This window comes from Microtus pennsylvanicus, chromosome 7 (assembly GCF_037038515.1).
Source record: "Microtus pennsylvanicus isolate mMicPen1 chromosome 7, mMicPen1.hap1, whole genome shotgun sequence".
Classification (NCBI taxonomy): domain Eukaryota; kingdom Metazoa; phylum Chordata; class Mammalia; order Rodentia; family Cricetidae; genus Microtus; species Microtus pennsylvanicus.
This window is the reverse complement of record NC_134585.1, coordinates 34,212,493-34,272,032: the sequence shown is the minus strand read 5'-3', so window position 1 is coordinate 34,272,032 and position 59,540 is coordinate 34,212,493. Positions and strand designations below refer to the sequence as shown.

At 52.3% G+C, this 59,540-nt stretch overlaps 1 protein-coding gene across 1 annotated transcript; it reads left to right on the top strand.

The window, feature by feature from the left end:
- Positions 1-10,813: 10,813 nt before the first annotated feature.
- On the top strand, positions 10,814-55,640 carry Hs6st1 (heparan sulfate 6-O-sulfotransferase 1). Its single transcript, XM_075980482.1, has 2 exons — positions 10,814-11,494; positions 52,768-55,640. The coding sequence occupies exons 1-2, from the start codon at positions 10,968-10,970 to the stop codon at positions 53,474-53,476; spliced, it is 1,236 nt and encodes a 411-aa protein (XP_075836597.1). The 5' UTR covers positions 10,814-10,967; the 3' UTR covers positions 53,477-55,640.
- The last annotated feature ends 3,900 nt before the right edge of the window (positions 55,641-59,540 follow it).

Here is a 59,540-nt window from a genome sequence, read left to right as displayed (position 1 = left end):
TTTCTTTATGAAAGTTTCCTACTTTTCTGTATTTAAATTTTCTTCCAAAATTGACAGAATAATTTCTGTCTTTGTACTTTCTTCTTCTACAACAGAACACCAGATTGGGTGGGCTTGTCTGTCTGTCTGTCTGTTTGTTTTTGAGGCAGTATCTCCTGTAGCTGAAGATGACTTTGGATTCTAATCCTCCTGCCCCTACCTCCCAAGGGCTTTGAAGGAAAGTGCCACCCTGTCTAGGTTCTAAGTGCTGGGAATGGACCCAGGGCTTTGCCCATGCTAGACCACCAATTTACTAGTTGAGCCGCATCTGTCTCCTTACGTGGTGTGTTAAGGTGGGACGTTTGTGTACCTCCTGGTCCTGAAAGCTAGAAGCTATCTCAGATGGCACCGCCATTTGCAGCAGGATCCCAGCTTCCACCATTGCTGGAGAACAGAAGGGGGCAAATTATTCATAGAAAGAGAAAGCACAAGGGTCAGACCCACGAGCATGGCTGCCCACTTCCTTCAGATCCCCCATCTCTTCCTGGGAGTTCTGTCCTCAAGGCCTCAGTATCTCTCCCAGGTTCACTTCCCAACATTACCAGTGTAGGAAGCTTCCATTGTAGAAACTATAGCAGACTGTAGACCAGGCTGGCCTCGAACTCACAGAGATCCGCCTGTCTCTGCCTCCCGAGTGCTGGGATTAAAGGCCTGCGCCACCACCGCCCGGCCCAGACTGATTCTTGTAGAAAACGTAAACTTGATTGGGGAGACAGCTCAGTTAGTTAATGTAAAACCAGAGTTTAATGCCCAAAACCCACAGTTAAGCCGCGTGTGCTAGCATGTGCCTGTGAGCTCAATACTGAAGAGGAGAGGCTGAGATCGGGGGGATCCCTGGGTCTCACCAGTCAGCCAGCTGGGCTGAATTCGGGGAGCTCTGGAACAGTTAAAGACCATAACTTTAAAAGGAAGATAGAACCTTCAAGATGATCAGGCAGGTAGGGGCTCTGCTGCCAAGCTTCACAACCTGAGCTCGAATCCCAGGACTCTCAAGATGAAAGCTCCTGTCCCTCTATCAAGGCTCCCGTTCTAGGCTTGGGAGCAGGATAGCCCGGTCTCTGCCATCACAGGGGTTGGAACCACGCTGGTCCCTCTATCAAGGCTCCCGTTCTAGGCCTGGGAGCAGGATAGCCCGGTCTCTGCCATCACAGGGGTTGGAACCATGCTGGTCTTCCAGAGTAAACTGGACATGAATTGGCCTATGTTGTGCTATGGTCACAGGGAGTTCAAGGCAAGTAAAAGAAGCACAAGCCCCGGTTCCCGACGTCACCACCACCTCCTTTGATACGTGCTGATTACACAGGGAGTGAGCAGAGCTTGGTACAGCAGGGTTGAGACTATGGATTGGCAGTTGATACCAGGGAATGGCGCTGAGCTAAAGGGAAGGCTGGGAGGGTCCCCAGGGAAGAATTAAGCTGGGTCCAGGTACAGTATATAACTTCTATTTCTTTATTAATATTTCATGTGTGTATGTGCTCTGTGGTATGTGTGTGTGTGTGTGCTCAAGTGTGTCACAGGGAAGAGCTAAGTTGGGTCCTGGCACAGTATATAACTTCTATTTCTTAATTTATTTCTATTTCATATGTGTATTGCTGTGTGTGTGTGAGTTTGTGTGCACTGTGTGTGTGTGTGTGTGTGTGTGTGTGTGTGTGTGTGTGTGCAGGAGCGCACGTGTGGAGGACAGAGGACCACCTCGGGTGTAGGTCTTTGCTTTCTTCCTTGTTAGAGACAGGGTCTCTTGTTCTTCATCACTGCAGGCATCCACCAGATTAGGTGGCCCACAGCTCCTGAGACTCCCGTCTCCATGCCCCACCTCCCCACAGGCATACAGGCATGCTGGGATTACAGACGCATTACACACACACTGGAGATGGCCACCCAGCCCTCCTGGTCGCAGGGCGAGAGCCTTAGCCCCTCCACAATCTTCCCAACCCTTGCAGCTTCTATTTCTTGCCTAAGATTTTCTATTTTTAAAATGTGTTTCAAGAGAATTTCTAATTGCTTGTTGAGGCATTTTTTTTAAAGATGGCTACTTGAAAATCCTTCCAGATAATTCCAACACCTGACTTAACTGTGTGTTGGCATCAGCTGATATTCTTTTCATGCCCAAGCTGCCGTTTGCCCAGTTTGAGGGAAGGATGAGTGCTTTAGGGTTGTTGTTTTATCCCTGACGTGTTTTCTATTACATTAAGAAACAATGAGTGTTTAGGGAATGTTGTCTTTCAGCAGCCAGGCCCCATCAGGCAGAGCAGGCAAGTCCCAGCCTGTACGGTGGGCTGTGACTCCAGGAGAATCTCATTTCTGAAGTGCCCCCCCCCAACTGCTTCTGTCCACGTGTGGTTTATCTGGTTCTTCTGGTCCTTCCATGGGTTGCAGCTGGTGACTGAAGGCCAAGTGCATCAGCTAGTCCTCCAGGGGTGGAGAAATGTTCCAGTCAGTGGAGCTTCAGGGGCTTCCCCGTGTAAGAAACAAAAACCCCATTCTCCAGCAAGGAAGTCGAGAAACTAGCAAAAGGGAAACAGTTTCTAGTTCAACTCCGCAAAAAATCAAAAGGGTCACCAGCCTAGAGAAACTGTGAAAATGACTTTGGAAGCCCCTGATTGCAAGAAACCCTTGTGCTCACCCCCCCCCACACACACACACACAGGCTGGTGGTTCACAGTTACAATCAGCTCTTCCAGCAGCCTACTCCCTTCCCCAGCTCCCCATCCTATTGGTTCAGGATGCCAAGCTTTATCTAATGAAAGTTCTGGGCCTTGAGACTTCCCCCTTTTCTAATAGCGGGCTTCCTCTCCCCCAACTGCCTGCAATTTTCCGTCTTTCAGAGTTCTGAGACGAGCAGCCACCAGCTAGGGAAGTGTGGGGCAGAGGCCCTCCGGCTTATCTGTGGTTCTTTGATGAGCTCTCAGAACACTTCATGCTGAAAATGGACCACAATCATTTACTCTTGTACAGGCTAGGCCACTCTGAGTGCGAGTGGGTGTGGGAGGGAGGGTAAATGGGTGGGGTGTACACTTTGCTGGTGCCACCCAGCGACGCGTGGGGACAGGATTGGGGACAGGACTGGAAGCTGGGGAAAGGAAATTCCCCCAGGCTAGTCTGTTATCCCAACTCTTCCAGGAAGGAGCCTCAGGGCTCACCTGGAATTCCCAACAGCTTCGCTGGCCTATCTAGAAAGGGACACACCAGATAATCCATCCTTGGCTATTCACCTTGAGAGGCTCGCCGGGGAAGTTACACCCAGGGAGACACACCCTGAGAGGAGACACACCTGACTCACCTTCCTCTTTTTATACCAGTCCGGAGTTCGGATCAGTTTACCCATCTCCCCCGCCTTCCACTGGCCTCCTTTGCCTGCCTCTGACGCTGGTTTCATTGTCCAGACACTCGGCAAAGAACAACAGACAAACAGACCAGAGTTGAACCACAGCCGTGTGTGTCTCTACCTGCTCCCACCTGCCTGAGAGCCAATCCATTGTGAAGGAGGAAAAAGACCTGACATAATCCCACCCAGGGATCTGACTGAGCCTGTAATTGCTGAAGCTTTCTTTCTGTGTCTTAGCTTTTGTTTATGATAAGTTCAACTGAACGCGGACGTCGAGCAGGTGGCTTCATAATGGTACTCGCTCTCTCCCAGTCCTCCCTTAGCTAGAAGCTCATCGGGTTCCCTACAGTCCCAGGCCTTGGGGACAATTTAAGCAAACCCCAGATGTCACATTCCTCTCACAGAGAGCTTGTGCCTTATCTCGGACAGTGCCCAGTCACCCACCTCTTTGGACAGTGTGGTATCTATTTGCACAGTTCAAGGCATTTATGGTCTTTGAAATGTCTAAATTTAGGGGATCTTACAGGACCCCCAACAAGACAGAGGTGTGTGACTTAAGGGGAAGCATATTCCTGGGGTGTAAGGCCACAATTCAGTACGGTGAGGCTCTGGGCCTACAGAGGTGTGCAGGGGGTACAGGCAACAGGTCTGAGACTCCAAAGGCATCCCCAGATTTGGCTGTCAAGGGAATAACCTGGCCATGTGTCTCCAGCATCCATCCTGTCTTAACCTGGGTCTTTGAGTTCTGCATCCCCCATTTGGGACATAATAGCCTCTGGGCCCTATCTCTGCACCAAAGATTCAGAATGGCTTAGAGTGCCTGCTGGACCCTCCTCTCCCAACCAAAGAACCATGTGTTTAACCTTCTGGCCTTTCCTCGGTGATGGACTATGATGTGGAACTGTAAGCTAAAATAAGGCCTTTTCTCCCCTAGTTGCTCTGGGACACGGTGCTCCATCATAACGATGGAAACCTAACTGAAGCACTAGATTCATGCATGTCAGGCGATCATTGAACCAGCTCAGCTACACACACGCACCTTAGACTTGGCTTTCCATAAGCTAAGTCCAATACTATTCTTAGACGCTCTAGTCTATCTGAGGAAGTGGAAGAAATACACAAAGCCTCTGGCACTCAAAAGCCCTGGGGGCAGAGCACCTACCATCAGGTCTTTGTGTCTATAGGCCCTTGAGCTGTCAATTTAACTTGAAGCTCACGGTCTGACCAATGAACGACTCCCTAGCTCTCATAGCCTTTAGAAAAGAAGTGCTAAAGAAGGCCCTGTGCAGCTCTGGTGATGCAACCTGTAAGGTAGCAGTTCTCAACCCGTGGGTCTCTACATCAGAATCATATATTTACATTACGATTCATAACAGTAGCAAAATTACAGCTAGGAAGTAGCAAGGAAATAATTTTATGGTTGGGGTCACCACAACACGACGTGACGCTGTGTATTAAAGGGTCACAGCATTAGGAAGGTCGGGAGCCACTGCCAGTGTGGGGGCTGAACACAGCCGGCCCAGTCTGACCAGAGAGCCACTTTTGTCACTGGATACACCGGGCTCTGAGCTGAATAACTTCCCCCAGACCTGACAGGTCTAAGCACCCATCCCCAACTGCTGAAAGGGAGCCCATGCCCCGCCACTCCTTCAGGAGCTGACCTCCTCCTGGTGGCCCCCACTGGGGCAACCAGTGCTACAAGAATCTGTTAAAAGCACAGTCCTTAGCCAGGTGGGTAGTGTCCTGTTTCCTGGCTGCTGTGGGATTATGTTGGGGCCTCCTATATGCCTGTGTTCTTCTCTTAGACCCAGAGTGGGTTGCCAGCCTTCCCCTCTACCCCAAACTGCTATGTACCCCTGAACCAGGCCTACTTCACCTGGAATCCCCTTCTTTATGAGGTCAAGGGACAGAAACGGGCAGCAAGGACATTAATATTTGGAGCTCTAGAGAGATAGCTCAGTTGGTAAACACACTTGCCACCCAAGAATGAGGGCCTAGCTTCTATCTCTAGCACCTCCATGAAAAGCCAGGCATGGCAACACGTGTTCACAAACCTATACTGGAGTGAAGCTAAGGGATCCTCTCTGGCCACCCAGCCTAGCTGACAGGAAGCCCCAGGACCAAAAACACAGTGTATGTCTTTTGAGGAACAATACTGGAGCCTGAGTTCTGGCTTTCTTGTGCATGCACACACATATTAATGTCAGTGGAGATGGGCAGCTAAAAAGACCCGGCCACATAAGGGAGGGGCTCTGTTATCTTCTGGCAAGGGCTGCTCCCACCACAGGAGAGGCGCAGGGTGTCACAGGCGAAAGAGGAGTCACCCCCACGAAGGAAACAAAGGAGATGAACTGCAAGAAGCCACACGTGAATGGAGGCTGATTCAGAATGCTGAATGCTACCCTCCTCATGGGGTTCTGTTTGGCATAGGTCCAGGACAGAGGACTTCTCTGCCTCCCCAGGGTGGCTCAAGGAAGGCGAGGCACCAACAGAACAACAAGACTTTCTGGACCAGGTGGCTTGTCTCAGCCCGTAGGATTCAACCATCCACAGAGCTGTGGACTCTGCCTAGGGGCATGGATAGACCTATGAGTCTCCCCAAACCATCTGCTGGCCTCTCCTGTGGCTCTCCCTACCCAGCTAGGTCAGGACCCCTTTTGTAAAAAGGAAAGCTGGAAGGAGACCTCCCCCACACTCCCAGCAGGTGGACCTATGACTCTGTTGTGCTCTGAAATTACTCTAGGCAGGTCCTGGCAGATGTTCCAAGCAGAAAGGACCAGAGAGAGGTCTGGGGAGATGGCTCAGCAGATAAAACACTTGCTGGGAGGCAGAGACTAGGGATCTCTGGAGCAAGGGGTTAGCAAGATTAGCAAAACTCCAGGAACAGCAAGGGACCCTGACTCAGTAAATACAACAGAAAGACATCAAGGAAGACACGAGTTGTGAACCCCTGATCTTCACACACACTCAAACCCATGTGCTTGCCTACTTACACACATGTGAAACACACGCACACCTGCACGACACTCACACATACGTGCAAGCATATGCATACAGGCACAAGGAGGCAAAACCCTTTGGGTAACCGTTTGGACAGTAAGTCTGCTGGCATCTCATCAAACTGTGGGGATCTGCCTTGCCCAGCCTGCCACTATAGGGCCACCAGCTAGTCTCAGGAATGTGCCCTGGGAAGGTGTGTGGGGTGGGGGGCAGAAAAGTCAAGAGAAAGAGGGACTTGAAATTAAGTTTAGGCTACTGGATGCACAGCCAATGAATGATGCCAAGGAGCAAAGTTTCCCTTACACAGGCAGCCTCCAGGCGGGGTAGTTCAGTGGGTGGCCCTCTTCAGAGTGTCACGAGCATGAGGCAGACTCTTTTTTTTTTTTCGAGACAGGGTTTCTCTGTGGTTTTGGAGCCTGTCCTGGAACTAGCTCTTGTAGACCAGGCTGGTCTCGAACTCACAGAGATCCGCCTGCCTCTGCCTCCCGAGTGCTGTGATTTAAGGCGTGTGTCACCACCTCCCTGCAGGCAGACTCTTTAGACTCTCAGGTGAAGTAGGCAGAAGCGGGGGTGGGGGTGCGAGGCATCAGCATTCCAGAGGCTCTGGTGGCCGCTTCAAGTCTGAGTCCTTCAATCCACCGGAGGTGGAGTATTTTCTAGGGGACAACTAGATCACGCATGTTCACCCTAGGCAGGCCTTTGCGGGAGGGTTTGGAAGGGCACTGCAAAGTTCTTGAGCATAGGACAATTCTGCCGTGGGAGAAAAGGGAACAGCAGAGAAGGCTGTGCTGGTGGAGGAGGCAGGGCACTCCAAGAAAGAACCATTCAGGAGACCAGGCGACAATAGGGGGTAAATGGGGCCGACAGGGTCTACAGAGACTGATGGGCTCAGGTCCACGAGAGTGGTCCAGCTCCGCTCCCCTGACCCCTTCAGTACCTGCTCTGGACTCAGTCCATTGGCTACTGAAGGGTCTGAGATTCCATCGCTACACGGAGTCACCTTTAAAAGTTTGTCCTCAAGCAAAACCTCTCCGGGCTCCCGCCTGCAGCCCCAGGGGAGGCTCGAAAGACAACGCGACTGCCTCCTCCACTCCTTCGGAAACAATGGGCAGACAGCCGACAGAGAACCAGGGAAGCAAGTGTGGAAAATCCCCCAATTTTACAATGTCAACTGCTGAAGGAGGTAGCAGCCAGAGGCTGTGCCCCCGCGTGTCCGCCCGCGGGACTGCACTGCCGAGGATGGAAGGGGGGGGGAGATTGATCTTCTGGTTCTCAAACTATGAGAGCGCATGGTGGGTAAGGAATTATGTTAGCTTGCTAAAGACGAAATCTTAATCTTTTCTCCAACAGAAGTTGTTTTATTGGGTCATCACTTCCTACCACTAACAGTGTCTTTTCTTTTTCCTCCATATTAGCCCAGAGCTAAGAGCTCTGAAGTAAGCCTTCAGAGGACAAAGGTAGGGACAAACTAGTATTTGAAACACCAAGGCTGCCGCTGCCTCCAGCAAACACTCAGCTGGGCTTCTTCTTCTGTTCATGCACTCTCCTAGGGCTATGGGGAACCCTGGCTACCAGGGAGAGAAAGGAAACAGTAAATAGAACCCGTACTAAGTGCCATATGACAGCTGGGCCTCATCGATCTCGCTGGCAATCCACAGCAAACTCTCAGGGTCACATTTCAGCCAATTTTTCAGGGGCAAGAGCCCGGGGAAGCCTGGCTAGTTGGGCTTTACTCCTTGACTTCAGACTTCGGGCACTTGATTTCAGGGCAGTTCACGTGATTGCCTCGGGAGTATCAAGAAGCACCCGCTGGGCTTAAAGAGGGTGGCTTACGAAAGCCTTCCTTGTAAGAGAGGCCTTCCTGGCTAAAGAGAGGGCTTTTCAGCCATTGTGGCAAGAACGAAGTCTGAAGAAACAGCCTCTTGATGAGATGCTGTCGACCCTTGAGCCAGAGCGCTGTGGCTACCACCGCAGTTTGTCACAGGGACAGCCATCCACCACACACCTATGCCAGACTCATCTGCCTCCATGGGCTTTTCCCATCGGCACAGCCGAGCATCCGAGGTTTTCTCTTGACTGCTCTGGGGCCACTTGGCAATAGATACCACTGTGGTGGCCCTCTAGATCCTGGGGGCTTCAGCCTCTGACCTGGAGAGCAGAGATGAACACAGGCTGGCCAAGGACAGAGCTCGGGAAGGGGTTTCACCTGGTCAGGAACGGAGTGAGAAGTTTGGCTCTGGAGTGCTTCCCCACACCCCAAACCTCGGTATTTTCTTTTATAGAATGGTTATTATAGCTTGCGCTTGCCATGCTTGCTGGTGGGGTTGGAAATAACGTATCTGCTGTGCCAGGCTGTGCCAGGCTGTGCTGGGCGCCAGAGCAGCCCTATTTGGGATTTGCCTCATGGCAGAACCTTAACATCTGGGCAAAAACCATCCGATGGGCTCGTTTGCAGCAATGCCCTGTAAGTCTGGACTGCTGGGCCAACCAAGTCCCACGTAGGAATAGCACCCTGGTCCGCTACTAAAAGGGAGCTCCCTCGGCACACTGCTATGTCCTCACACCTAACCAGAAGAAATCGTTCCTGAACAGGCTGCCCTCGGGTTTTCTCTGGGCCCAGGACAGTTCCAGCTTATAAAATGGGCAGGGACAAAGGGCTCTGGATCTCACCAAGGGTACCCCTTCCCCACAATCTAGTCACGGGCCATGCACCCATCTGACAACAGTGGTTACTTCTTTGATCTGTCTGCAAAACTTGGTGTGTGTGTGTGTGTGTGTGTGTGTGTGTGTGTGTGTGTGTGTGTGTAGGATAGAGGACAGCCTTGGACATTGTCCTTTGAGAGGTGCCCACCTTGCTTTTTGAGACAGTGTCTCACATTGGCCTGCTACTCACCAAATAGGGTAAACTGGCTTGGCTTGCAAACCCCAGGGATCTGCCCATGGTGTCTTCCTCCCCGGTCCTGGCATTGCAAACAGATGCAAACATGTCTGGCGTTTTAAACGTGGGTTCTGAGTACTGAACGCAGCCCCCCCCCCTTCTTACATGACAATCACTTTACCAACACAGCTGCCGGCCCAGTTTCTGCGGTTCCTGAGGAGCTACATTTAAGCGTCTCTCCTTTTCTGTTTGCTTGGGTCAGGGGCTTCCTGGTTTGACCTTATTTTCAACAGTCTTTTTGGACATGCAATAAATGCCCTGGACCCCGAGTGTCGTCCCCTCCCCCTCTCCTTTGATTCGCCCCTTAGCAGGCCAGAACCAGGGCCTCACCTGGCAGTACATGATGTGGGCACCTGAGCCCAACAGCAGGCGTCTCTCCCAGAGGCCAAGCTGGCTTGTATCCAAAAGAGAGAGCCCATCCCAGCTGCCCTAGGGTGTGGAATTCTGGACCGATTATCTCACGTCCCACCGCCAGCTGCTCCGGTGGCCTAAAGTATAGCTAGGAGCCCAGTACAGAGCACAAAACCGCACAGGCTGCACGGAGGGGTCGCTGGAGCCTCCACTTTGCAGGCTAGGGCCCGGGATTGGGTCGAGGACCCATGATACACGCCACTGCGGGTAGAACACCAGTCAAGGCTGCAGGTCCTGCCACCAACCCTTAAAAAAAAAATCAAGGAAGTTGGAATTTTTAAACGTCTTTTAATGTTGGTTCAATTTTTTTTAAACTACTTTTTTTTGGAGAATGACCAGGATCAAAACAGTGCATGCTGGAGGAGGGTTTTTGCAGACATTTAGCTCCTATTCACTAAGGGCTTCGGGTCATCGTCCAATGCCACTGGGGAATGGGGAAGTCCACCTAAGACCTGGATCCATGCCGCCCTCGACCTCTCTTTTCCTTCCCCAGCCTTGCTGCTAGCCCCAAACTGAATGGTGGTCCCAACTCCCAGAGTTCTCAAACTTGGAACTTCAGATCCTTCGCTGTGAAGGTCAAGGCCCCCATATTCCCGTGGGAGTGCAGGTAAGACAAACTGTCCTGAGAAGGTGAAGAGACTCAGGCTCCCAAAGCCTTGGCCGAGGCCCAAATGAACCACCCATTCCTGGACTCGGGACAGCCTTGTCGCCACCTACAGGCCTGCGAGCAGGAACCAATTCCCTTTCCGTAGCCACCAGCGGAGACACAGTGTGAGAGACACGCGACCCCGCGCCCAGCACCGGCCTGTGCCCCGGCCTCCTCCAGCCCCTCCCCCCCAGGGCGCTCCAGAGGCGGAGCGGAGGATCGGAGCGGGCGGCGACAGCAAGAGGCGCCGCGAGGGCGGGCCGGGGGCGGGCCGGGGCGGGGCCGCGACGGACTGCGGAGACGCGGCGGCGCACGGGGCGGTGCAGAGCGTTCTCGCCGCTGAGCTTTGCGGGCGGGTGCGGGCTCGCGCGGCTGTGGGGCGCTGTGGCGGGGGCCGGGCTGTACGCTAGCCAAGCCGGGGACCGGGGCGGGAAGCAACCACGGCGCCGCGGAGGCCCGGGGCCCGCGACGCTGCGCACAGCCTGGGCGCCGAGTAGCCGGGCCGGGCCGGAGTGCGGGCGGCGGCGGCGGCGGCGGCGGCGGTGGCGGAGCAGCTGCGCCCCCCGCCCTCCCAGGCCCGGCGCCCGGGCCGCCGGCGATGGTGACACATGCGGCGGCGGCGCGCCGGCGGCAGGACCATGGTTGAGCGCGCCAGCAAGTTCGTGCTGGTGGTGGCGGGCTCGGCGTGCTTCATGCTCATCCTGTACCAGTACGCGGGCCCGGGGCTGAGCCTGGGCGCGCCCGGTGGCCGTGCGCCACCCGACGACCTGGATCTCTTCCCCACACCGGACCCACATTACGAGAAAAAGTACTACTTCCCGGTGCGCGAACTAGAGCGCTCGCTGCGCTTCGACATGAAGGGCGACGATGTGATCGTTTTTCTGCACATCCAGAAGACCGGCGGCACCACCTTCGGCCGCCACCTTGTGCAGAACGTGCGCCTCGAGGTGCCCTGCGACTGTCGGCCCGGCCAGAAGAAGTGCACCTGCTATCGGCCCAACCGCCGCGAGACGTGGCTCTTCTCTCGCTTCTCCACGGGCTGGAGCTGCGGGCTGCACGCTGACTGGACCGAACTCACCAACTGTGTGCCCGGTGTGCTAGACCGCCGCGACCCAGCAGGTCTGCGTTCGCCCAGGTGAGCGCCCGCTGCGGGCGAGTGTGTCGGCGGGGGTGGGGGTGTTAGTACCTTAAACGCCGGGCCAGATCAACCCTCCTTGCTCTCCTAGGGCCCCTTCCGATCTGCCGGTTCACCTGTCCCTGCAGCTGCCACTCCTGACCTCTGATCCCTCGTTTCACCCTCTTCTCTGCCTTCCCTCACCATTGGCCTGACTGCGCAGTGCCCAGACTTCCTCCTGGGTCACCGCCCGCTGCCCTCTGTCCACCCCACCCGCGGCGTCGTACTGCTGGCTAGCCTAAAAGATAAACCTCCGGGACTAAAGGTCCAGCGTTGGGTCTAGAGGCAGAAAAATAGGGGGGTGTGTGTGTGTGTAGCCCATGCCTGTCTAGTACCAAAAGTGGAGCAAGAGAAATGAGGTCCCTCTTCCCTTGCACCTGTGGTGTCTTCAGGCCCTCCAGTGCCTGCCAGTCTAGGGAGGAGCTGCCAGGAAAGGGGTGGGCTCTGCCTGCCGGTGTGTGCAGGTAGAACAAAGGCCTGTGTGACCCGGGCTGAAGGGGGGGGGGGGGAGAAGGCAGCACTACCTGGCCACCCCAGCCACAAAAGTGGAACAAAAGCCTCGGGTTGGGGACCGCCTTCCCTAGAAATGTCTCCGCCACCCAGATTAGGGATAGCTGAGGCAGTTAGGGCTACTTGCGCAGCTAAGGACCTTCCATCAGCCAAGGGCCCTTCGATCTTCTCCTTGTTTGAGGGATGCAGGTGGGGGCCAGTGGGGTTGGGGCAGCACCTCAGGAAGCACTTTGTAAAGTTGAGATGGTAGTCCTGTTCCTGTTTGGTGCCCACTGAACCTTCCGGGATCATCTCCCCCACCCCACCCCTGGAAGGGCCAGGAATTAGGGCTTCTTGCCTGCCTTTGTGTCTCTTCCAGAGTCACTGTGAGACTGAATTTACAGATGAGCTAGGAAGTAGGCGTGGGCATGTCTTGACTGATGTCGGTGTTTTCTTTGGTACACTTGGGGCCGGAAGGTGCTGGCTTTCTGATGGGGTTGGGAGCCTCCAGGGTCCAGCCAGCCTGGAAGCTGTTTAGGGTCCACAGTACTGCCTACCTTAGAGTACCAAGTTTATTTCTCAAACTGCAAGGTCACTAAGATATGAGAGTTGGGTAAGAGATCTACTTATTTTGCCATACACCCTGCACCGTACCCCTGGCAGTTCCCGGTCTCAAAGTGAGCTGTTCCAGGACCCTAACCGAGACCCAGAGTCTCCTTTCCAGGCCCTTGAAACTGCTTCCTGCCCAGCACTAGCTCTGCTAACTCACACGTGTATTATGTTCCAGGTGCAGCACCCATTCCGTGGTTCAGCCATGCTCTTACGATGGGGCTGGGGCTGGGGCTGGCCATAGCAGCTGTCCACTTGTCAACCAGCCAAGGCTGTGGGTGCCCAGTGCTGGGCCCTGACAGACCCCAGCAGGCCCAGGGAGGCCCTCTCTGTCTGCGGGATGTGGGGGTTGGGACAGGGAGGGCATCCTATTTATAGGTGGTCCAGGCAAACGGTGCATGGCACTCTTGGAGCAGTAGAGAAGCCAGAGCCTACCCATCCTGGACGCGGTGAGAGGGAACCCTTGAAGGCTGTTCCCTCTCAGATGGCTTGTGAACTGGGTGGGCTGGGTCTTCCTCTTCTCTCTGCCCTCAGGGTTTTGGTAGTGCTTGGACAAATGATTCTGCCCAGTGGCTCCCAACCTCCCCATGGGACTTCTGCCTGTGGTTGCACTGAACTGGGCACACGTTTGGGTGACTAATGGGGATGGGCGCTTCTTCCGCTCCTCCTAGGTTTGTGACTTACGGAGTCTCTGGTACTTCCTGCCTTGGTAGGGAACAGGTGTGTGAGCAAAGCGTTGGAGGTTTCTGTGGCCTCGGTCTACTACAGATGTTTCATATCTGCAAGCATCAGCCGGTGTACTTACAAGACCAGCCTGGAGAGAGAGGTTGCTGGCTGACTTTGGACAGGTGGAAGTGCCAGGGGCTGATCGTTACCAAGGACCACTGGCACCTGGGCCAGCTCTAGTCTGAGGACTTGTCTACCTGATGAACACAGCGTACCTCTGGGAGCCAGTGAAGCCCACCGTTGGTGGCTCTGGACTCAGTTTATGACTTCCTTAGTGGCTAGGGGTGAGGGTGGGAGGTTTGGATGCCGTTCTGGGGTGGTACCTAATGGGGCTGGAGTCCTCCAGGGCCAAGTAGTGGGAGGAAGAGGAGTCTGGCATGATAGTAAGAGGCCTTGAGTCTTCCTCTCACATGCCCCCTTCTGTTGTGGTAATGATTTCTGTGACTGGGCAGGAAAAGGGGGCAGGGTTGAAAAGCCAAGCCCTCCATGGTTTTTGTGTTGAAAGCCCCAGTGTTGTGAGAAGCTCAGAGTGTGGCAGCTGTAGCCAGGCCCTCTGTGGGCCCATCGTTAGCGCCACATGTGGAGAGTTGAAGGTTTCCCTTACTTCACTTGGGTAAAGAATGAGCGCCGAGTGGACACCGCCGTGTGCAAATATTGCACATAGCTTTGGTTTCCTTTGCCAGTTCGTCTGGGTAGGAAATCCAAACACTCTGCAGCTCTGGAGGCCGTCCGTGTTAGTTTGCCCTTGGGGTATTAGTTTATCCATGCTTCATGCATTCCAGCCTGTGCTATCAGAGTTCCCAGCTGCCACCTCACTAGGATCACAATTGTGCTTTTAAACCTTTCCTGGGGCTAGGAATGTGGCTCAGTTGGCAGAGTGCTGGCCTAGCATGCAGGAGGCCCTGGGTTCTAGCCCCAGTACCGCATCAAACCAGATGTGGGAGCGTACCCCTCTACCTCCAGCATCCCAGGGCATGGGAGCAGGGGGACCAGAAGGTCGCGGTCATCCTTGGCTGTAGAGTGAGTTCCAGCTTACACTACATAAAACCAGGTCTCAAAAACAACAGTAACAACAAAGTTTTTCTTTTCTTTTCCATTTAAAACTCGGCTCCAACTTGGAAGCCACTCTCACTTTAAAAAAAGAAAAGCTATTACTACATTTTTGCTTTAGTGTGTGTGTGTCTGTCTGTCTGTCTGTCTATGTTTGTATGTACCTGCCTTGGACATGTATCAGAGGTTAGAGACCAACTTGCAGAAGTCAGTTCTCTCCTTCCCACCATGTGGGGTCCAGGGGATGAGGTTTTATGGCTGGTGTCTTTTATCTATTGAACCATTCATCTTACTGGTTCCCTGAAGTGTGTGTGTGTTTGGGTTTTTTGTTTAAGCAAGCAGTACGTATGTTTTTAAATGTAAAGCCCTGCCATACTCCTACCTTGTAGGAACGGGCCATGGTTGTGTCCTGTAATCCATCCCACCCCCGTTGCTTCCCCACCTGCTTAGGGTGTCTACAGCAGTGATCTCAGTGGGCCCTGTGACTTGCTGGGAGTTCGGTCCTCAATATAATGATTTTGAGGCTCGAAGCCTGTAAGAGGAGAGCCTAGGTGATTTGGTTATCTGAGGACACCTTCCCGAGGGAGGGGGAGATCCACCCCCACTTAGTTCCTGAAAGACTGAATCTGGACCGTGGTTGCCCTGTGGCTTCCAGTCCTGCCATGTGATCTCTCTCACACACTGTCCCACCGTGATGTCATCTGTGCACCACAAGGCCCTCACAAAATCTGAGCTGCTGCTGGCATCATGTCCTTAAACCTCTAAGAACTGGATTAGTCATCTCTGCTTTGGAAAGCACCGAGCCTTGGGGATTTCATTACAATGGAAGAGAGAATGAGATAAGTCCTCAGCACCCCCATAAAGTAGGTGTTTGAAGATTGGCCCGTTCAAACTCATCAGAGTGGCTAAGCCTGGAAGGCTTGGGGCAGTATTTGGACATCTGTCCATCCTGAGCCCTGTACCTCAACTGGCCCTTTACTGTCTCCTGCCCCAGTGAGAATTATTGTCTCCAGGTAAAAAAGACAGCTGTAGATTCAGGCCGTACAGGCTGTCCATCCCTAGGTAGAAATGTACAATATTACATGAAACCTGAGTCATCAGGCCTACTAGAAGCCATCCGACAGCCTTCACCCGTAGCTGCAGGGCAGGAATCAAGCCATGTTCTCTTGGCTCTGAAAGGGAACACTGGCAAGGTCTGCTGACTGACCATCCGCAGTGGCACATTCGAGTAGCCTACCCTGTATGGCTGGACGTTCTCCAGGAGTTTCTCAGTCCTAGGCTGCCCACTCTGCCACCTCTCCTGGGGAGGATGGGCAGGGTCAGAGGCAGCACTATGGGGACATGGCCAGCTCGTCTCTAACTGCTTGTCACTCTACACAGAGTAAGGAAGCTAAAAGCCAGGTGCCTTTCCACCCAGCCTCTCTTGTCCCCAGTGCAGACGACTTGAGAGATGTTTCCAGAGCAGACGTGAAGCCACAGAGAGAGTAGGAAGGGGCTGTTGCTATTGCTCTCCACTCACCTAGTAGGTTTGAAAAGAGTCAATAAAGTACAGATGCCATGCTTAGGAGAACGGTTACAGAGTGAGGGGCGGGTCGGTTCATCAGTCCAGGCTCCAGGCTGAAGCGTTGAACCCCAGCTCTCCCGACCCACTGAATAAATGTATACACTGGGGGCAGGCAGGTACCTCTGCCCCTGTTTCAGGACCCATCAGCAAGGTGACGAAATGCATGTTACTAAGTGTCTGTCATCTTGTAAGACTTTTTTTTTTCTTTTTGGCTTCTGGGGAACTCTGTCTTTCTCTTCCAAGTAAGACCTCATTATTTTGCTTTTGTTTTGAAGAGAGAGAGGGTTAGACTGACGGGGACGGGGAGAGGAATAAGCTCGAGACTCAGGGACAGGCAGAGGTGTGTGTAGTGCCCGTGGGAAGTGATGTGGGCAGCGTCTGAGTGGGTGGAAAACCCTCACCCATGTGTAGCCCCATTGGAGAGAGATAGCCCAGGTGTTATTGTCTCATCTGCCTTAGAATTCCGGCCTGTCATTGGCTGCCTTTTGGACTTCTGGTCTTGTTTGTCCCTGAATAAAGTGCCCCTTCCTGCTGTGGCATTGTCCCCAGTCCTCAGGGTCTGTCACTTTGCAGACATGGAATGTACATTTTCACACACAGGAGAGGACTAAAAGACCCAGGGAAAAGTCTCTCCTGCTTCCAGATAGCTTCCACTGGAGACGGTACACCCTACTTCAGCCTTAGTGGGACACCGGGGCCTGGCAAACCCAGTCTGGATGAGCTCTCGAATTCCTCTATTGCAGGCCCTTCTGAGGCAGGCCCATTGTGTGGGCACTGGGAGCTTGGCTGATCCACACCCTTTTCCTATACTCCTATTGAGCCCGGAAAACTTGTCATGTAGCGGAGGCTTCTCGACTTTCTGTGGCTGGCTGGTGTTCTGCCTGAGTGAGATGCCTTTCAGGGACCGTTTGGAGCCTTCCCCCGTATTCCCAGCTATACCCCAGTTATTCACTCATGGATTCCCTGAGACTTTGGCCTTGGCAGCCTGTCGCAGGAAACAGCCCTCAAGTTCTAGGAATGTTTCGAGCCTCTCTACGAACAGGACTTGGCACCAGGGGAGGGAGCATACAGTGGCCTGCCTGTGTGCCTGCCTGCTCGTGTCCTGGGGACATGTGCTAAGGAGGGTTCCAGAATGGATCCTCAGGGCTAGAGGGAGCCTCTGAGCCAGTCTCTTCTGCCTTGTGGCCAGAGCCAGTGTGTAACCCTGGGACTCAGTAGACACATCCCCATCTTTATTTTATGATGGAGGTAACCGGCCACCACTGGGGTCTAGAGAAAGACTGTATCCAGCTCGAGACTGTGCCCAAGTCTTGTGGGAGCCATAGCCTTTGTGACCACTTGAAATTCCGCCATGTGCCAGCAGGGAGGGCCCAGCTCCCCATCTGGTGAGCAGGCTGTCTGTGGTACCCTGGTGGGCACTGTTGAGCAGGACCTTGTACATATGCATGGGGCTGCAGAGAGAATCCACTCCCCACAGCCCTGCATCTGGCTTGGGAAGGCCATGAGCCATGCAGCTGCCTCTGTTTGTTTACATGGAAATTGCTAAAAGGTTCAGCAGCAGGGACCTCAGAACGGATCAGTAGCTGGAGATAATCATTGGACCGCTTAGACTGGGGGATTAATGGTTTACAGAACTGTAAAGCACAGGGGTCAATGGCCAAAGTCATCTACCCCTCTGGTCATGAACAGGAGCAGGTTCCTTCCCTCTTGTGGCAGGCTCAAGCCTCTGCCTCCGTGGGTCAGGCTACTCCCGCAAATGCCTGGCCATTCCTCAGAAACTGTGCTTACCCTGGGGACCCTGCTGGGCCTGCATCTGGAGTCAGAACAGTATGGAGTTTAGTTTGGGCTGCTCCCTGTCTGGACCACTCAGAGCCCCATTTTCTGTCTTCACTCTTGTGGAATGGTGAGAGTCTAGGGCGCAACAGGGTGGTAAGCTCCACGCAGTGCAGGGGTCTGGGTAAGGATAAGAGATACTGTGGCTGCCCAACAGCAAGGAAGCCAGCTAGGGAGATAGAGGGGAGCAGGAGCTGGGAGTGGCAGGCAGCTCCAGGGCCATACTGAAGTGGCCCAGAGTAAGTGGCCTTGAAGCTGGTCCAACAAAGTACAATCCCAGCTTCGCCTTTGCAACATTTGTGCCCAGTTTCCACTTCTGTAAATGGTCACCTTGACTGTGCCTGCCTCAGGGGTAGAGACCAGGACCCACCTGCACCTACAATTCCCCCACGGGCCTGTCCATTCCTTTGAGAGGTTACTCACTGTAAAAAAACAGAGTTTTGCCACTTCTGGGGACAGAAAAAAGGGACCTCCAGAGCCAGCTCTCGACCTTACTCTGTGACCTGGTGGGACCTGAGGCTAGCAGCTAAAGCCTCAGCAGGGTCTAAGTTGTCCTTGAACTCCCTTATGTAACAGAGGGTGATCTTGAACTCTGCTCTCTGGATGTTGAGATTGGAGCCATACTCCACCATGTATAATTTATTCAGTGTTGCCGACTGAACTCAGGCCCCTGTGGGTGCTAGGTAGGTATTCTGTCAACTGAGCTCCCCCAGCCCAAATGTGGACATAAGGCATGTTGAGCCTGGTAGTGGTGTCCACGGACTGACTCCCCTCTGTTCCTCTGAGACACTTTGCTGGACCCACAGGAACTAAAGGGCAAGGGCAGGAAGAGTGAGCATGGCATGGGGCTTGCTCCTTGAGATGTGGCATTGGGTCAAGCCCAGGCTCCAATCACACACACAGTGTGCGAGGGTGCAGTGGAGAGTCTGGGGGTATGTTCGCTTCTGCCCCATTGTAGTCCCAAGGTGGAGTCTCTCCCTATCTGCCCCACCCTGCTGTCTGCTATTTCATGATTCTCCTTTCTTCCTTTTTGTTGTTGTTTTGTTTTGTTTTTTGAGACAGGGTTTCTCTGTGTAGCTTTTGGATCCTGTCCTGGAACTCTTTGTAGACCAGGCTGTCCTCGAGCTCATAGAGGCCTGCCTCTGCTTCCCGGGACACCACTGCTCCGCTCCTATCTTCCATTTATTAGTTAGCATCTAGGCTACCTCTCCGCTAAACCAAACACAGAGCTGTTCCAATGTTGCAAACTTGCTAGGCCCTGTATCCAACTGTGCTTGGCCTCTCCCAGCCTGCAGTCTGTGCTCAGCCTGTCTCTGAGGAGTATCCTTGCTGGTCCATGACATGCATATATAATCCACCCACCTCCCAAATCAGCCCCATGGCTGTCTAGACACAGCTCCTGTTTTCTCGGCTTTGTTCTGCGAGCAGCCTGGAGGAAGCTTCATTTCATGTTGCCTGCCACGGTCCGGGTTATTAAAACTGCACATGTCTGTGGTCCTGTACACCTTGTCTAGTAAGACAGGGTGGTCCATCTCAGCACAGCAGGCCCTGCAGACTTAGGCATGTAGTTTAGCTGCCGTGAAATAAGTCCCAGTGGCCTGGGTGCCCATCTGCCTGCCTCCTCCGCTGGGTAACTGGGTAATCTCTCCTGTGTGTTGTCTGCTGAGGTTTTCTCTACTGTTATCTGTTTGTGTATTTGGCCTTGGTTTTCCTCTGTGGGGTTGTTTATTCTCTCCCTGGTGTCTGGTAGGGGCCTCTCTGTGTCTTAGGGCCAAGTTCCATGGGTGATCTGCCCAGCAGATGTCACCTGTAGCATGCCCATCCACCTTTAATGTGGCTCTAGGCTCTTGGCTTACTTGGGCACTGCAGTGGCTATAACCAAGACGGCTCGAGCACCCTCTGTCCTGTCACTGGGACCATGTGTACACATGGAGTGGATGTGCCTGCTGACCTCTGACCCCTCTGGGACCTTGCTGATAGAGGCAGTTTCCACGATAGGCCTTGATAGCCAAGGGAGTGGACAGATGACTGTCTTATTACTGTCCTCCCACCAATGTGGACACTCCAGTGGACACTCCAGTCTACCTTCAGAGGTGCCCACTAGGGCCAGGGTACACAAGCTGAGCCCAGGAAGGCAAGTGCTGCAGGCCGCATTAGCAGGGTCTCAGACAGTTGGAAGAAAGAGCCTTACAGCTAAAACCAGAGCCTGGAGGCTGCTGCTTGGAAAATACCCAGGCTCCATCTCTGTGCACAGGAAAGTGGGCCCCAAAGACCCATCCCTGTTACTTGCAGCCTGACCAGGACCTTGGACACCACTTGTCTGCATCTGGTACCTGGCCCAATCCCCTCCCCATCCACAGTCAGCACCATCTGCTGCAGCCACACCCAGGGCTGTCCTCCACACGAGGCTGTTCTGTGGCGAGCTCCTAGCTCTGCCCTCCCAGGGGAGGAGCTTATCATGGATGCCCCTACACACTCAGCCCCAGCCCCTGATGCCTCCTCACCCCACCAGCGCGGCCCCCCTGGGTCTCTTTCTGACTGAGAATTAGAACACTCCGGGGCTTGCACAGCCCAGGGGACAGATGTAGACAGTTGCTTCTAGCTCACAGGCAGCAAAGGAGAGCAGCTCCCTCCAAGTCGGCACTAAAATTCCCGTGTAAATATTTACCTCTCTGGAGCTTTGGTGTCCTTGGGAAATAAAGACTGGAGAGGACTGAGTTTTGGTGTTTATGTCACCATGGTGAGAAACGAGGTGAGCGTCCTTTGAAGCAGGGAAATTGGGGGTGTCGGGGATAATATGAGCCTTCTTGAGTCCGAGACCTTAGGGAACGCTTTGTCACAGCTCTACTGGAAATAGAAGACTAGGGGAAGGTACCAAAGAATGAACTGTAGGGGAGCCAAGGCGGGCTTTGCCAGGGCAGATGGTAACTGACCCACTACAACCCTCACTCAGCGCCAGGCTTTCTTCATTCAGTCCTCATCACTAGGGACCCCGTTCTGCAGACAGAAAACTGAGGACAGAGCATGAATAACTTGTCACATAAGGTCACCCATGGCAGAGCCAAATGCCTATGGTTCCAAAGACCCCTGTATCCCTCTCCTGCCTCTTTAGTGACAGGCAGGAGGGGGCCTCCCACCAGGGGATCTAGGAGTCTGGCTCATGCCGGGGTCTTGGACCTAGCGTGCTGCCTGTCTGCCATTGGGGGGGGGGGCTAAATGTCTGGTCACGGTAGGCCTGTCAGAGGCCTGGGACCTGTGAAGGACCTGGGTGGAGGTTCCCACATAGCCTGACTAAATGAATGGTTGTGCAGGTTCATTAACTGTGGCATGGGGCTCCCCAGAGATCAGAATCAGGGGGATGGGATAAGCAGATGGACTCCCTAGTACCTAGAGGCCTTTTAAAGTATAATTGTTAAAGATTTATTTTTATGTTGTTTTTGTTTATGTAGATGACGTCTGTTTTTGTGGGAGTGTATGTGTGAGTCGCTTTGGAGGCCAGGGGGAGGCCTTGGATCCCCTGGATCTGGAGTTACAGAGGTGGCTGTGAACTGCCCAGTGTGGGTGCTAGGAACCAAACCCAGGTCCTCTGCAAGAGAAGCAAAGGCTCTGAGCTGCTGAGCCATCTCTAACCTCTCGTTTAATTTTTAATCTAATTATGTGCCGAATGTGAAAGGGGACAACTTGCAGAAGTGGGTCCCTCCGTCCACCCTGAGGGTTCCAGGAATCGAGCTCCAGCGGTCAGGCCTGGTGGAGTGTTTACCTGCTCAGTCGCCTTGGGAGACTGAGCCTAGAGGTTTGTGAGGGAAAGACAGGCCCTGCCCAGGCAGAGGTGGGGAGAGAATGGGCTACAGGAAGACTTTGGTGGCCATGCCCTTCTCTGCCTGGAGGAGCTTGGGGCTTCCTCTGCCACCTCTGTCCCTGTGGCAGGTGCCAGGTGTGGATTTCCTCATGGAAGTTCAGGCGAGGCTGCTTTCCAGCTCACCTCCTGAACTCCGAGAAGATTCACTGCCTTCCCCATCATGCTGTTTACAGCCGTCGGGAAGGTGAGTCCTTTAAGGACAGGTTTGTGCCTTTGCTTTCCTGGAAGCTGGGCTGGCACTGTGCCCAGCAGGAAATGCAGCTTCTGTAGGGGACCAGCCGGTTTTAGTCCCATGGGTAGAAGGCAGAAGTGGGAGCAGTGGACCGTCTGAAGCTCATCTCCTCACATCCTCAGCTCTCAGGGAACTGGCTTGGAAAGGGACCGGGGTAGACTCAGACCTGACAGTCCTCCATGGAATGTACCGCAGGCCCTTGGCCTTGTAGGATCCAGAGCACATCCCAGCAGCCTGGGATTGTTGTGTTCAGTAGAGTTTTTAGAGGAGCAAAACTGGTGTGTGTGTGTAATAAAGAAGATTTATTAGGATGTCTGGGCAGTCGACATCAGACACTGCATGCTGGAGAGGCTAAGAACCCAATAGCACACTTGGTCTGGGTGTACAGATGCCTCTGAAGGCCTAGAAGATTCCTAGAGTTTCTAGGTCTTCAGTCTGTGCTGGGTGCTGATGCAGTGAAGAATGGCAGCCCCACCAGGAATGCATGTACCCTTGACCAAGGGGGCAGACCAGCCAGCAGCCACGCTTCCCCCTCCGACCTCCCTGCATCTAAGCCGTCACTGGAGGACGATGGGATGGTCTTCTTCCCCAGTTCCTGGAAATGCCTTCACAGACCCACCCAGAGATGTGTCTCTCAGTTGATTCCAGATGCAATCACATTGACAATCGAGATAGCCATCCTGGAAGAAAGGTCTTCTGGCTTAGTCTGCAGTGTGGGTGTGCGCCTTAGGTCAACCTCGGCTGCTGTTCCTTGGGTTCTGTCTGCCTTAGCTGCCTTTTAATTGATAAGTCTCTCACTCACCTGTAGCTCCATAAGTAGGCTAGGCCGGCCAGAGAGCCTGAGGGATCTGCTTGTCTCCGCCTCGCCTCCCCAGTACTGGGATTACTAGTGTGTAATTACAAGCCACCAAACCTGGCTTTAAAAAGAATTGCGTGTGCGATGGGTAGGTGCAAGTGCGTGTGAAGTCGTCCGTCTCCGTGCACACTGCTGAGGCCAGAGGAAGACATCCATCGGTCTCCACTCACTCCTCTGAGCCTGGCAGCCAGCAAGCCCTGGTGATCCCGTCTCCACCCTCTACAGTGCTGGGGTTAGGAGTGTGTGTGTGTGTGTGTGTGTGTGTGTGTGTGTGTGTGTGTGTGTGTGTGTGTGTGGTGTTTTTCAACCTTTCAATGGGTGCTGGCAGTTTGAGCTCAGAAGCCAATACTCAGAGGTGTGTCCCTTAGTTGATTCCAGATGCGATCTTGTTGACAATCAAGATAGCCATCACAGGTGTCTTTCTTCTGGCTCAGTCTGCATCAAGGCCAGGCCCCCTTTTGCCTGTGGGTTCCTCACATTGCTCACAGATGTCCAGAAGACTTGAGGGGTAGAGGGTGTGACCCTCTACATGCAGCTGGGGCTGTGGGTCTCCTCCCACACTGCAGCATCCTCCCTGCACTCGATACTACCCACAGTGAGCACCGTACCATCTCCACCTGGCACATGCTCCCAGACGAGAAACTGGGATGGGGGGATTTGAACCTGCGCTGACTCCAGGCCCTGCCAGCCACCCTCATTATCCTCTGTATCCTCCCTTAACCTCAGCCCTACTACGTCAGTCACTGTGTCCCCTGACCCCTTCCCCCATGTGTTTTTCTGGTCAGGATGGGACTGTGTGTGGTCTTGGCTTTTGTTCTCTTTCGTAGTGTGCAGCAGACAGGTGGAAGGAATGAACTGTGAGTGACCCTCCCCTGGTAATAATCACAGCAACTTTGCCAGGTCAATAGGAGGGCTTACTACAGAGCCATGGGGCGATGCCCTGCAGGGAGGGCGTGGTGGTGCTTGGCCATAAGAAGGGAAGCAGGCAGCCATCCCTTGAGGAGACAGATGCCGAGCTGTCCCAGTGTGGGGTGCTCTAACTGAGCTGGGCACCAGGGTGCAGCTGCTGCGCTGCTGTGTTTCAAGGGCCCAGCCAGTAAACAGCCTTCCTCAGCGCAGCCCCATGAGGCAGAGGCACTTCATATCCCAGCTGCAGACTGGAAAACCACTCAGAGTTGAGGGCTCCAGACGATGTGCTAGCCCAGGGGTCTTTCCAAAGGCCTCTGTTTCCAGGGCCACCCCTGAGGGACACTACACCTTTGCAGTCTGTGGTAGGTACCTATTTTTCCTACTTAGCCCACATACGACAAATCACCTGTGCCCATTTCCTTGCGTGCAGACTTCTTGGTTGTTCTTGTGGTGACTGCCCACACTTGGGGAGCGAGTGTTACTTAGTTCCAATGCCAGGCATTCTTTTCCAGTCCTCTGGGGGTCCTTAGTGCAAACAGGTTGACATCTAAAGTTAACCATCACTTAGTACCCTTTGACATGTGCTCCAGACCAGAGGCAATGGCAAGTGCCCAAACAAAATGGCCATTATTTCCAGGTACCTACTTGATGTCCCCAAAGGACAATCTGGGCATTGCAGAACAATCGGAAGTTGATCTGATGGTTAACAAGTTGCAAATATGCACCCAGCAAAGCCAACCAAATTACCTCTCTGTGGATGCTTAAGCATCCAGGCTCCAAGAGAAGAGAGGTGGGCAGCCATAGGAAGCAGAACATCTCAAAGGGCCGAGCCCAACAAGGCCTACCCTTCCTTGAGCAGTATAGTATGTTAGGAGAGGGAGGCTGGGACCTGGTGTCCCCTGCAAACCGCACCTCCCCTTCCAGTCTGCTTGCTGCTACTTAAACATATCACCCTCGATTTTTGGCTGCTTTTCTTCGTCATGGATGCTGCCGCTCACAGAATGGGGTTGCACACCCCGAGCTGTAGCGAGGATGATAATAAGGCCAGGTGTCCGCACAACACAGATGTTCTCCAGACTTCCCCAGGCTGCCTGTGGCTTCCCTGTGCTGATGGAATTAAGTGCTGTCACGTGTCGGGAGGTTGGTTCTATTTGTCCTCCGAGGCTAAAGAAATACACAGAGAGCAGTGACTCCCTATGAGGTGGTCCGTGGACGGAGGAGGCAGGATGAGTTGTTTGGGTGAAGAGGCTGGGGTGGAAATAATGTTTATTGTGGAGAGCTTCTGCTTGGTCACCAGCCGCCTCTGCAGGCCCTTCTTGAACTAGAGAGGAACTTGGACCCCCTAGGGAGCATGCATTCCTCAGGTGCCGCAGAGGGACAGGTATTGTGGGTGCAGGCATTCTTAACTGAAGGCTCAGTGAGGAAGTAGGCATGTTTGCATATTTTCCTAGCCTTGAGGGAAGCAGACCTAACCCTGCTGGTGCCGAGCCGCACCCTCAGCTCCTGGTCAACATTTGTGACCTTGGGTCCTGCAGCCCAGCAGCTAGCCTTTGAGTGGCAGGTCCCAGGAGCAAGTGTTCTCTTTTGCCATGCATGAGAGGTCCTTAAGGGAAGAGCAGTAACATAGAACCCCAGAGCCCAGGGTCTGTACCCACCCCTATTATACATAGTGGTTCCCATGTCTTTCTGCAGTGTGGCCTGACTTTAAGGCACTAACTGGGGTGTGTGTATGTGGGAGGGGGCCCCTCCTCGGGATCCTACTATCAGGGTCATTAGACCTGGGCCATGGGTACGTGCCCTTATCCTTTCAGACCCAGCCAAGACCCATGTCATTTGGACCTCTGAGGTGCCAGAAGCGTGCCCTGGCTGCCTTACTCAGCTGCTCCTGTGAGCCAGTGTAGAAATAGACTCGCCAAGCTTTGAGGACACAGCTGTGATTCCCTGGGATCCTGCTGGAGTCTGGACTGTGGCAGCTGAGACACAGGTCTCACCTGCCCATACGTACCCCAGTGCAAGTCTGCGAGCCTCCTGGACTAAAACAGAGGCTCAGAGGGCAGGAAGCCTGCTCTCGACATACACGGTCACCCTCATGCCTCTGTGTGTGTGTGTGTGTGTGTGTGTGTGTGTGTGTGTGTGTGTGTGTGTGTCCCCTCACACATGCACCCACGACAACTCATGCTTGGAAGCCCGTGGTGGCTCAGACATTCCGGATCAAGAATCCCATTTTCCTTACAAGCGCTTGGCACTCACACATTTTCTCCTACTTGGAATTCCTTCCCGCGAGTGCCCGCTAAGAGCTGAGCAATTTTCCACTTGGTGGCCGGGCCCTTTCTGCATCCTGGCACTAGGATGTGGGAGGATATGTCTCAAGGGTGACCTCTCGCTGCCAAGGTGGACTGAAGTCTCAGCCCAGGGTTCGGTCCGTGGCCATGCAGAAGTCTGTTGCTAGTACGTCTATGCGTCTGAAAGCTGGGACTAAGATGGTTCCCTTTCTTCCCTTGTGCCCTCCTGGGAGAGAGGCGCCCATCTAGGAGGATGGCAAACTTTATGTCCTAGGTGACACGGGTGTGCTGTGCTTTCATGCCTGTCCTCCTCACAGCCAGTGCTTGCTGCTGTGACCCTCCTTTGGAAAGGACAAGGACCAGCACCTGGAAGAGACTGAAGAAGGCACTGAGCCTCTGTCCTGGTAGCCTAGAGGACAGGTGTGTGGTCCCACCTTCGGCTCCTCCTATTGGGATGGTTGGAAGGCAGCTCTCAGCACAGAGACCTGGGGCATGGACATGAGGAAGAGGGTACGGTGTATGATGTCCGAGTGCTTTCACCAGTGCCAGCCTGCCCCTTCCTTCCAGGCTGTTTTTACCCTGGCACAGAGTCATTACCAATGGGACCCTGGGTGGGGAGTCACAGAATCGGCTGCCCTTCTTTCTCGTTGGGGAGTGGTCTCCAAGAACAAACCAATGGAGATATGCAAGTGTGTGTATAAGTGGGCGCTCTATGATGCCTCTGCCTGGTCGTAGTAGGTCGCAGTAGGTCCAAGAGGCGAATGCTGGATCATGTGGTCAATCTGTTTGTGTGCAGGGCTTCGTCATGTTCCTAACAGGAATGTACAGGATTCTCCTCTCACTTGCCAGCTCTTATTTTCTGGGTTGCTTTGTTTTGGGATAATGTCTCCCCTCGCCCAGGCTGGTGTACTAGCTATGTTGGACAGTAGGAGGTGGGGCTAGCATAGACAGGTCCCGTGTGTTCCTGTCACTGAGGTTCCCCGGAATGCAGTTCCTGGAGAAGGGTACTTCCTTTCCTGTGCTGCCCAGAGGGCTCCAGGAGACAAATCTTGCCCAGGGCTGGCTGTAACCACGTCTCTCTGGCAATACCTGGTTTTGTTTACACAGCATAAAATTGCGTCAACCACTTTGGCATCTCTGTGCCTCTTCGTGCCACCTTTTCTCACTGCCCACCTCCAGAGAATCTCCTTCCTGAACTGAGGTCCCATCTTCTTCCAACCCCAACCCTTTGGGCCTCCTCTCTGGCCTCTAGCAACCACAATTTGACTCTGAAGGAACCAGCCTAGTCTGATGCCTTATATAAGTGGGACTATCTGACATTGGTACTTTGTAATTTTTTTTCTTTTTCTTTTTTTTTTTTTCATTTTGGTTTTTTGAGACAGGGTTTCTCTGTGTAACAATCCTAGCTGTCTGTCCTGGAACTAGCTCTTGTGGCGAAGCTGGCCTTGAGCTCAGAGAGACTCGCCTGCCTCTGCCTCTGCCTCTGCCTCTGCCTCTGCCTCTGCCTCTGCCTCTGCCTCCTGCGTGCTGGGATTAAAGGCAGGTACCACCACCACCCAGCCTTTTAAAACGTTTTGCATATGTATGTGTTTGTACATGTTCTCACATGTTTGCATGTGCAGGTGTGAATGCATACCCATGTGTAAGCCAGAGACTGACAACGGGATTTCTCACTGCATAAAACCCAAGTGTCTCATTCAGTCACTCTCAGCTTCATTTTCTGAGGCATGGCTTCTCACCGAACCCAGAGCCACTGATTAGCTCGTCTGCCTTGCCAGCTTATCCAGGGATCCCATCTCCCGAGTACCACGATTACAGACACACTGCCGCCTGCCCAGCATTTTATGTGGTTGCTGAGGATCTGAATTCATCTTCATACCTGTGAGGCAAGCACTTAATCCACCGAGCCATCTCCCTGGCCCCAAATTCCCTTTTCAAGGCTGAATGATATTCCGCTGTGTGAATATGCTTCATGCTGCTGGCTTGTTCATCCGTCAGTAGCTATGTGGTTGCTTTCCTCTCTTGGGGATGACGCCATCATCCACATGGGTGTGCAGATGTCTCCTCAATTCTTTGGTGTAGATCCAAGAGGCGAATGCTGGATCATGTGGTCAATCTGTTTGTGTGCAGGGCTTCGTCATGTTCCTAACAGGAATGTACAGGATTCTCCTCTCACTTGCCAGCTCTTATTTTCTGGGTTGCTTTGTTTTGGGATAATGTCTCCCCTCGCCCAGGCTGGTGTACAATAGCTATTCATAGTCTAATCCCACTATTGTTACTCACTGCAGGCTACAGCCTCAGACTCTGGGCTCAAGCAGTCCACTGCCTTGGCTTCCAAAGCGGCTGGGACTGCTACATACCACCAGGCCTGGTTGTTTTCTAATAGCCATGCTGGCACATGTGAAGTGGTACCTAATTCACTAATGGCCTTGAGCACGGTCTGTGCTTTCATGGGTGTGCGCAGGTGTGAAGGCCGTGTGTCTGCATCAGGGGTCTCCTCCCATCCCTCTCACCTTTCTGTTTATTTGTTTAGTTTTGTTGTTTTTGCTTTCTTGAGACCAGGGTGTGTACACGGCTAGCTTAGAACCTGCTGTGGAGACCAGGCCACCGCCAACTCACAGAGCTTCCTGTCTCCACTCCTGAGTAGTAGGATTAAAGTGGCGTCTGCCAGGCCCAGCCTCCACCTCATTTTCAGAAACACAGTTTCTCACTGCATCTGGGGCTCGCCTATTTGAATGAACTGTCTCACCAGCAAGCCCCAGATCCTCCTGTCGCTCCACCCTGCCACTCCCAGTGCTGGGGTTACAGGCATGCGCCACCATGCCCTAATTCTCAGTCCTCTTGTTTGTATGTCATATGCTTTGCCATTGGGGCTTCCTCATTGTGGTTAGGTCATATGCTTTGCCATCCAGCCGTCTCCCCAGTTTCCTGGTTCTGGTTTAGATTTGCAGTCCTCTTGTGCTCAGTCGTGGTGAGCATCTTGTGAGCGTCTTCGCCGTTTGTATATCTTTGGGAAACTGGCTCTTCAACTTCCTTACCTATCTTTCAATGGACTTTTATTAAGTTGTAAGAGTTCTTTATATATTATGGATATCTGGATATGTATCTATTACCAAATACAACATCTGCAAATATTTTCTCCTATTCTGTGAGTTGTCTTTTCACTCGGTTGATGACTTTGACACACAAGAGTTTTAAATTGCAATGAAGCCCAGTGTGTCTCCTTTTTCTTTTCAAGAAATCATCATCCAGTCCACCCTCAAAGCTTCTCCCGATGTTCATTTGTTTTTTAACTCTACTGTTTAGTTGACTGATCACTCAGCGTGTTCTGTTACCTGAAGGAAGACAGGGGCCCAAGGGCTCAAGGTACAGACTGAGCACTTGTCTAGGCCTGGATCCGATCTCAGTGCCACCAGGTGGGGTGATGAGGTTCCAGGCTCATTCTGTAGACTATGGCTGTCTAGTTCTCCATCCCTTCTCCTGTAGACTGATCTTTGTTAAACTGGAAGTGGGTGGGGGATGAATATGCAACTCTTAAGTGCTTACTTACTTCAAGGACTCCTTACTCTGTTTTGACTCTGTCCTTCTTTGTGCTGGTACCAAACTAGTTTTGTTTGGTATTTAGTGGTGTTGGTTTTTGTTTGTTTTTTCGAGACAAGGTTTCTCTGTATAACAGCTCTGGCTGTGCTGGAACTCACTTTGTAGACCAGGCTGGCCTTCAACTCACAGAGATCCGCTTACCTCTGCCTTCTGAGCAGCGCTGGGTTTAATGGCGTGCACCACCACTGCCCGCTACCACACTGTTTTGATTGCTTCCGTTTTCTAGTAAGTTTTGAAATGTGTGACCTTTAATTTTGCTCTTTATGACACACACTTTGGTGATTTGAGATGCTTCCATAAGACTCTTAAGATGAGCTCTATCTACACGGAAAATACTCTGTGGTTATGACAGGCATAACGATCTGTGTTAATCCCACCAGTCGAAAATAAGACCATTACCACGCTTTAAAGCCAAATTTATAGCAAGCTTTAAATAAAAATTGGCCAGGTGAATGGGCTCTGGCCAGGGCCTTACCTTCATTCTGGGAAATGGCCCCTATTGTGTTTTGCAACAGCTTAAGTATTTCCCAGTGGGTCCATTCTGGCCAGCACCCATCCTGATGTGTTTCCTGCCTGTGGGCCTCCTCTTGCCCACATGTGATCCAGCACATCCGGTGCATGTGGGTCAAACTTGTTTAGGAGAATGAGAACGTGTGGCTTGTTATCTCCAATAACCTCCAGCATCTCAGGAACTACCTGTCCTTGGGCACGAGGCTCTCAGGTCGGAGGCATTTTTGTTTTGTGGATCTCTAAGGCATGGTAATGAAAATTGAACTGTGGCTCCCACATCTACAGACTGTAGTTCTGTAGTTCTTGGTTAGGTCTTCTCACCCATCCACATGAACATCTGTCCGTGTCAGTTTTCATCTCTTCCATTCGAGGCCTATAGTTTTCAGGATACAAATCTTTTTCCTCCTTGCTTTGAGCTTACCCTTAATGCCACTGAAAATATAGTTGTTTTGCTAATTTCCTTTTCAGATTCTTTATTGCTAGTATATTCAACCGATTTGTGAATTTATATCCTACAGCACTGCCGAGTTAATTAGTTGTAGTGTTCTCTCCCCTCCCCTGTCGTTTGGGGTCATATACATATAAACTCGTTCATTGCTCTGCAAACATAATTTTATTGTCTTTTCCTGTTTGGATGTCTTTTATTTCTTCTTCTTGTCTATTTCTAGGATCTCTGTTTCTAGGATTATGTTGACTAGACCTGGCAAGTGGGTGTTGTGTTTATTTCTGATGTCCCTGAGCTTCCCCGCCCCCTCACTGGTCCCTAGGAGTCACAGAAGCCGGTAGTCAGGTACATAGACAATACTGGTGGCCGGAACCCATCTTCATGTCCTCGCCTAGCTATTGCTCTCCAAAGGCTAGAATTGCACACAGGCAGGCCACCTCTGTTCTCAGCCTCAAGGAGCCCTGTGCAGGGTGGACAGGGCTGTAGAGGCTTCTGAGTCCTGGGCTGCTGGCCTGGACACCGCACAGGGTCTCTACCCCAGCCAACAGCACTGCTCACAGCCAAGTTCCAGGGTGTTCAGGAGCCAGTGCAGAGCCCCCTTTGCACACTCACAGCAGACACTCCGCTGTTGGGGACTTCCATCAGCCAGGAGGACCCTAGCACCCTTGGAGGGATGGTAGCCACAGTATTATACCCAAGCCTCTACAGGGATCATAGTTGTCTTCCTCATCTTTGTGAAAAAACTTTGTGTGTGTGCACGCGTGAGCGTGTGTATGTTTGTACCTACGTGCACGCCTGCCTGCCTGCCTATCAGTGTCTGTCTGTGTTGGCTAGTCAGTTCTTGCTTCTTTTACAGCCTCAGGCCAGGGATGGTCACAGTACAGAAAGAGTCTCTCAGGGAAGGGAATTTGACACCTAACTGCAGCCCTGCCTTCTACTCCTGAGCTCCCTCTGCACCCAGGCCCTCCCTGTTTCACAGACCCAGGATGCAAAGCACCCAGAGACTGTGACCTTAGGAGACGTCGATTGCCCCACCCGCGTGGTCTCTCTGTCTCTCTCACTTTCTCTCTCTCTCCGCCTGGACACCCTTCTGCAGGCAGTTTCTGGTCCCCAGATCTTTCTCTGACCACCCAGGGCTTCCCTACCCCCACCCACTCTTGCTGAAGACATTGCGGTCTCTGCCAGTCTTTTGCTCTCAGTTTTAGGGAGTGGCTTTGGGATTGTTAGCCAGTGGGCTTCCTGCCAAGCCTCACCTCAGAGGCTTAACTGAGGCCTCATTCTGCCCAGGCCCCATGGGGCCAGACTAGTGGAGAAACAAAGCAAGAGAGAAAAACAGCAGCTCTGCCTGGTGTGCATGGGGGCCATCAAGTAGGCCATGGCCAGAGCAGCACTCCCTTATGGAGACAGATGTAGGGTGGGTCACTGGCGTGTGTGGCCTGTGCTGGCTTCAAAATAGTGTGATGAGGTATGTCGCTGTGATATGGTGTGTGCAGTGCTGGGGTGGGCCCTCGAGGGAAACCATGGAGACTGTGCATAGCCAAGGGGCTGCAATTACAGATTCAGGGGCTCTCTTAGAGAGAGAGAACTACCATACAGGCGGAAAAGAGAGAACTGACTTCACACAGTTGCTTTGCCCTCTGTACACACATCCATACACAAGTGCACATCATAATAATAGCGTAGGCTTAATTAAAAAGAAAAATGACATGAGGTTCGATGGTGTCCCAGTGGCAGAGCTGGGACTGTTCTTCCAGAGCCCCTCAGAAGTGCTGGCAAGGCCGAGTTGAGGTGGTGTTTCCACAAAGGGTCATATGACCTCAGTGCCACCTGCACCCAGTCTGGGGTGTGGAAGGGTCTGCATGTTCCCGTGGGCACCCTATGCACGTGAGATAGATCTGAGGACCACAAGAACCTTAGGAAGCATAAGGAGACAAGGCCATTGATAGACGCAGTGGGATCATGTGACCAGAGCATGGCATGGCTCTGTGGTCATCTTGCATGGGGTGGACAGTTGGATGCCGCATGGTGCCCCGCTCCGTGGCCTCACACATCTCTGAATGGCCCGGGGACCCAGCTCTTATTCTGCTGTCACCTCCTCTTTAGGAAGCATGGTAGCACCCTGTAGATGCTGATGGGCGTGTCCCTATCTCAGGAGGAGCAGTGTGACAAGCACTGGCGACAGCTAGGCCACAGCTCCCTGCAGGTTGCCCTCCTTCTCTGTTTCAGCAATCTTCTGGCTTCTGGGTCAAGCCTTCATTTCCACTGGGAACCTGTCAGGTGACACCACCCTAGTTGCCCCCCCAGAGCCCCCTCATGTCAGAGGCCCTGTGCATGACGTGTCTGGGGTCTAGCCCCTGTTGCTTGTCCCTCCCTATACCCACTAGGATGGCTAAGCCCTCTTTGCTGCCATTGCATATTGATACAGCCCTGTGCCACAAACTCCCCACTAAACTTTAGCTTCCCCAAGGCATTGAGGGCCCAGCAGCTTACCCAAATGCCTGGTTAAAGTGCACTGTGATGGCTACTCCCAGAAAGTGTAGTCCCGCAGCTGCCAGAAGGGAAGGCCCTTTTTCCTGAGTGAGCCTCAAACCTGGGTGTCTCTACCCTGCTGGGTGCGGTTGTGCCGCCCCTGACAGAAATGTCTGGAGCACTCCTGCCACTGCAGGAACCTGGCCGCTCCCAGCCAGAGCAGGCCAAAACCTGTGCCTGTCCAGACCAGCCAGGATGATCCCCTAGATCCTCTTGGCTTGTCTTAGCGCAGTAGGAGGGCTTGGGGCACTCCTTGGGCTAAATCCTTATTGTGTTGCTCAGCCCCCCTCCCACTTCCCAATCCTAGCTGCTCCCCGTTAACTCTTTTCTGACTGTGGACTGCCCCAGCCTCTTTAGTGCAAGCCGGACTTCTCCAGATACCCAAGATACAAGCCTTACAGGCTGCGCTGTCTCCTTCAACTACCCTGGGATAAAGGAGCTTAGGTGTGGCCTAAGGCCAAGGTTGGGCAGGGGAGGAAGACTGAGGACGCTGTGCAGGACAATTAAATATGTTCTCAGACAGAAGAACCTGTGGGCCAGCAGCCCCCGTCCCCCATGTCTATCTGAAGCCTCCCACAGAGAAAGGGAAGGAAGGCACCCGAGGACTGGAGAGGCCCAGCCTTGCCCATTTGCGTGTCCTCAGACACCTGCCATGGACTAGTGAGATGTTCACTGGGCAAAGGTGCTGGCCGGCAGACCTGGTGATCTGAAGCCTATCCCTGGGCCCCATATGGTAGAAGGAGAGAACTGACCTCCACACCTGCCCTCTAACACACACACACACACACACACACACACACACACACACACACACACGGGCCCGCACACATATACACATACGTGAATAAACACTCTATAGGCAGAGCGCATACAGCAAGGCTTCTTGGAGAGGCCCACCCTCCTCCAGGCAGGGTACTGGTCCCTGGAGGCTCCAAGGCCCCAAGGCCTCGTGCTGCAGCCAGAATCTCCCTGAGGGTGCTGAACTGTGCCCTGGCTGACGCACTACTGAGCTCACTGGTACCCCGGAGGCCAGGCCAGTACAAGGAGGAGATGACTAAGAAGGCCACTGCCTCCCCCACCCCCTTCCACCTCCGACCTCCTGGACACACAGACGCGACCTTGACTGCTAGGACCCCAGGCAAGGACTGTGGGGCGTGAAGTTCTCCACCCTGTGCGAGGACTTCCTGCTGACCAGCAGTGTCTGCACCTGGACAGTGGTGCCCCTGGGTCTTCTGTGTCTGAGGAATCTCACATGGTGGGAATTCTGTATGCCTGCTTTACTGGGGGCTTAAACTGAAGAGGTATTCCATTTCAGCAAACACTCCTGAGTGCCTATGGAGATCTATAATCCGCTGAGTGCAGAGCCCACAACAGGGGAGTTTTCTCATTGCAGATCATCGGGCACACCTGGTGAGATACTTAATCTTGATTGTCAGGCTGTTGATCTAGAATCGCTATGGAAATAAATGGTTGTGTGTGTCCGTGAGGGAGTTTCTAGGTTAGGATGGCTGAGGTGGGAAAGAGCCATCCTCAGTGTGGGTGGCCCCGTCCCATAGGTCCATGTCCTAGAATGAGGGAAAGGAGAAAGGGAGCTGGGCGGCAGCATTCATCGCTGCTTCCTGACTGCGGAAGTGACTTGACCTACTGCCGAGCCCGCCCCACCTTGACGGACTGCGCCTGCAGACCATGCACCAAAGTCAACCCTTGAGTTGCTTTTGCCTGTCAGACCTGACCCAGTCACACAGTACAATGTCAGCATGTTCTCTTGGAGATGATGAGTGGGCCAGAGTTTTGTTCAGGATGCTTGGCATCTGTGTTTGATGAAATTGACTGTGCCATCCTCTGGTTTGTCTGAGCATTAGTGTTGCAGATCCATTGGCTCCACATTTCCTGTCTAGGAGAGAGAGGGAGAAAGCTCTATTTGTTTGTTTGCTTGCTTGCTTGTTTGTTTTTTGAGACGGTTTCTCTGTAACTTTAGAGCCTGTCCTGGAACTTGTTCCTTTCTTGTCTAAGAGACAGCATTTGTTTGTTTATTTGTTTGTTTATTGTTTTTCAAGATAGGGCTTCTATAGACTTTAGAACCTATCCTGGAATTCACTCTGTACACCAGGCTGACCTCAAACTCTCAGAGATCGCCTGCCTCTGCCTCCTGGGATTAAAGACGTGCACCACCACCACTCCACTATTGGATAATCTATTGCTTTAAGTTTTGGTAGAAATAAATTGGCATTTTTGTAAGAATTTCCCCACCCACACACACTTTATTTTGAAAACACCAAATCAGAGCTAAGAAGATGGCTTAATGGGTGAAGTTCTTACCACCCAACATGAGTGAGTTCCTGCCCTCAGCATCCAGAGCAGCATAGGGAACACAGAGGCAGAAGGATCCCTGGGGCATACTCGCCAGTTACTCTAGCCACATTGGTAAGCTCCAGACTCAGTGAAAGATTCTGTCTCAAAAGGATAAGGTAGAGAGTGATTGAGGAGGATACCTGTGTACACACACACATGTGCACGCACAAAATCAGATCTTCAAACACTTGAAATAATGAGCTGAGATGGTCTTTCACTTGACTGTCAGTATTTTATTTGTGCTCATATATGAAAACTGAATTTCTAAATACACACATGGACTTGTAGATACATGTACACTTACGTGTGTGTGCGCACATGACTGCATATGTGTGTAGTTGTTTTAGGTAAGAGTAAGCTGCAGTAGATTCTTCCCTCTATATTAGTCTAGGTTGGCCTCAAACTAGTGATTCTTCTGCTAAGCATCACCACACCCAGTATTTGTAGGGTTATCCTCAGTTACTTTGTGTGTCGGGATGGGGGTATGCATGTATATATGCGATTGCACATTTGTGTGTGGAGACCAGAAGACAACCTCCCGTGTTATTCCTCAGGCACTGTCCACCTTGATTTTGAGATGGAGTCTCGAACTCATCAGATAGGCTAGTCTAGCTGGCCAGAACTCCCTAGGGATCCACTTGTCTTTATATCCCCAGTGCTGAGATCATAAATGTGTGCCACCGTGCTGTGCATGTGTGGGTGGGTGCGTGCACGTGTGTTTGTGTTCTTGTCATCATGCAGTGTGTGCGTGTGCACACACAAGTATGCAGGAGCGCGCACACATGCATATGTGGAGGCCAGAGCAGGCATTAGTAGCTTCACTTTATTGACTACACGGTCTCTCACGGAGCAGATGTTCACAGTTTAGTCCTAAGTTGGCTAGCCAGCAAACCGTCAGGCCCTGCCTGTCCCCGCTGCTCAGTACTGTTACATGGTGCTAGGGGGTCAGACTCTGGTCCTAAGGCTTACAGAGTAAATGTTCCCGCCACTGAGCCCCATACCTGGCCTTTTAATGTGAGTTCTAGGGATGGGACTCACAATCTCATGCAAGACAAGCCCTTTACTGACTGAGCCACCTGCGCGGCCCAGTTCTGACTTCATTTTTGAGATTATAGGGCAGTCTGTGATCTTACTTCTAGACACTTTCTACAACATATTTGACAAATGGTTTCTCTCTTTCTCTTGCATGTCCTGGCACCTCTGCCTCAATGGGTGATGGGTGAGAACAGGCAAGTGCGTTTCAGATGCTTCTCCTTCCTCTCATGCTGGGCTGGGCTGAGCCTGCCCGGGTCACTCCTCCTGCTAGGTGCCATGTTGTGAACCTCAGGAGATGTGGTGTCTACGTTTCACAAGGAAGAAACAAGTCAGGGGTGTGTTCCGTGGGGACCCTGTTCCAGCCACACAGCTACTCAATGTCAGAGCCCTTGGCAAGTGGGAGACCTGAATCCCAGTGTTGGCTATGGCACACCTGGTTCCTGCCGGGTGCCTTGAGTAGACTCAGTGGTAGCGCACATGTGACCTGTGACGTCACATGCCTCTGGGAGCCTCAGTTTACCGATCCACAGGGGGCTCTAATAGTGACCAGGAGCAGAGCCAGCAAGCACCTGTGGAGAAGCTGAAGTAGCCAGGCGGGTGGGGGAGGGTTCCTGAAGCTAGAACAACCTGTAGTCCTCGGGACCCAGGTCATTATAGGTGACAGCTTTCCCATTGTGTCCAGCAAAGGTGTCAGCTCCTTCCCTTGTGAACGAAGCTGGGTCAGCAGGGCCACAGGCTGACCAACAACTGGCTAGTTTGGTCACACAGTGGTTCTCTCTGGACCAGCTGTCAAGGTTCTGATCTCCGGGGTGGGTGGAGGTATGGGGTGGAGGCAGTGGCCTCCTTTTAAGAAGACTGTGGAGGCTCTAAGAGAACTGCTGGTAGGATGTTGCTTAGCATTGTGGGAAAGAGCCAGCCACCATCTTTAAGTTCAGCAAGGTGAGCCTGGAGGGTGGACCCCCCACCTCCAAAAGTAAAGACACAAAGTAGCCTTCCAGCTTTGAACATAGTATCTGTGGTGCACCTGTGAATCAGAGGACACCTTTCTGTTAGATGTTACGCATTGCTGTGTTTCTTTGGTTATAAAAAAGATTGGAAAACTATGAGGAAAGCAAAGAAAAATCTTCCCTGGACACTAGACAAAGGTCCCAGCGTAAGCTGTGCCCTCGCGGCTGCCTTGTAATCTCTAGGAACAGCGTGTCACTGACTCTGGCTCGTAGGCCCTGTGCACTTCCAGTCCTGGCAGGGATGGTTTCCATCAAGGTGGGACATACTGCATGGTGGTTTTTTGTGCTTATGACTGTGTGTAGCATACGTGCCTGGAACAGATAACCAGAGGTGGGTGCTGCCTGGTTAGTGGCAGAAGCAGGTAGAGACTGGCTATGCGAGGGTGGGTGCCCCAGCATTCGTACTGCACACATTGGCAGAGCCCAGCGATATCCTCCTTCCAGGCCTCTATTTCTCCTCTGGCCTGGTACTCATGGTGGGGGAGGGTAGAAGCCAGTTACAGACGGTGGGGATGTGAGGAGGTCTGGAGTTCTGACCACCTGCGCCCACAGGAGCAAGGAGGCCGGAAGAGTTGAGTTGCCCTTGCTTCCCTGGTCCCCAGATCTGGAGCAGGTCCATGCCACCTCCTCCCTGCATACACCCAGCAGAGGAGCAGTGTTCTGTCCCCTTCTCTTGACCCCAGAGTGGGAGTGCATTCATGGGTTCAGGCAGAAGTGACGTCTTGCCTGCCCAGCATTAAAAGCCAGAAAGTACCAGGCAGGTGGGCGTGAAATATGAATGAGTTACAACAGGCAACCCCTTCTCCCCTCTTCCCTGGCATGCGGCCCCCAGGCAGCCTCTCTTCTCACTAGAGAGGCCCACTCACTGGAGCCCTGCCTAGATGACTCAGATGGATGCCAAGACAAGGCCCTCCCTGTATGCAGAAGGCTCCAAGTAGATCACTGCTTAGGATGTCTGCAGAAAAATCCTGCAGCCCAAACTGACAGGGCACAATGAGAACCCTAAATCCAGTCACTTGTCCCCTCTTCTCTAGAGAGCTGATAGCTTACAGGCCTGGTTCAGTGGGCTGTGCTGCTTGAAGGCATTGGTAGGGCCTCCTCCTATAACTCCTCCTGGGTGGGGCTTACCCAGAGCCTCCCCTGAGTCCCTACTAGCCATACTGACCCAGCCTCCAGCCTCCTTAAAACCATCCTGGGCCTCGTATCCTAGCCCCGCCCAGTTCCCTAGGTTGCCCTGTAGTTGCCGTGGGTGTCATCAAGCAGGGTTGGCACTGGAACAGGTAACTAGGAAATATATCAAGGAGAAGGGGCCTCACCTGTGCCTGGCTTGTCCAGTCAGCACACAAGCTGCGCCAGGAGGCCACCCTGAGCTCGCTGGGCCTTGTCTGGTCTTCATGGCTTAGGTACTTTGAAATAGCTTGAACTTCTCCCAGAGTAGGCAACTACTTCTGGTAAGTTACCCGCCTTATCCTAGAGAGAAGAGGGACTTTGGGGGACCCTCATGCTGCCCCCCAGATACCCGTACAATAGCTCAGTTTCTCTGTGGGTGCAGCTCTTTGGCAGGAAGGCTTCTTGGTGAAGCAGCCAACCTCATAAAATGAGCAAAGATTTTTTTACACTCCCACTGAGCCACTGGGTATTGCCAGCAGGAGGGCGACCATCAAGATCCCACAGCTAACCGAGGAACACTGCACTTTCTCAGTGTTTTTGTTTTTTTTTTTTAAATAGTTTGATATTTTGAAACAAGAATGAGAGATTCCATTTTGCTCACGACAGGGCCCTCTCCCTTCGTGCATCCAGGAGATGTTCCGTGAGTCCCATGAAGTAAGAGAGGGATCAACAAACCAGAGCTGAGAGGGTAATGCTCCCTGAGGCTGGGTGAAGCCTCATGCCCCTGGACTCAGCCACACCTGTGTTTCACAGGGTAGACTTAGCTAGGTGGCCAGTGAGCTTCGATAGCTCGGATGTCTCCACCTCCCAGCTTTTTCCATGGGTTCTGGGGATTGAATTCCTCCCCCACTCTCACCCCCATCCCAGTATAGTGTTCTTTAATAGATAGCATTCCATCAAGTCTTTGTGGGCTTAGAAGTATGTATCTTCTGTCAGCCTGTTTAACAAATGTAAGTGCTGAGACCTGGGGACTAAGTGTCCCATTTCCTTTTTTTTTTTGTTTGTTTGGTTTTTTTTTTTTTTTTTCGAGACAGGGTTTCTCTGTGGTTTTGGAGCCTGTCCTGGAACTAGCTCTTGTAGACCAGGCTGGTCTCGAACTCACAGATCCGCCTGCCTCTGCCTCCCAAGTGCTGGGATTAAAGGCGTGTGCCACCGCCGCCCGGCCTAAGTGTCCCATTTCATCCTCTCCCCCCAACCCAAGCCATGTAGGACAACAGCTAGCCAAGTGAGGTCCTTCCTGTTAGTTTAGCCCTGGGACATCTTGTTCTGCTGCCCACTCACCAGGCCAGAAGTACGGGGATTGGGGAGGGGTGAAGGTAAACAGTCTTGAGTGCTAGAGCAGGAATGAGTGCGCGTACCCCCATACCCCCATACTCCCCAATTCACCCTGCAGAGAGAGGCGAGCCAGTGCCCGTCAGGCCAGGGCAACTGCCGTGGACAGGATTTGTTAGTTCCTTTCCTCGTTGCAGCAACAAAATACTTGACAAAAAGTGTCTGTGGCCTCCAACAAGGCCACACCTCCCACTAGTGCCACTCCCTTTGGAATTATGGGAACTAAGTACATTCAGACTACCACACACTGACAGAGAAATAGACTTGTCAGGCCAGCTAGCTTCACATCAGAGAATGATAAGATTAAAGCAACTTCAGGAAGGAGGTTGCTTTGGTTCCGTTGACTCCAGCATGGCAAGGAGGACAAGTGGCAGGAACACAAGGCCGGCAGCTGGTCACATTGCAGCTGCAGAGAGATAAGGGCTGGTGTTCATCGCCCGTCCTCCTTTCGTTCAGTCTGCTGCAGCCCTCAGGATGCCTCTGCCCCCATGTGCGGCAAGTCTTCTCACCTCAGCCCAGTCTAGGTGATGCCTCACAGTCACGGCCGCCGGCCTGTCTCTTTGGTGACTGCAACCCACCAAGCTGACTTTCTTAAGCATCATACCTGAGGTGGGCAGAGGTGAGGCAGGTTGATGTGGAGGGGCTCTGCTGGTTTACAGGTCTGCAGTGTCTGGTTACACAGTCCCTCAGCCACTCTCCACAGGCTGACTGACCCTCCCCTACATCCTACACACACACACAAACCAGGAAAAAAAAACACCCGTGCTTCACCTGGACATCCTTTTCTTCTGACAACTTCCACCAGCCAGGATCTGACCTCTGGTCCAAAGAGAGCACACTGGGTGCTAAGGCAGCATCATCCTCTACCCAGCCTACCACCCATAAGCCTACCTGGTAAGCAGCTCGGTTATGATTCCAGCTGAGGGGAGGACTCAGCACAGAGGTGCTTGGCACAGGAGAAGGCAGATCTATGTGTTGTGGTCTTGTTGGGCCCCACTGGGTCTGCAGACCAAGGGCAGGCTGGAGAAGTCACCTCAGGTCTGTCTTGGTCTTCCTGCCCTCTACACCATGGTCAAGGGCAATGGGGATGGACACTCATCAAATAAACAGGCCAAGGGCTACAGTAAAGAGGGATGGAGCCCCAGATAACTTTGGGTCACATATTACGCTGGCTCCAGGAAACAGGGTTAGTCTCACCCCAGAACCTGTCACAAGTTCACAGCTGCTGCAAGTAATGTGCTAACATTAAAGGAGAGAGAGAGCTGGAGATAGCTCATTGTGTAAAATCTTACCACGTAAGCATGAGGTCCTGAGTCTTAGTCCCCACAAAAGCCAGACGTGTAGCGTGAACATCTGTGATCCTGGCGTTCTGTCTTAGGCTTCCTGTTGCTGTGAAGAGACACATGACCCTAGCGGGAAGCATGGTGCCATGCTGGAGGAGTAGCCCAGAGCCCTCCATCCTGCAGGCAGCAGGATGTCAGCTGAGACCCTGGGTGGTATCCTGAGCATAGGAAACCTCAAATCCCACCCCACAATGACACACTCTGTCCAACAAGACCACACCCACTCCAACAAAGCCACACCCCCTAATAGTGCCTCTTCTTTTGGGATTATGGAGGCCACTTACATTCAAACTGCCCACATCACATACTCTGGCAGAGAAATAGAGATGGCAGACCAGCTAGCTTGACGTACATATCAGAGAATGATAAGAAAGACAAAATTAAAGGCAAGAACCTATACCTGAGGTTGTCCTCTGACCCCCACATATGTGTTATGGCATGCATACATGGGCACACTCCTGTATACACACAAGAGAGAGAAGCATAGAAAACTAGTTCTCTCTAAAGGCACTGCACTGGCCCCAGCCTCGGCAGACTGCCTGCCTAGGTAGGACCTTTGACAGGCTACCCCCCCATGCTGCATGGTAGCCATGCAGTGCCTACCACACACATCTGTGTGTGAAGACAGTGGGCGCCCAGTTCAGACGAGCATCCTCGGCCGTCTGGAGCCTGTGTCCTCAGGAGAGGGGCCCAGGTGCTGAGGCTGCCGAGTGGATTGACCAGAGCAGGTAGTAGGTACTCTGTCGGTGCATGTCTTGGGGGATGTTTGTGTCTCCTGGAGACCAGAGATGGGTTTGCTGATGCAAATGCCCAGGGCAGGAGCCCACTTAGCCAGAGCAGCAATGGCCAGAAGGGCTGTACTTAAATTTGCTGGACTGAAAGAAGGGTCTAGCCTTGCTGTCCACTTACATCCTGGCTATAACCCAGGAAAGTCACAGCCTCTCAGGACTCTGAGTAAAAGGAGAAGGTATAGGCACTGACATATATCCAGGCCTTAAAAAGAAGAGGAGAGCGCAGTGCGCAGGCTGGGTGAGCACCTGTGGTATGCCAGGCAGATGGCAGAGACCTAGTGCCAAGTGTGACTGGGACAGATGGGTAGCCCTGGAGATGGAGGTTGAGTATCAGTGTTGGTGGCCCTGGGCACAGGGCCCAAAGCATGACAGAGCCATGGACCTGAATCCTCCGAACACCCAGCTGCAGGCATAGCCATAGAAATCTGGAAGAAGGCCAAGGACAAGCAGCCTGCCTCTTGGCAGTGAGGCCAAGGTTGAGCAGGAAGGATGGCTGTGGACCTGGCTGAGAGAGACGAGTGGACTCAGAATGAGGTTGCAAGGCTGTCTCGGGGGTGGGGATGGGGCAGATCCCTGCCCATGTCCAGCTTGATTCAGGCCAGGTTTTCTGTAAGTAAGGAGCTCTGGCCTGCCTATTATCAGCCTAGAAAGAGAAGTTCTTGCCCACAGGGTCTGTTTTTGCCCTTTCCATATGTAAGTTTCCTGCAACCCCAGGAGGAACATCTGCAGTAGACCTTGCCTCTGAGTGAGCCTGGGGAGCAGCCTAGGGATCCCAAGACTTTATCAAGAAGGACGAAGGCCTCGGCACAGACATTATCCCCTGCACCCCGGCATAGATGCATCCTGCTGGCTGATCACAGGAGTAAAGCCCAGAAGGCCCCACTGGCAGCCCTTGTACAGTATTGCATGTGAATGTGGCCCCTGAAAGCCACTACTTCACTCTAGAGGCTTGGGCCAGGGGAGGGGGGACTTGTGCTTCTGAGCTTAGAGCAAAGCTTCCAGTAGTGTCATTGCACAGTAACCCACCAGGGCCCATATCTGGGGATATCTGTGACTGCTCTGTCACTGTAGGAACTGCCCGGTAGAGATGCAGAGGCATAGTGCTGCTGAACCTAAGGGTCAGAGAAACTCCAGGGCCTTTCCCCTCCAGGCCCGAGCTGTTAGGGTGCCAATGGCAGGCCTGCAGTTGCCCATGCCGCCAACAGATGCCAGTGTATCTGACAGCCCTGATCACGGTCACCAAGAGGCACCAGGACATTCTTAGCTTTGCCCCATGACTGTGTAAGAGGCAGCTGGGAGGACCGTGTCCCCATTTTATAGGCAAAAAATGTGGGCCCAGAAGGTGTCCTGCCCAGGATCTGAAAGCTGAAGGCTTGGAGTCATGCCCTGGGTTTAAAAATAATAGCTAGTTTTTCATACACACACACACAAAAAAAAATCAGGAGTTCCCCTCTCTATGTTTGAAATTCCCCTGGACACCTAGACTGTTGGACTGGGGCCCTTGTGTTCAGACACCTGCCTGCCTTGCTGAGCAGTGGCTGCTGCATTCTGGGATGACTCAGGCCTCCTCCCTGGATTTGTGGTCCCTGCCTGGCAGCTAGACTTAGGGGCAGGACAGTGTCAGTGAGTGGGGTTCATAGCAGCCCTTTCCCCCATCCTCCCCACTCTGCTTTTCCAAGGACAGAAGGGCACTGGGAGGGTCAACACCGCCCCCCTGTGTCCATGTCTCCCAAACATCTAGCCTCTTTTCTTCCTAGCAGAGACACTGTTAGGACTCCTGTCCTCAGCTTGGACTCTACAGTGAGAAGGATGTGTGATGGGGGTTGGGGGGACCTGTCCAAGAATCCACACATGGCCAGAAGTGACTAGGGTGTGTGCCCTGGCCCCTAGGACAGTGCCAGTTTCTGTTGAATGTCTCTCACCTGGGATGCTGCATTTTCCTTGCGAAGCTGACGTAAACGTGGCTCTCTCTGGCTTACAGCTAACGGACCTTAGCAGAACTGACTTGTGATGGGTTTGTTTGTTGCTCGGAGTTGAGTTACAAGCACTGCCACCTGGGCTGTGATGTGGACAGCTGTCAGCGAGTTGTCCAGGTGCTCATTCCAGGCGGGCACATTTAGCTGGCCTTCTGGGTCACTTGCGTAATTATGTGATTATTGCTGCAACTCTGATACCCCGGGCCCTGTAGCCCAGCATCCAGCTTGCCCTCACATTGTGTAAGGTCCTCAGTGTGTCTGCCCTGAGGAAATACACCAGGTTCAGAGACCCAAACGGGGTAAAAGTTTATGTCCCTCCCTTTAAAAGGATACAGACCCAGGCTGGCACAGTAAGAGTACAGCCGTGGGAACACCAGAGACCCAGGCTCTTCCTCTACCTGTCTGGAATGGAGCTTCTGATTAGGGTCCAGGGTGCCTGCAGACACTTGGAGTTACAGCTACACTCCAGCCAGCAGGAAGAAAAGAAGACAAGGAAGAGTGTCTCTGGGGACATCCTGATGGCCAGGCTTAGTCACATAGCCATACTGAGTTACAAATACCTCCCGAGCTGCTTCCTCCGCAGTTGCTGTCATCTTGAGCATCCACACAAGTGAAGCTCCTTAGATCTGCGTTGCCTTTTTTGCTATCTATAAGAATTCAGCTTAGGCTGAGGCTGTTGAAGTGTCCATGTGATTTATGTTGGACTAGCCACTCACATCCCTGGGTATTCCTTTCCCGTTTCTCCAGCTGGCTGCATCAGAAGATTGCATAGGTCACCAAAGAGGCCCATCTAGGGCTCAGCTGCCCTCATCCTCACCCAGGATAGGATTCCATTCTGTGTTACCCACGAGCTGGTAGCTGTGGGCACTACCTGCTCTGGGTGTCTCGAGGGCCAAGTGGGTTCAAGAGAGGGATCGGTAGAACAGCCTTCCTAAGAAGGCTGTGAGCAGGGTCTGTCTGCTCCTGTGTCTGCACCTGACCCCTGACATCATGAACCCTGGGCCTGAACCAAGGTATTTTTGGAAGCAGACTCGGTGACTCAACAGAAATCACCCCTGCTTTTCTTTAGGTATTAGCAGAGGGATGGCCTTAGACCAGCATTTTCTGTGCTGCATTTGGAGAGAAAAACATACATACCCCTCCCCAGCTGCTAACAGCAGCTCAGACGATGGGCTGGGGGGGGGGGGGCGCACAGGTACCAAGTAGGCTAGTTGGCCCTGCATACAGGGTCAGGGGCAAGGTGATGAGGGGCAAGCCCCTGGGAACCTGTTTGCTTGCTAGGCACCCTCTTGTGTCTCCATGATCTGGGCCATCCACTTGATCCTTTACCCCTCAGCCTGTAGCTGTGCCCTCTGAGAGGGGAGGCCACACAGTCTTACATTCTCAAGAAGCCTTGCCCACAGCCATTCTGCTCCTGGAAAAAGGAGAAAGCAGCCAACCCCACATGGCCTCTGCCCCACGGTGGGACTTGAGGCCAAAATCACACTTCATTTTTCTAAAGTCCTAGCAGGAACCCAGGAGCGACTGTGGGGCAGGAAGCAGCTGGCACCTGGGGAGCCAGTGGCAGGATGCTAGCCAAGGTACTTTGTGTCAGGGACTCCCCAGCTTTGGCAACCTCCACAGTGTTCTCTTCCCTATCAGGGACCTAGGGCAAGGTCTGCTTGTCTCTCACAAAGAGGCACTGTCCAGCTCTCTGACGCCCCATGAGCCTGGGGTGGTGACAGTAGTCAGAACAGGTCTGGGGAAGGAGACACCTTCCCTAGTGTCCTGAGTATGTGGGACCTTCTGAACTTAAGCCAGGTGTCTTAAAGGTTATTAATTATTAATCTATTTATGTGTATATATGTGTGTGTTCCTCTGTGAGCTATGCATACATGTGTGTGTGCCTCTGTGAGCTATGTACACCTCATGCAGGCAGGAGCCTCCAGAGGCCAGAAGAGGAAGTCAGATCCCCTGGAACTGAAGAGCTGCCCTGTGGGTGCTGTGAACCAAACCTAGGTTCTCTGCAAGACTGGACACTCAACTGCTGAGAGAGAGAGATGGAGGGAGAGAGAGAGATTGTTTTCTCGTGTTCGTATGTGTATGGGTACACATGTATACTGCATGTAGAAGCCAGAAGTCAAGCTCAGGTATGATTCTTAAGGTGTTGTCCACCTTGGGTTTTTTAGACAGGGGGACGGGGTCTCTCACTGGAGTGGAACTCACCAAGCAGACTAGACTGGCTGTCCATCACACCTCAGAGGTTTACCTGTTTCTGTATCCCTGGCTCTGGGCCCCAGCCTTTTTAACATAACATACATGTTGGGAAGTGCGTGCAGGCACGCCACAGTGCACCGTGGACGTCAGTGGACCATTTGCGAGAGTCGGTTCTCTCCTTCCGCCATGTGGGTTCTGGGGATCAAGCCCAAGAGGTCAGGTTTGGCAGAAGTGTGTTTACTCACTGAGCCCTCATGGCAGCCTGCATGCCAGGCTTTCTATATGATTTCTAGGGATCACACTCAAGGCCTCTGCTTGCATGCCAAGCAGTTTTCTGACCGGCCCAAGCTGTGTTCTCACAAAGGACAAAGGAAGGCAGATCTTGTAATGCCTTTTCTCTCTGAGGCCTTTGCGCCCCAACACCTCATCCTGCAGTTGTGACATTGACTCAGCTGTTTACTTACAGGTTGAGGATCTTCTATCCAAATGCCTGGGATATTGAATTTTGTGGGAGATCTTTTTCTGATTTTATTAATAAATAAATAACAACAATAATGAAGTATGTTGGCCATGGGTCCGAGGGCAAACATTACCCTCTGTGTACATGTAATATGGAGGTAATTGAAGCTGTATTTTTAATATTGAGTCAGATGGATGTGTGGTGTCATGTCAATACTGATTCAGATTTTGAAGCATGCCCGGTCTTCAGATTTGGGATGTTCAGCCTCTAATGCATGACAAACAACTCAGAAATATAAAGAAACCGGGAACAGGGAGGGGCTGAAAACATCTAGGAGCTAGAGGATGGAGTGGAGCAGTGTGAAACACCGTCTTCTGAACGTGGCCTGGTCCCTGCACCGTGAACTCAGCTCAAGCCTGCGCCCCCAACATTCCAGCATGGGTGGGAGGGCCATGAAACCCCCCCCCCACTGGTCTCAGTGGGCCACACCCTTACTCATGCAAGCCACCCCGCCCGATTAAACTAATTGTGCTTGTGCCTAATAGGTCACAGAAAAATGTGTGGAAACAGTGGGAGGAAGTGGGAAGAAGAAATGAAGAAATTCAGGGATTAAAGAGGAGTGAAGATGGCAAAATGTGTTATATACATGATGAAATTGTCAAAAGATAATTGTTTTATAAAGAAGCCAGTGAGGTGTCATACGCCTTTAATTCTAGCACTGCAGAGAATTTGGGGCCAACCAGGACTATATAGTAGATAGACCCCATCTATCTGGGCATGGTTGCTTGTCTGTGATCTAAGCATTTAGGAGGCTAGGATGGGGGACCACCATGAATCTGAAGCCACCCAGAAGCTACAGTGTGAGACCCTGTTTCAAAAAGTAAAATAAATTGGGAGGGAGAAAGGAAAAGGAAGAGTGTAATTATCAGGTTTACCAGATTGTACTGACCTGTAAAGTTACCTAAGTTTGAAAATTTTTGTAATAAACTATTAGGGAAAAATCCCTTACCTCACTAAGACCCCCTTGACTCCGGCTTTGAAGAGCTGTTCAAGGCCATCCTTAGCTCAGTAGGGAGTTCAGTCTGGGCTTATCTATAGATGAGAGGAGCAGGATTATACTAACTAGAGGAGTCACAGGATAGGGAGGGCAGTCTATTGAGGGAGGAGCTTATGACTACTGAACTGGTTAGGTTAGTAGTTCTGGGATTTATATGTAAATAAGGCATGAAGGCGAGTGCCTGCCATCTCTGCATTGAAATCTGAGTCAAGATTTCAGTATTCATTCAGAAATGTAAAAATAGTGAGTTTTCTCGAAGCTGTTACCCAATTTACTCCCCCTTTCTCTGGTTCCTCGCAGCCTCGTCTACCTCTTGTAAGTAGATTTAGGACACGTTGGGGCTGTTGTTCCTTGGGTTGTCAGCAGAGGACTTTGCTCTGGCAAGGTCAGCCCCCTGCCTCTGAGACCAGTCCTCAGTCATTTATAAGTATTGTGAGAGTCACCTGAACTCATTTGGGATTGTATCCTGGTTTGCTCTGTCCCCTCAGGGCTAACAGGGAAAGTGTCATGTAACTGAGTCTGGCTTTGAATGATCCCCTTTGGGTTACTTTTCTTTTAAGATTAAGGCAAAGAGAACCTTGTTAGTTTTGTGTGAGTGTGAAACTTGGGTGTGTGTATATGCTTGCTTGTGTGCAGTGTGTGTGAAAGCTTCAAGTAGGCATCAGGTATCCTCACTGATCTCTCATCTTCATCTGTTAAGACAGTCTCAGTTGAACCCAGAGCTCACGGATTAGCTAGCCAGCCTACCTCGGGGATCTCCTTCATCCATCTCTCAAGTGCTGGGTAATGGGTGGCCTGACCTATGACTTTTCTTAGTGGATTTTGGTGTTCCAAAGTCCTGATACCTGCATGGCAAGGAGTTTATCTACTGAGCCACATCTCCAGCCTCTGGGAACTTTTTATCATGCCCTTTGACCAGGCCTGCTTGGAAAATATGTTCACTTTCTCTCCTGGTGTCCCTGATTTTTAGTGGGGTAGCTGGGTCCAGAGCAGGGGCCTAGCCCCAAAGGCCTCCTGTGGTTTTGCATGGGGATTGAAGGGAAGGGAATGTTGACAACGAGCGTCCAGTCACTCTCTGGTCTCTCACTGAACCTGGAGCTCACCAGTTTAGGTAGACTAGGCTAACCAGCATTTCCCCCCACCCCACCCCAGCCCACCCCAGTGATCTTCCTCTCAGGCTTGCCAGCACTGAGATTACAGGCACAGGCACATGCTGCCACAACCAGTTTTATATCAGTGCCTTCGGATCTGATCTCAGGTCCTCATATTTGTGCTTACAAGCCATCTCCCCTCGTGTGTGTGTGTGCCTGTGTCTGTGTGTGTATGCCAGAGGACACATGGAGAGGTCAGAGAACAACTTTACCCACCAAGACATCTTGCCATCCCTTCTCCTCTAATTTTTACTTAAGAGGCTCCAAAAACAGTTGCCTTTCTTGCCCTGATGGTACATGACTGGGGGGCCCACCAAACCAGTCTCCACAAAATTAAAAAAATAAGCGTTAAAATGACTGTATGTCTCACAAAAAAGATTAACCCAGCCATGATTAGATACTTAAGTAAGCCAGGCATGATGGTGCACAGCGTTAACCCCACCATTTGGTAGAGTTTCTGAGTCTCATAAACAAATTCCAGGCCAGCCAAGCCACTTAATAAGACTCTTAAGTGGTAATGCCAAGGCCGGTAGGGAACTGCAGTCTGAAGGACCGGAATTATTATCCCTAGGCGAGAGTCCTCTGAGGCCTGCCTTACCTGTGAGTTTTATCTTCCTGACTGAGCCTCTCTCACCTCTGTCTGATCCCTGCCACCACACCCATGGTGTGTGTGGGTCTCCAGGTGTTCTTAGCTGCATGGGTACCCAGGTGTTCTCAGCTGCATGGGTGCTTATGGAGGCCAAGTCAGACACCAGAATGTCTTCCTCTGGGGCAGTCCAGCTCACATTTTGAGATAGGACCTCTCACGGAACTAGTCATCCCTTCAGCTTGACCTCCCGAGCCCTGGGACACACATCCGTCTCTCTCCCGTCCCCTGTAACCCAAGTGCTGGGGTTATAGATGTATGCTGCCAAGCTTGGCTTCTTAGTGTAGGTGCTAGGGACGCAAGCTTGAATCCTCATGATTGCACAGCAAGTGATGGGTCTCCCAGCCCTCCTACTTTGTCTACAAACTAGGAAGATACTCTGCTCTGGCCTTGCCTTGGCCTCTGATCTTCACCGCAGCAGGCTCTCTTGAAGTTGAAACCATGTGCCCACAGTCCTCTAAGAGTACTGCCCGAGGCTCGGGGACTGCTGCCTCCCCAGGCTAGAGAACTCTGTACCTAGCTAGCTAGAGACCCAGCCTTGGTCAGAGGTATTGCATGGTCTATACAGAGATAGATAGCATTGTTATAATCATACCCAAACGACCATTTGAGGGCCGTCTCCCTCATGGTTTTTCTGGAGATGATTTTCCCGATCGCATTTGGCTGAAGCTGTCTATGCAGGTGTGGGTGGTGGTCACTGTGCAAGAAAGAAGATGCTGCTTCCAGAAAAAAGGAAGTGGCAGGCAGGGTCACACAAGCAGAAGTCAGCAGGGTGGGTTTAGCACTGTTGTCTCAGATCAGGCGGGGTTCCTGTTCTGTGTTCTTATTCTGGTGTCCCCTGATGTTTCCTAAGTAAGCCTGCCAATCGTACTAATGTTAAAGCTTGCCATTTCCCTCGTCCCCTTCAGTCCCACCAGCCCTCACCCCCACCAGATCTCAGGTGGGACCAGAAAGCTGACAACGTAAAGACAAGAGGAGGTGAGATGAGAGTCCAGTCCTGGGCCACCCTTGGCTCCCTACCCCTTGGCCCAGGTTGGCCACCCCTCTGGTTGACGTGGTGCTGAACACACTTTGCAATCAATGATGGTTCCACCCAGCATGGTGTGGGCGGGGCTACAAGGGAAGAAGGGAGCCACCTCACAGTCTCCTTGTCCCTCACCCTCCCACCTCACCCACGGCCCTGGGCTGTGTTAGCTGCCTAGAATGACCTAGACTAGTGGAAACAGACCAACTTTCCCAGAAGTAGAAGAAGAAAGCGGAACAGAGTCTGGAGATATCAGTTGCAACGCTTAACTGCAGAGGTGTTGTTTCCAGAGGGCTCCAGGGCACATTAGCACTGCCAGTTCTGCGGGCCTGGCTGTGGCTGGTTGCAGCTACAGGTATAGGAAGGCCTGCTGCTGAGTGGCCACCACATGCCCCATTCTGCTGACTACCATGAGCCCTAGACTTGTCCCTGTGTGGAGTATATATCCAGGGATGTGCCTCGGTCAGTGTGCCATGGGCACCTTATAGGGTGGGACAGTGGTTTACACTGCTCATGAGAGCACAAGTCAAGTGGTCAGCCACCCTGAGAGAGCACAATTTGTGGGGGAGTCCCTGAGAACAGAACTGCTTCTGTGTACACCCCTAAGGCTCTCTGTGTGACAAAGCCAGCCATCGACCAGATGCTGGACTCAGCAGGACGTGTGGTTTCCTTCAAGGGAGCAAGTGAGGGTGTGTGTGTGTGTGTGTGTGTGTGTGTGTGTGTGTGTGTGTGTGTGTGTGTTGAAGGCCAGATACAAGAGACAGTTTGTGAGCCACCTGATGTGGGTGCTGGGAACTGAATTCAAGTCCTCTGGAATAGCAGTAAATGCTCATAACCACTGAGCCATCTCTCTAGCCCACCCACCACCACCACCACCCCTTTTTTTGGTTTTTCAAGACAGGTTTCTCTGTGTAACAACTCTGGAGGTCCTGGAACGCTCTCTGTTTTCTGACTGGCTTCGAATTCCTGTTTTCTTTTTAAATAGAGGTTATGTTTATGTGTGGGTGTCCCACTGATGCCAGAGTTACAGATAGTTGTGAGTCAGGACATGGGTGCTGGGAACTGACCAGGTCCTCTGCAAGTACAGCAAGAACTTTTTAACCACTGAGCCATTTCTGTTGCCCCTGTTTCCTTTTCTTTTTCTGAAATGTCTGGGACACATAAGAACTTGTATCATGTCTATGAGAAATAATTCATAGTAGTGAGACTTAAACCCTTGCTGCCCTTAGGGCATCCCATAAGGATGGTGTCTTAGGACCACTGTAAACACCTGGGCCTCCACCCCAGAACACAGCAGCTTGAATTTCCAAGTATACCATATCACTACAGGGAAATCACTTACAATGATTCCAACATAAGCACCTATCACTAAAGACAGTTTCTGCAGTTTCTCTTAAGATTTGTTTTGTTATTTTGTTATTTATTTGTATGCATGTGTCTCGGTATATATGTGTGCCTGTATGGGGGTAACTGAGAACGCCAGGAAAGGCTCTCTGAACTCTTGGAGTTGTAAGTCCTGAGGACTGAACTTGGGTCCTCTGGAAGAACAGCAAATGCCTTTAACTGCTGATCCATCATCTCTCTAACCGCAGGACTGACTTTATTTTTTAAAACGATCTGTGGGAAAACCCGGCCTCTGAGGCCAATCTGTACAGTAAGCCGGATGACCGTGCAGATAGGAGGTGTCACACTTTACAGGACCCTAGAGGGGATGGTGGGACTTTTCAGGGTGCCTGGCTTGCATCTGAAGTCAGAGTGACATGAGCCATGGGATGGGCCATGGCAGATTCTTGGGGTGGGGTGGAGGTGGCACAGGGCTCATCCAGGAAGAAGGCACTCCTATCGACGTGCCATGGCCTGGCCCTGGAGCTACCATCTGTTCAGTACTGATGGGCACCTGACACCAAGGACACAGAAGGCCTGCAAGGGGCAGAGGCCACCACACAAGAGGGCAACAAGGTATACAGGTCCCAGGCACAGGGACCCCGCTTAGAAGTCACGCTCTTGGCAAGTTCGTTCCCTCATACCTAGGGTTTTCTACTCAGAAATGAATGGTAGGGCTGAGAGCTTGTGCTGCAACTAGAATTGGCGGGTGTCGCTTGCCCAAGGGTCCATGCTGAAGAGCCACAGTGGCTGCAACAGGCATAGCTCTATGCCCTCTTCCTCCCAGGGTACTGATCTCTTCCCCATTCTCTTTATAGGAAGTTCTATTACATCACCCTGCTGCGAGACCCAGTATCCCGCTACCTGAGCGAGTGGCGACATGTGCAGCGCGGAGCCACGTGGAAGACCTCACTGCACATGTGTGACGGGCGCACACCAACCCCAGAGGAGCTGCCGCCCTGCTACGAGGGTACAGACTGGTCAGGCTGCACGCTGCAGGAGTTCATGGATTGCCCCTACAACCTGGCCAACAACCGGCAGGTGCGCATGCTGGCCGACCTCAGCCTGGTGGGCTGCTACAACCTGTCCTTCATCCCCGAGAGCAAGCGAGCCCAGCTGCTGCTGGAGAGTGCCAAGAAGAACCTGCGTGGGATGGCCTTCTTCGGCCTCACAGAGTTCCAGCGCAAGACGCAGTACCTTTTTGAGCGGACGTTCAACCTCAAGTTCATCCGGCCCTTCATGCAGTACAACAGCACGCGGGCGGGCGGAGTGGAGGTGGACGAGGACACTATCCGGCACATCGAGGAGCTCAACGACCTGGACATGCAGCTGTATGACTATGCCAAGGACCTCTTCCAGCAGCGCTACCAGTACAAAAGACAGCTGGAGCGCAGGGAGCAGCGCCTGCGCAATCGCGAGGAGCGCCTCCTGCATCGCTCCAAGGAGGCGCTGCCGCGGGAGGACGCAGAAGAGCCAGGCCGCGTGCCCACTGAGGACTACATGAGCCATATCATCGAGAAGTGGTAGTGGGAGCAAGGGCAGAGAGTGATGGGCAAGATTTAACGGGGAAAGAAATGGGGCCGACAGTTCTTGCTGTTTGTTGGAGAGGGAAGCGTGCTAGTAGTATACCCTAGACCTTGATGGGCAGGGTAGGACCTCTGAAGCAGGTGGCCTCCCTGCTCTCCCGGCCCCCGTGTCAAACTTAAAACTGATTTTGAGAAAAGACTGTCGAGGGGACATGTCTATTCAGCCGAGAGTCCCACACCTACTATGCACGCACTGGCCCCACTGACCCAGCCCCTCTAGAAACATATGACTGGTTCCTAATAGTTCATCTGAAGCTCCTTGGCCTCTGGGGACCCTAATAACCCAGAATGGTGGGGAGCCTCTTCCTTGAGAACCCAAGTGTACCTCTGAGGCGTCAGTCCTCAGACCTGGAATCTCCCCTTCTTACCCATCAAGGCTGCTGTCATGGTCGGGGTCGGCCCCAGCTGTTGCAGAGAAGACTCAAGTCTGGCACCTGGCCCCTGCACTGTCTGGGCCGTGATCAAAAGTCACAGTCCAAGCTGGCTTTGAGGGAGCCAGGCTCAGGCAGAAAAGGGACATCAAGAGTCGTCCCCCCCACACACACACACAAATCCCTGTGCTTTATGATCCACTGCCCCCAGCCCTGTCACTGGGACATTTATACAACGGCTCCTGTGCCACTGTCGCCACCGTGCCAGCAATTCTTCAGTCCCATGCATTAAAGCATCCTTTGGCTGGGTGGGATACAGGGCCACGCCAGCCTGAGTTGATACTGGATGGCCAGGATGGGGACTTTCCCTTTCTCTGCTAAGGGTCGAAGGACCAGCTCTGAATGGTCCTTCCTGGGGCCTGTATGCACAACCCTCCCCACCTGGCTCTTCCTGCATCTTTCTGCCAGGCTATTTCCAGCAGCCCCGTGGGCCAGCCAGTGGCCCTACTAGAAGCCATGTTGCATATATCTGTTTTTCAGAACTTGCCTAGTGCCGAGTCCCTTGTGTGCTCTAGAGACCCTGGGATGTCCCCCATTAAGTGGAGGGGTCATGGCTTTTATAGTCCGTATGCATGCAGACGGGAGTTGCGAGCTGACCCTGAGGCAGGCCAGGGGGCCTACTCCCTGTGTCCGTCTCTCTCAGCACTCAGGCTAAGAAGGGGTGGTTCAGCACAGACAAGAGTATGGGCTATATGTAGTCTAGCAATATTTCAGATGTTGGCAGGTATAGCTGCTGCCCAGAGCGATGGCTTAATTTTCACACGCGTGTGGAATAGGGTCTACGCTTAAAGACCAGGCTTGGCGTCCATAGGCAGGATAAGTTCTGTTGGGCGCTGTCCAGCCCAGTCCAGGGCCTGCTCATGGTGAATGATCACACTGGGGAGGTAGGTAGCAAGATGAGTTTGGAGGTCAAGGTCACTAGAGCAAATATACTTCTGAGAGGAGCATGGGGCATATTTGGGGAACCCTGAGGTCTTTCACAGGTCACATTGGTTACTGTCAGGAAGTACCCCAGTTCCGCATGGCCCCTCTTCACAACTTCCTGTGTACATGGCTCAAATATAGGATCTGTTCTATACGTATTGGAATATGTTTTAACTTAACACCCTGCCATCCCGACTCACACGGAAGCACAGGTCAATTCTCTCTGCTGCATTTGAAAACTAGTCCCTCCCATCTCAGGCCAGCGCCAGGCTGAGGAAGCCTCAGTCCCTCGACTGTCCACCCTGCCTAAGGCTCAGGCCACCAGCTTTGGGGCTCAGCTTCCTGGTACTCATAGCATCTCAGAACAGGGTGCTTCCCTGTCCCTCCAGCTCCAAGGACTCTGCCTATCCAGGGGCGTCCCCTGGGGCTGAGAGACCATGCACATGCAGCAAGCCGAGGCACCCTGCAGCCCTGCAGCCCAACCTCGCCCCCCCTGGAGTGGGAAGCGGGGACCACGGAACTGTTCAGGTGTCACGTCTGAACTGGAACTGTTTGACTTGAACCCGGGAGCTTTAAAGCTTTATTTATTTATAGCTTCTTATTAAAAAATAAAAAGCATTGGGAAGGAATCTCCCGGTTATCCATACAGAGCAATGGATTGATGATGGGAAAGTAGCTGGTTGTCTTCTAATTGTCTGTGTCTAGGTGGAGAATGAACACTAGCCGATGAAATAAACCCTGAAAAGGTCACCGTGTGCTGTGCTCCCGTGTGCTGTGCTCCGTGCTGGACACCTCCCCCCCCCCCCGCAAGGCAGCTGTCTGTGTCATAAGAGTTAGCATGCTGCTTGCATGGGTGCAGGCGGCTCGGCACAAAGTGAGGTGCTGGGTGAGCAGGCACACACACTCAAACCACAAAGGGTAGAAACAGTCACCATTTGTTGCAGCGTGTGGACAGGTGACGCCAGGTGAAAGGGGGCTGCCACCAACAGCAGTGTCAATGCCATCTGCCACGGCCTCCTCTGCTCAGCTTTAACTTGGAAATTTTTCAGATGGCAAAGGGAAAGATGGCTCTAAGGGTGTGGCTCATTGGCGGAGTGTTTGGCCTAGGTTTGATTCCCAGGGAAGCCTAGGTTTGATTGATTCCCAGCACTCTGGAGGTGGAGGCAGGAGAATCAGTTCAAGGGTCATCCTTGGTGACAGTAAGTCCTGTCTCAGTGAAACTAAGCTTCCTCTTCATTATAAGAAACTAGAAATGAATGGAAAAGATTTCGGGGGCTGAAGAGAGAACTCAGTGGTGGAGAGCACTGGCTGTTCTTTCAAAGGACCCGGGTTCAATTCCCAGCACCCACATGGAAACTCACAACTGTCTGTAATTCTAGTTCCAGGGGATCTGACACCCTCACACAGACAGACATACAGGCAAACCATCAATGTACATTAAAAAAAATGCTTAAAGATTTCATTTTGAAAGAGCAAGGACTGTTCTTAGAGACCATCCGCTCCATGTGAGTTCCTTACCTGTTGCCAGTAACTTACAAAGGACAAAGGTTTGCCAGGCATAGTGACATTTGTCAGTAATCCCAGCAGAAAGAAAAAGGGATCGCTTTCACTTCTGGCTCACAGATTTGATCCACAGTAGAGGGACTGCTTGTGGTGGCCTTGTTAGCAGAGCCCTTTCTGCCTGAGACAGGTGAGCCAAGCTTGATGCATGTCCCAGTCCTCAGGACATACAGACAGCCTTCAGGAAAGTCACTGGTTCTAAGCCAGCCTGAGCTGCATGGTGAAACCCTGGCTAAAACAACATGAAAGTCTGGGAAGGTAGTTCAGTTGCTAAAGCACTGGCCTTGCAATTGATAGGATCTGAGTTTAATGTGCAGAACCTACTTTCAGACCAACAAAAGCCAGACGTGGCTGCTGCGTACTTAACACCCCAGTGCTAAGGAGACAGACACAGCCAGCCAGCCTAGCCTACGTACTGAGTTCCAGTCCACTGAGAGACCCTGACTTAAAACAACAAGGTGGATAGCACCTGAGGAATGGCAGCTGGGGTTATCTTCTGGGCTCCCCAACCGCACATGCGCATGCACACAGACCACACGCTCGTGCACAGGTGCAGACAAAATGAAAGAAGCACACATATATGTGTCCTCTAATAAAGCCATAGGAATTCATGGGATCACTCTCATGATCTCTAATCCTAATCACTTCCCCAAACCAGAGGGAGTCCCCACCCTTTTTCTCCTTCCCACTGTGGATTAATCCATACATGGAGTCTTAGGGGACACCCCAATTATATCGAAGCCACGGCAAACCCAAAGAGTTCAGTGAGGTGATATCACGCTGTTGGCTCAGTGCTCCCTCTTCCATATTCTACACACGCACACTTCCTGAGCTATCTGAAGGTAGGTTGTGGCCATCGAACCCCTCTACCCCTAAACTCTTGCACATACGTCTACTGAGATGTTCTGCTGTAACAGTCAACCCAACTGCCATGGCCCCCAGGCAAAACCCATATGCAGGGTTGCTATCTACTATATCCTTGTCCCATAAATGTTTTCAGACCCAAACACTTCTTCTGCACCTCTCGTGTATGGGTTAACTAGAGTCCACACACTCTCTGGTTCTCGTCATACTATTGATATTGTGTGTGTGAGTGAGGGTACAGGAATGCCACCGTGCACATGTGAAGATCGGGAAGACCCCGGGTGTTAGTCCTCACTTTTCAACTTGTTTGACACATGTACTTTCTGTTGGTTTTCTCCCTGCCTAAACCAGCAAGCTTTGGGGATTCTCCTGTCTCAGTTTCCCATGTCCTCTTAGAAGTGCTGGGGCTACAGACACTAAGTGTCCAGTCTTTACTTGGATTCTGGGAATATGAACTCGGGTCCTCACACTCAAATGGCAAACACTTAGGCACTGAGCCATCTCCCTGCCCCACCATGAATGCTATTGGCTAATATGAACCACTAACCTCTTCAAAGGTGCTCAACCCATCCCCCATCCCCAACCAGTTATTTAACCTTCTTGAACCCAATAGGCAGGAGCCTGCTGTTGCTGAGCATTGGTTCTGGCCTGGGACCTGGGGAAACTGAGGCCTCTCCACTGGTTTCCTATAAGGGAAGGCAAAGAGTCACAAGGAACTGCAGCCATCCTGCAAAACCCCCAGGAACTGGTGACCTGGTGGAAGGAACCTTTGTCACTGACTGGGGCCTGTCATCAAGCTTGCTTGTTTATTGTTTGTTTTTGAGACAGGGTTTCTCTGTGTAACAGTACTGGCTGTCCTGAACTTGCTTTGTAGACCAGGCTGGCCTCGAACTCAGAGTTCTGCCTCTGCCTCCGATGCTTGGATTAATGGCGTGCCCCGCTCAGCCTCAAGATTATTTGTGACCTGAGGACTCCAGCAGCACTTCAGCCCCCAAGCTCTCTGTCCTTGACCTCTGAGCAACAAAAATCTTAAGAGAGTTGGGCTAGGGAGATAGCATAGGTGCCTGCCACCCGAGTGTGAGGACCTGAGTTCTGTTCCCAGAACCCACATGGAATCCAATCCTGGGGAAAAGGAGACAAGAAGCTTCTTGGGCTCACTGTGCAGCTAACCTCTCCCAGTCAAAACCTCCCAGTTAAATGAGAGATTAAAATAGACATCCCAACAGCTTGAGTTCAATCCCCAAAACTCTTCGTGGTAGAAAGAAAGAAAGGGCTCGCAAAAGCTGTCCACACGCGCACATACACAGGGTCGGATGATGGACACTCTTGCACACAGACATAAATTAAAAAAAAAAAGTTGTGACAAAAAATAATGTGAAAAGCTATCAAGTAATATATCCGTGGTGGTTTGAATGAGACGTCTCTCAAAGGCTCAGGCATTTAAACACTTGGTTCCCCAGTGGGTGTCGCTGTTTGCCGAGGCTTTGGAGGCGTGGCTTAGCTGGAGGACGTATGTCACTGGGGGCGGGCTTTGAGAGTAGATAGCCTTGCCTCCTTCCAGTTCACTCTCTGCTTCCTGCTTACTGTAGTGGAGGATGTGAACTCTGTTTCTCACTGACTGCAATGCCTGCCTGCGGCGATGCCCCACTGCCAGGAACTCATAGCCCTCTGGAATCATTAGCCCAAATAAACTTCCGTCTATAGGTACTTCTGCTGTGGTTGTCACAAGAGGAAAGAGACCAATCAATATCTAAAAGTGACCAATCTAATATTAGATATCTAATATCTAATAATCAATATCGATATACACACCAAACCAAACGGTACAGTTTGCTGTTGCTATTCTTTGTAAGACAGGATCTCACCATTCCTCTCTGGTTGTCTTGGAACTCAGTATGCAGATCCACCTGCCTTACCTCCCAAGTGCTGGGATTAAAAGCATGTGCCACTGTGCCTGAAGGAGACCCCATACAGCAGGGACTCCCTCTCAGACCCCGGATTGGACACAAACTACACCCAACCGCCTGTTTTCACAGAGAGATCCTTTATTAAGCAGGGAAGAAAAGTAAAGTGGCTGCTTTCTGACTCAGATAAACAGCAACAAATGACCTCAGTTGTCATTCTGAAGAGAAAAAGGGGAGGTCCACGTCAGAATGGGCTAGGGTGCGCTGGGATGTTTTGATTGGGCCTGCCAATTAGGGGAACCCAAGGGGCCTCCCAATCGCT

What these genes read in the sequence shown, in the direction of transcription:
- Hs6st1 (XM_075980482.1), top strand. Translation starts at nt 10,968, where the DNA reads ATGCGGCGGCGGCGCGCCGGCGGCAGGACCATGGTTGAGCGCGCCAGC. An exon ending in GCAGGTCTGCGTTCGCCCAG is followed by an intron (nt 11,495 to 52,767) that starts GTGAGCGCCCGC and finishes TTCTCTTTATAG; the next exon opens with GAAGTTCTATTACATCACCC.